Source organism: Balaenoptera musculus, chromosome 2 (assembly GCF_009873245.2).
Source record: "Balaenoptera musculus isolate JJ_BM4_2016_0621 chromosome 2, mBalMus1.pri.v3, whole genome shotgun sequence".
NCBI classification, from domain to species: domain Eukaryota; kingdom Metazoa; phylum Chordata; class Mammalia; order Artiodactyla; family Balaenopteridae; genus Balaenoptera; species Balaenoptera musculus.
In genome coordinates this window covers 171640946-171710888 of record NC_045786.1, presented here as the reverse complement: position 1 = coordinate 171710888, position 69943 = coordinate 171640946, and the positions used below count along the sequence as shown (strand labels likewise).

At 53.2% G+C, this 69943-nt stretch overlaps 2 long non-coding RNA genes across 5 annotated transcripts; one reads left to right on the top strand and one right to left on the bottom strand.

Moving 5' to 3' along the window:
• Nucleotides 1-9872: 9872 nt before the first annotated feature.
• LOC118889992 lies at nucleotides 9873-44133 on the bottom strand. Of its 4 annotated transcripts, none has more exons than XR_005018656.1 (7): nucleotides 44033-44133; nucleotides 41409-41514; nucleotides 40465-41188; nucleotides 38683-38796; nucleotides 33896-34045; nucleotides 24942-25014; nucleotides 9873-10224 (listed from the first exon to the last, which is right to left on the bottom strand). It is a non-coding gene; the product is annotated as an uncharacterized LOC118889992 (long non-coding RNA). The 4 variants fall into 4 exon arrangements; XR_005018657.1 differs by lacking the exon at nucleotides 9873-10224 and adding an exon at nucleotides 11726-17585; XR_005018654.1 differs by lacking the exon at nucleotides 9873-10224 and adding an exon at nucleotides 22896-24607.
• Nucleotides 17579-43458, top strand: LOC118889993. The gene is made up of 3 exons (XR_005018658.1): nucleotides 17579-22623; nucleotides 27784-27788; nucleotides 43446-43458. It is a non-coding gene; the product is annotated as an uncharacterized LOC118889993 (long non-coding RNA).
• Nucleotides 44134-69943: the final 25810 nt, after the last annotated feature.

The window sequence follows — 69943 nt, the reverse complement described above, 5'->3', positions numbered from 1 at the left end:
CGTGACCCTGGTGGGGGAGGGTCCCGTGTGATGCATAAATAGGAGAGAGGCTCAGGGTCAGAGAAGTGGGGAGGGCGAGGTTTGACAAAGGGTCAAGAGTTACTCTGTGTGACACAAGAAGGGGCAGGGATTCCATATGACACGTAAGTGGGAGAGGAGCTCAAGGCGAAGCATAAATATGGGGCGGGGGCTCGGTGTGACATGTCAGTAGGCAGTGCCTAGTGTGACAAATGGTGGGGAGGGGCTCACTATGACCTGTGGGAGTGGAGGAGCATTATGGGAAACGAGAATGGGGTTTGGGGTCAGTGCGGCTTAAGGATGGGAGGGGGACACACGTGTGACACTCGAGTGAGGGGGCTCCATAAAACTTGTGGGAGGAAGAGGGGAAGGGTGTGACAAATGGGTCGGGGAGTAGCTCTGTGTTACACTTAAAAGAAGAATGGACACGTGTGACCTGTGAGCGAAGGTCAGCGTAACACATGGGAGAAGGAGGACTCCATAGGACACATTAGCATGGAAGAGGCTCAGTGTGACACGTCAGTGGAGGAGGGGGTCTGTGTGACACCTGAGTGCAGGAGGGGGTCTGCCTGACACCTGAGTGGAGGAGGGGGTCTGTGTGACACCTGAGTGCAGGAGGGGGTCTGCGTGACACCTGAGTGCAGGAGGGGGTCTGCGTGACACCTGAGTGCAGGAGGGGGTCTGCGTGACACCTGGGTGCAGGAGGGCGTCTGCGTGACACCTGAGTGCAGGAGGGGGTCTGCGTGACACCTGGGTGGAGGAGGGGGTCTGCGTGACTCCTGGGTGCAGGACGGGGTCTGCGTGACACCTGAGTGCAGGAGGGGATCTGCGTGACTCCTGGGTGCAGGAGGGGGTCTGCGTGACACCTGGGTGCAGGAGGGGGTCTGCGTGACACCTGAGTGCAGGAGGGGGTCTGCGTGACACCTGGGTGGAGGAGGGGGTCTGCGTGACTCCTGGGTGCAGGAGGGGGTCTGCGTGACACCTGAGTGCAGGAGGGGGTCTGTGTGACACCTGAGTGCAGGAGGGGGTCTGTGTGACACCTGAGTGCAGGAGGGGGTCTGTGTGACACCTGAGTGCAGGAGGGGGTCTGCGTGACACCTGGGTGCAGGAGGGCGTCTGCGTGACACCTGAGTGCAGGAGGGGGTCTGCGTGACACCTGGGTGGAGGAGGGGGTCTGCGTGACTCCTGGGTGCAGGAGGGGGTCTGCGTGACACCTGAGTGCAGGAGGGGATCTGCGTGACTCCTGGGTGCAGGAGGGGGTCTGCGTGACACCTGGGTGCAGGAGGGGGTCTGCGTGACACCTGAGTGGAGGAGGGGGTCTGCGTGACTCCTGGGTGCACGAGGGGGTCTGCGTGACACCTGAGTGCAGGAGGGGGTCTGCGTGACACCTGAGTGCAGGAGGGGGTCTGCGTGACACCTGAGTGCAGGAGGGGGTCTGTGTGACACCTGAGTGCAGGAGGGGGTCTTTGTGACACCTGAGTGCAGGAGGGGGTCTGTGTGACTCCTGAGTGCAGGAGGGGGTCTTGTTACCCTGCGTGGGAACAGGCGTAGCTGTTGCATGAACCTAGCAGTGCTTTTCAGCCTCCAACTGCCATGAAGTGCAGCCCCACCGGCGAGAAGATGGACATTCTCGGGTCAAAGCGGGACCCCATGGGGCCACCTCATCCCTACAGACTCCCAGGCAGTATGCACCTGCCACACCAATTCTGATTCAGATTCAGAGTCTAATAGGCAATTTAACAATCCTGAAAGCTACAGAAGTTCCTTCACCAAGGGGAGAACTCCAAATAACCAAACCTAAAACATCTGATGACTGACGCCCAAGGTCCCCTAAAACTGAGTCCACTCCCATACCTGAAGAGGACCTTGAAGACATCCGCCACCCCTCCCCACAAACCGGTGCCCCTCCCCCAGCACATCCACAGGGTCTTGGTGGACACTAGAGGGTCCCAGTTTCTGACTCTCCAAGACCTGGAAAATGCCCAGATGGATATCTGACAACCACCACCTGGCCAAGCAAAGACATTCAAGTCAATAGACCAAACCATCCTTGACCACCATGACTTGAGAGAAGAGAAGTGCATTGTAACAGACCAAACTACAAGGACACAGCTCAGAATTTTACAATGCAATAAATTTTGCTTTACAAGAAATTCACTGCCTTGTCCACCACTGTCTGGTTTTACCCTAACCTTAACCCTCCATCACAGACTTGGCCGCCCCTCCCTGCCCCCCGTGACTCCCCCTCCTCCAATGTGGTCTAACTCTGCCTTGAAACCACTCCAAGACTGAGAAGTCCACATCCTCCCCGCCACCGACCTCCTTTCTCTTACGTCATCAATTCATTCGTTCATTCATTCATTCATTCATTCATTTCAACTTTGGTAGAAAGAGCACAAAATTTAGTCCTTAACCCTCCCTCCGAGTCCTGACATGTGACACTCGGGGAACCAGTCTGAGCATCAGTTTACCATCTAAAAAGGGGAAATATGTGACCAGCATCGAAGGATCTGGGCAGGACTGGGTGATCCCCAACAAAGGGGAAAGCAAGGAGGCGGAGCCAGAGAACAGGGTGCAGAGTGCCAGGAGCCCAGGCTGCCAGAGGGGCTGGACCTGTGCCTGGGGCCTGCGAGCAAGGACCCTGCAGGCAGGCTGGGAGGGCCTGGGCTCCTGGTGCCGTTTCTAAGATGCCGGCCACCAGCAGGGAAGAAAGTGGGCACAGGTAGGCTCTCCTTGCAGACCTCACTCAGCAGGACCTGGGCTGAACCTCCCCACCGCCATGCAGTCAGACCCGCCCTTCTGTGCACCACGTCCCCAAGCCGCCCTGGCCCAGGCTCTGTGCCATCCGCCGGCTCTCGTGCGTCTCCCCGAGGTGTGCACTCCCACGGGCCACGTCCATTTACTTGCTGCCTGGCACAGGGCCTGGCACACAGTAGACCTTCACCGAATGTGCAAACGAATGAATGAAAGCCTACCATGTACAAGGCCCTGGGGGCCAGAGTGAGCCCCGAAGCGAGGATGATGGAGGTGAGGCAGATGATGGATGGGTGATGGCCAGGTCCACAGTGACAGAGGTGAGATGCTGTGCTCAGGATGACAGAGGCCAGGTGGAGGTGATGGGAGCCCGAGATGGCCAGCCCACGGGGAAGGATGGGCCAGACCCTGGGACCCGGTGGGGTACAGTGAAGTGGTGATGGGTGCCAGGATGATGGAGCCCACAGTGACAGACATGCGTGAGATGAACCCCAAAGACTAGAAGGGGGGTAGGAGGAACCCAGGACCCCACGAACTGGGCGTGGAAACCTCTGAGGCTCAAGACCCGGGCGTCCTGCTCAACCCCCCCTCCCACTTGCATTAACAGAATACCCATCGTGTGCAAAGCTCAGAGAGCTACTACCAAGCTGACAGCCTTGCCAGTGAGGAACAGTGGATGCCCTAGACTGGGGGTCAGCAAACATTTTTGCTTGCAGACCCCATTAAGGAATTTTGAAAAGCCATCCCACCTTCCCCGAGCCCCTTTTTATATTGGCACCAAAGCTTTCATGCCAAGCTTATAGAGTTGCAATGATATAACCTCTTGGGTATCACATACTAGATATGTAACATGTAGATATATATCTGTCAAAAGCACAGAGTTCATTGGATTCATCCACTCTCAACCTCACTGGCAAACCAATCGGACAAAACAGACTTTCATCAGCAGGTCTGTCACTTTTAGCACTTTTCAATCCAGGCCAATGTGTTCTAGGCATCACGACGACGAACGTTGCCCCTCTGGATTCTGAGTCTCAGGTAGACGCGTCACCTGGGTGAGAAGGGGGTGGGGCACCGTGGGGCAGGCGGGAACTGACCTGGATGGTGCAGCCTCTGGGCTGAGGGCCACGGGGGCGCAGGCACACTCCGGGTCCGAGGCTCTGTCGAGGGCGCAGTGCAGCAGCCGAGGTCTGGGAGGTCTGGGTCCAGAGGTCTCGGCCAGCACCCGTGGGTGGCAGCGGCTCCCAGGCAGCGGCCAGGGAGGCTGGGCAGGCTGCGGAGACCGGCACAAGACCCAGTGCACCTTGCTCAACCCATCCTTGCCCCTCCATCCAGGAGGCGGTTGAACGTGTCCTGCGAGCTGCCGGGGAAGCTGGGGTCTGGGACCTGGCATGGGGGAGCCGAGCAGAACCCCAGGTGGGTGGGGAGGAGCTGGGGGGCTGCGGGCGGGGAAGGCTCCACTCCGGGACACTGGGCAGAGCTGGTGAGTGGGTGTGTCAGCAACTTACCGGCGCAAGATCCCCCCCACCTGTGGGCGCATCGCCAAGGAGAGGCAATGCGGGGGGTGGGGGGGGGGGGGTCACAGAAGGGTAAGGGGTGAGGGCCGAGGCTGCCACTTTTCTGCTTGCTGTGGCTGCACTGGACGCACAGAGGGGCACGTGGCAGGGGTGGCTGCGGGGAGTGGGTCTGGAGGAGAGTGGACGTGGAATCCACAGTCAGGGCGTCTGGCGTTAGGGAGAGACCCACTGTCTCTCACCTCCAGTCACTCTCCAGCCTGTGTCTCTCTCTCTCTCACACGCATGCGCGCGCGCACACACGCTCGCACATGCGCACACACACCGAGGCGCGCACCGCCGTGCACACCCAGGCACACACGGGCAGGCTCAGGCTCACGTCTGTTCCCAACCCGGGCCAGGACCCCCCTGCACCCTGAGCACCATCCCCCCGGGCTGGGACAGCACTTGAGCCTAACCTGGGGCAGCCACCCAATACCAACCGGGCACCTATCTGGCGCTGGGGGCAGTGCAGGAGCTGGGGTGGAGGGGTGCAGACTAATCCCCGGATCAGGGGTCCCAGGTTGCAGAAACCTCCGGAAGCAGCACCCGTGCAGGTGGCAGGAGCCCAGGCTGCATGGGAGGTTTGATAAGACCCTTTGGAGTCACAGTCAATTCTAAAGAGGCAACTTCCAGCCTGGGTAATTAATCCCAGACGGCCAAGCAGGGGTGCCCTGGGGGCTTTCTTCCCAGCAGAGTGGCCTCTGATTGCTGTGCACTGAGGCCCCGGCTAGGACATCGCAGAAAAGGCCGCTCCTGGCCCCATCGCCCTACGGACATGTGAGTATCCTGTCTCTGAGCCCAAGGTCTCCACCGCGACATGCGGGGTCCCGAGGAGCGCCCGGCCCCTGACAGGCACACATCCGTCCACTCCTTCCACCATCAGCCACCACCAAGCGAACAGATAAAGTGCTTTGTGAAGTGCAGGCATATAGGTAACGTTCCACAACGCCCTGCCAGCCCCCCCGGGCCCTCACCCAACCCCCCCCCCGAGGGCACCTCGGAGTCCAGGGGAGCTCTGGCCTTGGAGGCTTCTCAGCCGCAGAAGACAGCTTGGGGACCGTGGGCTGTCTGGGAGGCACACAGCCACCAAATTAGCCTAAAAAATGTCTCCCTGGAGTAGGGGCTCCCCCTCCGTTGCTGTAGCATTTGGCTTGAATTTGGCCTGACTCTAGAACACTTGGCTGTTGTCCTACCCCTTACTGCCTGCCATCTGTCCTCCCAACCCACCTCCACCCACCCCCTGGGTGGGCCCAGCCTCTGCAGAGAGCTTTGGCCGCTACTGGGACGGGCTTCCCCAGAGGCCCGACATGACGGCTGAGTGCAGGAGTAGGGGCAGAGCCCAGATTGTCTCCTGAGAAGTACAGGGAGGGCCCTGCCTCCCACCGGCCTGCATGGGAGAACACCCCGCCACGTGAAGGGAGCTGGAGAGAAAGCTTTCCACGGGCCGCCTGCCCCTGCCTCGCTCCGGCTCCCAGCTCCAAAACGATGGCCACCCGTGTGGATAAGAGGGGAAGATTACAATCCGCTGGGAGAAAACTGCAGCGCAAGGCATCTTCATTCCCTGCTTCCTCTAGGAGCTGAGCTGGGAATGTCTGTGAAATCTGAGGCACGGCCCGACCCCTCCTGGGAAGGAAGAAGGCCATGATTTTCCTCTCCCTCAGTACTCGTCTGCCTCTTTGCCACGAAGCCGTTTCACCAAATGGCCACTACTCACAAAGCGGAAGTGGGAAATCCCACCAGAGGATGTCCCTCCAAAAAGCGGGAGGAGGACAGAGTGAGTGATGGGGAAACTAAAGCCCCGAGGGAGAGTCAGAGACAAACAGTGGCCGGGCCTGGCTCCCTAGGTTCCCGGACGGGGGTCCTCCTGTGCCATCCCCCCCACCCCCCAACCCCAAGCATCCTCACTCCCTCTGGCCTGGTCTTCCAGGATGGCGCTGGGGCTGGGCTCTTGGAAAATGGTTACACAGTCACTCCGGCGCCAAGCCTTCCTACTTCTCTCGATGGGTGTCTGTGGGCCATCCACTCAGCCTTCTGGGCTCTTCCTGAATCTCAGTACAATCAGAGGCAGCCTGGGGTAGGGAATGTTGACCTCCAGAGAGGTCTGGTCTTAATGGACATCAAGTAACCAATCTTTCTCTCAGCCTCAGTGTTCTCATCTGTAAAGTGGGAGCTGACTGGGAGACCACGATGGGCCATCCAGCCCCGACCAAAGGGCAGCCCTCTACACTGAGACCACAGCAGCAGTAGCACCTGGAATTTGGTCTTTTGCACTTGCAGGGCAGGGACTGAATCAAATTCATCTCTTCCTCCAGAGTCTCAGCACAATGCCTAGCACACTCCAGAAAATCTTAGAGTTCGACAACCTTCCTGGGAGGGGCTGTGTCATAATCTCTGGCCTATATTAAGTCAGGAGATCCAGAAGTTCCATCTGTCCTTACTTCCACTACTGTGGTTCTACTTTGAGCCTCGCCCCCTGAAGCTGATGATGTCATGGAGTGGTTTCACATTTTCTTCACAAACATTACAAGCCCGCTGGCTCACCCATTTTGCATTTGGCTTCAGAACTTGTTGTGGAAACTTCTAGGAAATCAGCAACGGGTGATTCTAATAATTGCTTGTTCTTGGAAATCTCCTAAAATAACTTGGCCAAATGGGGTTGGGGGCGGGGCAGGGCAGTCCTCTAAGAGGACATTTCTCCTCCATTCCATCCCAGGTCTCGAGCTCCAGTTACTCATAAAAGTTTTTGTGTGCATAGTTTCAAATTCGAATGAATTTCCAGGAAATATCACCAAAATGATGTTGGCATCGTTAGCATGTGTTTTTTCAAGAACGCTTGCTAGCTGCTCCCTTTTCCTGCAGACTCCAACTGCAGAAAATAAGTCAGTTTCTGGGATATATTATTGTAGCTATGTCTGAATGGCATAAATGATGGTATCAGATTCTCAGAACCTCCCAGTCTAAAGATTTCCAAGTCAGCACATCCAGAATCACACTCAGCATTCTCTCCTCCCAATGTTGACACTTCTCATCACTTCAACTGTGTCAACCCACGACGTTCTTACGGTTTCTGAGCAAGGCAATGTTTTCAGCCTTATTTCATTAATTGCCATCTCTCTCCAGTTTAGTGGACAGTCTGGTGTCAACCCAATGTCTGAAGGGCCACAATGACCTTCAAGGTGCTCGGGGCAGGGTCCCAGCCCAAAATGCAGCTGCATGTGGGAAGCTGCCATCATGTCCCTGTGTATTTGGGGGCCTCCTTTGCTGTCCATGCCATCTGCACCACCCATCGCGATGGCCTGGCCCCGTCTCAGTCCCAACCTCAGCGAACTTCCGTTGCTGGAAAGAGGCAACCAGATCTGACCAGCCCCGAGGTCGTGGCTTCACGCCGGGCTGGCGAGTGGGCGTTTAGCACCTTCCCCTGGGAGAGGAGCTAAGCCGCAGAAACGAGCTTGGGTTACATTCCAGGGTCCAGCCAACTTGGCAGCCCCGTGGGTCAAGTCTGGTGTGCAGCCAGCCGTGAGTCCGGCACAACTAAAAGGCATAAAACGGCACTTTGCTGCCGAGATACACACTCACGCGCAGGCTCCGTCAGCAGGGCCCCGCCCACAATCCATGGCTTCTGCTGCCAGGCTCTTCCTAACACTCTTCCTCCGGCCAGCAGCCCCTGCTCCACATCTCTCCTTAGGCATCTGGAACCCAACTTCCTGCGGGGTTCAGTACCTCCAGTGTTGCCAGTGAAGAGAGCTGCAGGCCGTGCGCGGAGAGCAGAGTCTCCTCTGCCACCTCCGGTCAAGTCAAACCTTGGCCACACCCAGTCGTGCCCAGGCAAGCCCATGGCCTTGAGGCTTTCTCAGCAGTTCTGCACGTCTGAGCTTCATCAGAGGCTGCAGCTAGGGTCTCAGTTCTGAAATATCAAGGGGGCCCTCATTTTGGAGGCCCAAGGTTCACTGGAGGCCAGAGCTGGAGTCTCAGTTCTGCAACATCAGTGGGGCCCCTCATCATGGGCATCTGAGCTTCATCAGAGGCTGGAGCTGGGGTCTCAGCTCTGGAACATAACAGGGGCCCTCCCTCCGGATGCCCGAGGTTCACTGGAGGCTGGAGCTGGGGGTCTCAGCTCTGGAACATCAAGGGGGCCCCTCATCATGGGCATCTGAGCTTCATCAGAGGCTGGAGCTGGGGTCTCAGCTCTGGAACATCACAGGGGCCCTCCCTCCGGATGCCCAAGGTTCACTGGAGGCTGGAGCTGGGGTCTCAGCTCTGGAACATCAAGGGGACTTTCATTTGGATGCACAAGCTTCATCAGAGGCTGGGGGCCCTGACGCAGGACTCTCCTGGACTCTCGGCTGCCCCTTGGCTGGCCGTGGACTCATCCAGTTGAGCACACTGGAGGCTGTCTTCTTCTCATCTCAGTGCTGCCTGGACCCTCACTCAGCACCATCCATGTCTCCATCTTGATCAGGGACTGGGGTCAAGTCTCCTTGGCTGAGATGTGGCCATGGTCCCCGAGGTGGTTCTTTCTCTCTGCAAAGGAGCCATGCTCAGCCCCGTGCAATCATGGCTGGACTTGCTGTAGTTCCCTTGAGGCACCTCCCTGTGGGGAGTGGAGGGGAGGAGGGAGGAAGAGGAGGAGGGAGAAGGAAGAAGGTAGAAGAAGAGGAAGGAGAAATGGGGAAGGAGAAAGAGGAGGAGGAGGAGATGGCCGTAGTGGTGGTGGTTGTCACGGCTTTGGCGTTGACAATGGCATTGGCGGTGGCAGTGGCAGCGGTCAGCCTCTCTTTCCCACTGGTTGCGTGTCCAGCTCATCTGTTCCAGCAAAGCCAGGCGTGCTGACCCCAGGACTCCTCGTGGACTCGAGTCCGAAGCTCCCCTCGCCCTTGCTCCCCTCTGTCCCCATTCGGCCCCAGCCACACACTGCTGGCCAACAGCCTGAGCTTCCTGAGCTGGGCGCCCCTGCCAGTGGGGCAGGGGCTGTATCTCGGGCTCTGCCTCTGCGGTGCCTCAGGGCCTGCTCAGTAGCCAGCTCGTGGAATGAGTGTTGGCCCGGGTCGCAGCCAGCCTGGACCGGAACAAGCTCGGCCGTCCGCTCCCCTTTAGTTTAAGCAGGATGACTGCTCTCCCAGGCCCCCCACCAGGGCCCTGGGAATATGTGAGGAGCGGGGGCCGGGGGAAGAGTCACAGCCCTGGGGGCGGCCCCTCTGGGGCTCCAGGGACCAGCTCAGACTTCTTCCACCTCCCGTCTATATTCCTTTCTGGAAAGAAACCTGGCTTCCTAAAACCATTAGCAGAAGGGGGACCTGCCGGGTTAGTTCATCCAAACATGCATCCGTCTCAAGATCCCCCCAGGCCAGCTTTGCTTCTGGGCATCCCATCACCCTCGAGTATCCAGTGGGTAGGGGACAGACAGGTGGCTTCCTGGGACCGGAGCTGGCTCCCCTGCCCCTCCCATCAGACGGGCCCGAGAGGAGGAGAAGCCCCCAGCCAGACAGCATCCCGACATTCACCCCTCCTCAGATTAGTAGCACATCCATCACTGTTTTTGTTAAGGCAAGAAACACATTTATTGAGAGCACAACGGGGTGTGCCAAGCCCCCGGGAGGGCACTTTCCGACCGCGTCACATGCTCCTCACAACAGCCCTGTGAGGTAGGTGTGCGATCCCATTTCACAGGTGCAGACAGCGAGGCTCGGCGCTCCCCCAAGTCTCAGGGTTCATGAGGGGTGGGGAGGGGTCCAGCCCGCGTGTCTGACACTCAGATCAGTGAAGTCCATCAGTCAGAGGGCGGGGAGGCGGGGAGGACACGCCCCTCCATGCAGGGGAGTGGCCCGGGTCCAGAGTCTTTGGGTCCAGCCTGTCCCATGGGAACGCGTGCGTGCAGGTCTCCCCGTGGCTGTGGAGGCTGAGAGAGACACAGGTGCTGATGAAGGCCACCCGCTCCTGGGCTCACTGGCGGACAAGAGTTCTCATGCACACAGGCACGTGGGAGGCAAGGAGCAGAAAGAGGGTTAGGAGACGGGTCGCTCGGGGGCCTGGACCACGTGGGGAGAGGGCCCTGGCCCCCAGCAGCCACGGGGGCGAGGTGAGCACCCAGCCGCTAGCCCCTGCCCTCCACCTGGTGCCCCTCAACCCTGGCATCCCACACCCGGTCTCCTCCTCCTGCAGAGATTTCCAGAAGCATCACACCCTCCTGCACCAGGAACCTCTGATGGTCCTCACCTCACTCACCCAAATCTAGAACGCTTGGCCTTGCTAAAAACCACCCCAGCTCTCCTGTCCAACCCGTTGCCAATTAAACTTGGGCGTTTTCTAAACTATCAGCATCCTCCTCTTCCTAAAAATTCTCCCTGATCCTGCCCACTTGGACCTCAATCCCCTCTCCTCTGAACCTGCTACATCTCTGTATTGAAAAGCAAACCCTTCCTTCCCTCGCTGTCCCTCCAAAGCTGGCCGGGTGCTCCCCTGACGCCCTCCACTCCGCCCTGCAGCCCCCCTTTGGCAGTTCCAGAAAGCCCAGGGCTTCCGTGACCAGGGCCCACAGGCTGCAGGGTGCTGTGGCCAGCCCCAACTGGGAGGCCGGGTAACAAAGCATTTATTTTCACATGAACAATCTCATTGAATCCGACAATAACCACGCCAGGTAGATGTGACTATTTCCAGATTACAGGTGAGCAGACTCATCCAGGCCACATACACATAAAGGTGCTTAGGTGGCTTCGAGCCCCAGACCTTGATCTCAGAGCCAGTATATATGGAGTGCAGCAAGGCACTAGGCCAGCAACCCCGGAGCGGACACTGTCATTATGTACCCATTCTACAGGGGTGAAAACCAAGGCTCAGGGTGGTCCAAGTAACCCTCCCAAGGCCACTACGCTGGCAAATGGTGATGCCAGAACCAGAACTCAAATGGGTAAGTGCCTCACCCCCTCAGCTTGAGGGGCTGGGGAGGAGGGCGAGAGGAGAAGAAAGAAATCAAGGTCTGGGGTCCGATCCCCCCCTCATTTGCTGGCTGACCAGGGCTGCATCCCAGACTGGGCATGTGCCTTACAGGTTAATGCTGATTGTCACCAATAGTGAGGACAAAGACTTTTCAGGTAAAAGACCTCCCCTCCCCAAGGGCGAGGGCTCCTGAGGCCCAGAGAGGGCGTGGGCGGGACCAGAGCACCTCTGCCACTTGGGAATTGCCAAATGCCACGTCATCAAAATCACTTGGACCACCTACTGTATATAGCACAGGGAACTATAGTCAATATCCTGTGACAAACCACAATGGAAAAGAATATGAAAAAGAATATATATATGTATAAGTGAGTTACTTTGCTGTACAGAAGAAATGAACACAGTATTGTAAATCGACTATACTTAATAAAAAGAAAAATCACTTGGACCACTACACATAGGAGTACATTTTAGCCCAAATAAAGTTTTATTCTAGATATAAATATTTCCAACAATGTTGAGAAGACAGCTATTTCCATCAGGAGGGTCCGTCCGGCGGCCGCCCTCTGGGCTGCACCCCCTGGGGTGAGCCCCCAGCGCAGACAAAGACCCTCAGGATTTGCCCTGAAGAGTCTTTGCCAAGAAAACACACCTTTTTCTCTTACAGAAACGCATGCAGATTCAACATGTACATCAGCCAACAGTCAATTCAGCTTTTCACATCCACTAAAACCCTGCCTTATCAGTCAGCGAGCACCTATTAGGCACCTACTAGTGTAGACAGCAGGGCTGTGAGGGTCAGAGAAGCATAGGTCTCAGAGTCAGGGAGGGGGTCTAATAGCTGCTTAGGCACGACCTCACTGAGCTTCGACTTTCTACCTGCCCTCCAGAGGCGGGGACCCAGGCCTGCCCCCCTCAAGAGGACGAGGCCCTGAAAACACCAGGCACCTGAGAAAGTCCCTCCCCCTGGGTCACACAGGACCGAGGTCCATCAGGGAGCAGACACCCACACACAGACCCACAGTCTACCGGGAGGGGGACCCTATCAACCTGTTCCTAGCGTGGGGCCCGCCCCTCGGGAGCTTCAGACACATTCTCAGGGACATGGGGTGGCCATGGTGCAGACACAGCCCACTGCAGCTGTGAAAGGCAGAGGCCGAACCAGGAGGGTGGTGAGGCTTCCACAGAGGGAGGGGCCAGGAGGGAGGGACTCAACGAGATCCCCAGCTCAAGCCCACCTGGAATGGAATCTGGGATGTTCTAGCAGAACTCTGATGTCCCACACACGTGAGACAAGGGCCAGGAAAGGAAGTCCGTGGTCACGTGGAGACCCCTGATCCAAAATGACCCCTGCAGGGGTGTCTCCTGGGACTTCCTCCAGAGCAGGGCAGTATCTAATTCGGCCAAGTTTCCAGGTCCCACTGAGCTCTGGAGAGCGTGACCTCCACGGGAGCACTGCTAGGTGTGTGGTGGGGACAGAGACACACTGGGGCACACTTGGGCTGGCAGAGGCTGGCCACGGTAACTGGGAGGGCTTGTTTGGCCAAGTGGAAAAAGTGCCCCCTGGCTTTTCATGGCAGACTGTTCAGTCCTGGCCCTGACACTCCACTGTCCCTGATTCTCAACTTCCTCATCTGTAAAATGGGCCCACATGCCAATCAAGCAGGGAGCTTGTGGGCGTGGAACAGCCCCAGGTTTGGTTCCAGGCCCATGGAGGGGGCTGAAGACTCATTTGTTTACCTTACAGTCAGGGAAAGAAGGAAGCGGGTGGAGGAAATTAGGAGCACTGGCCTTTCCCTTAAAAGGCAGAAGAAGGTGCTTTAGTCCCTAAAGATGTTACCCAGAAACCCTGCTCGGGCTCTCTCGAAACTGTCCCCCTGCCGTCCTCCCTAAGAAACACCCCGGGGCACCCACAGACGTCTGCAGAAGCCCCTCCACAGGCCAGGCAGCGACAGGTAGGACAAACCCAAAGCAGTCACCCTGCACGCAACAAGCAGCAGCCCAGGATGCGAGGGGAGAGGAAGGGAGGCTCTGAGGAAGGGAAAAAGCCATCACTCATTAACCAAACCAATGTTTACCCTGGGCCCACATCGCTAAACGCTTGCAGACTGCTGGGCCTCTGCCTTACACAGCCCACTGACTGTTGGAAATACAATCTTAGCATAAGGTCAAGGCTGACTTTTTATTCACTTGGAACTAGGAAAGGCTTCCCTGTTCCCTTCCAGACAGCCCCCCAACACGCAACCATTCTCAGTGACAGCCAGCATTTCATTAGCAGCCCTGGGCCCTCACAACAACCCTGTGAGGTAAGCTTTCTGGTGACCCACAGCTTAGAGAAAAGGAGACCGAGGGTCAGAGAGGAAGGAGGAGTGACTTGCCCAACACCACACAGTTAGTTAAGCGCCCCCCGGATTCTCATTTCTAATACAGAACACTGACTCATTAATCAGACAGCGAAAGTTCCATCAAGTGACACCCGAAGCAAGAGTCCTGGTTTTCGAACAACACACATCATACAAAAGTCCATAAGATACAACAACTGTTAACAGGTTAATTAGGAACAAAATACAATCTCTTAGTAAAGGTTATAAACAACCGTCGCTTGCATGGGTTACAATTTTGTTATTTGACCATCTACCTATCCATCCTTTCAACGGAAATGGAAGGTGACCCCCCTACCACTGGCCTGGTACTGTGTTAGGCACCCAGGCTGCTGACATTTGAGCCCAAATGTTGTGAATGGGGAGAGGGAACATTAGTGGGGAGAGGTGTAGTGTCTTTGACAGCTGGTGCCTAATATTTTGGGGGGAGGACACTGCTGGGAGGGGTCTCTCGTGAAGGATAAGTGCCGCCCACAGGCCAGACACAGCGGTAGGCAAGACACAGATGGGGCCTTCCAACCGATTCCGATTCCGGAGACAGGTGTGAACGTGTACCCCAGGGGGTCCAGGGCATTGCCCAAAGGGGTCGTCATTACCCAGCATGAAGGTTCCTGCCAAAATTACAACTACCTAACCTTCGAACGCCATACAAATTTAGCATTCGTTCCCACAATACCCACTGCGTGTTTGACAAAAAGATTTCCCACTAACCTGCCCAAATCAGGCTGCCCCTCCCGGCCTGTCATCCCGCCCCCAGCCCACCCCTGGGGGCACGCGCACACCCTTTCAGAATCACAGTTCAAAATCCTAGTTACATCAATCCTCACAACAGCCCTGCGAGGTGGGTGCCATGATCTCCCAGGAGACAGACTCAAGCTGTCACCGTCAGTTTAAAAAACCACACGTTTGTCCAGCTCCAGGGTCCTGGCTTTGGTCGACCACCCCCACTGTCCAAGGCAATAAATCAAATACAGAATTCTCAGTAGAGCCCCTAGATCTACGCCTTGTCCCAAGCAGGTAGCAGTGAGCTAAGTTGGAGATGGGGGCCGGTGGTGGATGCCACCTGGCCCTGGGACCTGCATCCAGGGGTTCGCCAAGCGCTGTGGTGCCTCGGATGCCCTGTTGTGCCAGTAGATTGTTCTGTGCAGACCCTGCATGGGGCACGATCCTTGCCATCCAAGCAAGCAATCATCTTCCCCAATTTTTTCTAAATAGACCCCAGAATTAGCAAATCTCAGAGGGGCAGGAATGACTCTAAGTTCCCCTTTGTGCAAGATCAGGGTGTTCTAATGACTTGAAAGCCTGCTCACGGCCAGAATCAGCCCTTTCGTTTCAGACCCCACCCCCCACCCCCAGCTCTCATTCTGGCCTCTTGAGGCTACGGGCTATGATTTCGGAGCACCAAGGAACACGGTTTGCTGATTACTAATCAACTTAGTTTGGGGAGGAACAAAGTCAGAGAGGGCTATCAAACTTCCCGCAGAACTCGGGTCTAGGGGTGGGAGCTAAATCAAGGGTCCCGCCTTGTTACTGACACACAAACATGGCCCCTGGCAAACATGCCCATCTTTTCCTTCGAAAGGGGATGGTCGGAATGCGTCCCGTGAGCCAGCTCTAGTATAGCACCGGCGGATCTTTTCAATGTTTGGGGACTGAGTGAACGAATGAAGGGATGAAAGAATGAAGGGATGAGTTACAACACTGCCATCTGGTGGGAGGAAGCTGAAAGGCTGAGGGCAAAGCTCATGGCAGGGACCATGCACCAGGCAGGGTGGCCTGGGGGGGACATCTCCGCTCACGGGCGGGGGAGGGGGGCCGCTCTCGGACCCTGGCCCTGGTTCCCTCACGGTGTGTGATGCATGGGAAAGCGCCATGGGGAAGGAAGCCGTGTGGGTGACGGTGGCAGATGACATCCAGCTGGGACGTGCTCAGAGCAGTGACCCCGGAGGAAGAAGCCACAAATAAGGGCGTTCACTTCATAACCACAGCCCATGGCACTACACAGCCTGCCCAAGAGGAAAAGGTTTGCTTTCAGGAGAGGGAAAGGCCAAAGCACCAGGTCAAGAGACGTAGGCCAAATGCATGGATGGATGGATGGATCAAAATAACGTTGGGAATCATCGCTGGCCTCCCAAGCTTCGATGCTGGGGCAAACATGTGGGTGAGAAATTCCGATGCAGGCAAACAGCACTCGGTGCTATAGTAGAGGGTCAGTGGGAAGATGCGGCCCTCGGCTGAGGGCAGAGGGTGTTCTGGAAAGCAGGGGCAAGCCCTCCTTGGGTCACGTGCCCTCCCCGAATGGCCACAGTGACCTTTGAGCCCCGGCTAGCCTTGGGGTGGACCATGAGGGGAAGCCCGAGGAGAACATGGGGTCCATTCTGCTCCTTGGCTCACGGAATTGAACTGTCCCATTTCTGAAGGAGGATTCACTATCAGACCTGATCCGACATGTCCCCTTAATCAATTAAACCCCAAAGACCAACACGCAGGCCTAGGGGACGTTTGCTCACAGGACCCCTGGAACGTACACGGCAGCTGATCGCCTCAGCTGATTGCGCTGAGAGGTGGCAGATGGAGGTGCAGGGGCTCGTGTCCTCCTCAAGGTGAAATGGGGAAGGGGGGCGGGTGGGAAGTCCACCACTTAACTCTACAAGATGGTAGCACAGTTGTCTGGACCCTGGAGGGTCAAAGAGATAGTCCTGCCCCACAAGAGTTATAGAGGGTGAGGTTAGAGGTTGTCAATCACTAATGCACAAGCCCACCAGGGGGATGTGGCCTTAGATACTGCTGGGCTGACAAAGGGAAGATGCCCATTTCCCAGGAAGAAGCAAAATCCTAAGGTCAAATGAAGGGTCATCTAGGCCAACCCCACTCCCACTGATTGAATCTCCTTAAAGCCACCCTCACCGCGTATCTGCCTGGCCTGCCCCTCGAATGCCTCCAGTGAGGAAGGGCTCACTACGTCCTGAGGACACTCGTTCCATCCTTCACAGTCTCATCACAAAGCCATGACCCGGTGGACTTGGACAAACAGTTCACAGAAGATAAAATGCAATTTTTTAACAAACACATGTGAAAATGTTCAACCGTCATTAGTAATCAAAGCAATGCAAGTTAAAAATGACAGAAAAACACTTTTTAACAGAGATAAACTAGCAATATCATAACAAAATGCTAATACATCGCTGGACATTATAAAATGCTGTAAGCCTTCTGCTATTAGTCAATATTCATACAAAAATTCCTGGCCCTTCATTCAAGAAACTCAACCCTAAGAAGTTCACTTGTTCATTCACCAATCCTTTTATTCACCCATCCTTTCCTCCTCTCCTCTAACAGCCAACCAACCACGCACTCACTCCCATCATCATCCATCCTCAATCCTCTCCTCCTCAGCCAACCACTGACCTGCTCACTCACATCTCCATCCATCCTTCCATCCTCTCCTCTAACAGCCAACCAACCACTGACCCACTCACTCACATCATAATCCATCCTTCAATCCTCTCCTCCTCAGCCAACCACTGACCTGCTCACTCACATCTCCATCCATCCTTCCATCCTCTCCTCCTCAGCCAACCAACCACTCACTCACATCTTCATCCATCCTTCCATCCTCTCATCTAACATTTAGCATCGACAACATTTCAGGCATTAGAGATACAAAGATCAATTCAACAAGCTTCTTGCCCTTAAGGGGCTCACAGCCTAGCAGGAGAAACTGACATACCATGAAACAACGATCATTTCTAGGTGTGGGAAAATAATTCGTAAGAATGAAAAAAAAAAAGTGGATGTGCTAAGCCATTAGCTGCGGCGTAATTTGTAACATTTAAAAAAAAGAGGAATTATGCATAGCAATAGTAACAACAGCAGGTTGATGTGGTGAATGATTGACATAGCCGCTCAATGAGACACAAGGCAGCCAGTGACGTGATGAAGTCTATGGAAGAAAGAAAAATGTTGATGACGGAATATTAAGTGGAAAAGGCAAGATGTTAAAAAAAAAAAAAAAAAAAGTGTATGTGGTGAAGAATGGCAATTAGGTTTAAAAAATGAACGCTCATTTAAAAAAATTAGATGTCCATTTTAAAAAAGTGTGCTCATAAACAGGAATTTGAAGGGAAGAAATAAAGATGGGTGACATGTCGAATGATGGGTGATCTCCTGCTCTAGGTCATGTGCTATCCACACCATTTACATTAGGATCACAAGGGAGCCCTTGGCCCATCTGCCCCAGAGGCCCAGCCTCCGTCCTCCGCCCTCTGGAGGCCAAGCTTCCTGAGGAGGGAGTTGGGAGTTGTACAGAAATCCAAGGAGACTTGGATAGCTCCTGGTGTCACCAGGGGAAGGATTTGTGCAAGGGGTGCATGCAAAGGTCAAAGTCAACAGACAAAATTTGTCTTTTTTTAAAAAAGTGAGAAGAAGAAACACACACTTGAGATAAGCCCTGATCAGAGAGGAGTGCTGAGATCCCATCTTGGACCTCATGGATCGGGCATGGACAGAACCGGATGGGGGCCCATGTGGAAATTCCACCCCCGGCTCTACAGCCCTCGGAACCCTGTCCTGAAATTCAGCGTCTCAGAACTGGAGACCCTTAGAATGCTGGATCCCAAACACTTAAGAGCTCTGACCCGATGACCCTCAGGCCCTCAATATTCCTAAACAGACAGAACTCATCCAATCCCAACCCACCCTCCCCCCTGGGCATTCTCCCACCAGCCCATTTCCATCCATGTGACCCCTCGACAGCCCCTCGGACCTGGGGAGAAGGCTCCCCGAGAGGTTTGCTCTTGTCCCTATTTCCTCTGTGCACATGGCCGTGGCCCCCCACTTCTCCCCAATATTTTCTAAGTCTTCTTGACCCTCAGCTGACTTTTAAAACCACACAAGGTTTCTTCAGAAAGACTCTCCCAGGCTCTCCCTGCCCCAAGCCCCTCCCACCCCCACTCTGGTCCACACGATGACACCTGGGCTGTTTGGGGGGCTCTCTGGAGACCCTCTCTGAGCAGGTGTGTTCAGGGTTAATAAGTGTGCAGAGCCCTGAAGCCCCAGCGCCACCTCAGGCCCACGAGGCCCTGCTCACGTGGCCCAGACACGTGGCACTGGAGGCAGGGAAGGGGGGCTCCTGACACGTGATTCCGTGTCCTCCATCTTCTAGATGCCGTCTGCATCCATTCAGGGCCCGCCTTCTAAGCATGGAGGCTGCCCCCGGTCCCCCTCCCTCCCCCCCCTCCCCCCCATCCTGTCCGCGAACCCTGCAGCTTTGATTCCTGCGCCTCCAGCTCCCTGCCCTCACAGCGCACCTGCATCATCACTGGCCTGGAGTGGAGCTACGCCCCGCCCCAAGCCTGTGGCCGGCCACTCCCTGTCCCCACCTGGGGTCCAAAGCTGCTCCGAGTGGAGTGTAACCCCCCTGCCACGAACCATCCCCTCACCTCCCGCCCACCAGGCGAAACACTAGCCCCAGCTGCACCGGACGCCCCTGGGCGCCCCGCTCTCCCAGCCTCGAATCCTGGGTCCCGCCAAGCGGGCTCCTCCTGCTCAGGGCACTCGTTAGGAATCCAGTTTTTTTTTTTAATGTCCCAGATAGGAATCGAGAAGTCCAGAGGGACTCTGGTCCTCATTTTTAGAGACAAACACAGGCACACAACACACAAGTGCACAAATCCTGTCCGGTACAGAGAAAGGAGACTGCACAGAACCAGGGCGTCCCTGGGGTCGGAAGCGCCAGTACAAACAGCCCCCAACCCCGGCGGGGGGGCGGGGGGGTGTGCGGGGGAAGGCAGGTCAGGAGGGAGAGGACAAGTTCAACACACACAGTGCAAACGCGCCTTCCGCCGAAATACAGAGAGTACATCGGAAAACAGTCGAGAAGACAGCAAGGCCTTGAAACGGCTCTGGGGAGGCCAGGGCGAGGGGGCCAGGATCCTGGGACCACTTCTGCAAACCCCGGGCTGAGAGGCACCTGCCCCGGGACCCCCTGACTTGAGAAGGGAAGGCAGCCCACCCCGTAGAAGACCCTGGGGGCTTGGAGGGCTCCCGGGCACATTTCGGAAAGTTGCGGGAACACGATTTCTGGTGATCTGGCCCCTACTGGGCCCTTCCCAAGCCACCTGCACAGGCCCTGGATGTGAGTGGCGCCCCTCCCAGGACAGCGCAGCAGGCGGGGCCCACACAGCCCCAGGGCCTCCTGCTCCCTGACCCTCTGCTGCCCCCTGGCGGGAAAAGCCTCCCTCGCAGGTGACCCACGCCCAGTTCCCACAACCTTCGGCAGGGCCCGGGGCCTGAGCCCTTCCGCCTCTCCAGGGCTCTAGACGGGGCACTGCCAACACGCAGGACAGCATTTGCCCCACGATCCATCCAAGCGGGCAGCGGATGCCATTCCGAGTTTTACCGATGGGAAACTGAGAATGAGAGCAATGAAGTGAGATGGCCCCCACAGCCAGGGTGTGACAGTGGCGCTCCAAGGCAAGGGTCCTCCTGGGCCACCTCCTCCCCGCCAAGAAAGTGCAGGTAACAAGCACACAACATGCCAAGAGCCTCCCCTCCCTGGTACCCACTCCCTTCAGCTGGCGGGAACCCAGGGACCCCAAACTGGAAGAGTCCTCCCTCCCTCTCTGCCTACTATCTCTTCCTTCCTTTTTCCTTCTTTCCCTCCTTCCCTCCTTCCTTCCTTCCTCTCTCCCTCACTTCCTTCCTGTCATTCATCCATTTCTTCCAGTCACTCATTCGTTCATTCATTTAGATTTGACGCCTTTATTTACCGACTTCAATAGCATGACTTTCAATTAATCATAGCCCCTCGTTCATGAAGCTCTCCCTTCTCCTATTTATTCGTTTATACATTATTTTTATTCCCTTATTCCTTTCTTCGTATTTTCCCTCTCTCTCACTCTTCCGTCCGTTCCTTCATTCTTAACAAACTCAGGTGCACAGAAGGATGACGAATCAGGCTCCCCGCGTGCGACATCCTACTGTCCCTGTCCAGGCAGCACCACCTCTCATTCATTCACTCATCATTCATTGACGCACTAAGTGCATTTGCCCTTCCTTTCTTTCTTATTTTGGGTATTCTTTTACTTATCAGTCTCCTGGGAAATAATTGTATTAGTCAAAACTCCATGTGCAAAATAACCATCATTGGCCCATGTGTTTATTTGCCTTTGCTATCTTTCTTCCCTGCCTTTAGTCGCCTTTTAACACTTTGCTATTTATTCTTTATTTATGGACCTCAATTGCATATATTTTATTACACAAAGATGATAAAGGCTGGAAGATGCAGCCTTGTCTTGGGTCGGGTATTTCCTCTATTGTTCATTACTCTTGGAAAGGTGTGATGTATTTATCTATTTAAGGAGTACGTATGTAAACTAATTATAATCCCTGTTAAGACACCTCTCTTAACTAACCATTTATCACCTTGGTTGTGGGTTTATCATCCTTCCTTTCTCCTTTTTTCACTTCTTATTTTTTTAGTCTCTCCATCCTCCCTTGCCCTAGAAAAGGGATTGGATGATCTCATCCATCATTAGGATTGATGACCTCATCCCTAATCCTAACAAATCCTTCTCCCAGACACACCCACGTCTCTCGTTAGCTTTTATTAGTCCCTCCCCCACCCCGCCTTTCTCTTTCACTTAGTTTCACTTTGCCTTCCCTCACCTCTTTCTTCGACTTCCTGATGGTTTGGTTTTTTTTTTTTTCTTGCATCTTTTCACTCTAGGAACCTCAGGTGTCCAGAGTGAGATGAGTGACGATCCCATGGGCGACACGCTCCTGGCCGTTCCAGGCATTTCCATTTCTAAATTCAGTTGTTCATGGGTCCATTCATTCTTTCTGTCACTCTTTTATTTCAATATTTATCTTTTTATTATGGACCTCAGGTGCACAGAATTGGATTAACCATAATCTGTGGTTCCCGGAGCCTTCCAGCACCGGTCCATGTGGGGCCTCGCTTTTGTTTGTTAATTCCTCATACTGGTGGATTTGGTTGAGGATTTATTTAAACTATCTCAAGAGCCCAGTTTTGAATCAGTCATAATTCCTGGCTCGCGGTGCCTTCTCGTTTTTTTGTTCTAACATGGCCCTCTCTCTCGTAGATTTATGTACGTATTGATTTATTCCTTCAATATGTTTTTATTGCTAATATCCATCCTGTCATAATTGTCTACGCCCCTCCTTCACCGCTCTCTTTTTGCATTCTTTTATTCTCGTGAGCCTCGGGTGCAGACGTGAATTAATCAAATCATCTTTCTCATTCATTTGTTCACACAGCCATCCCTCTACTTATTCTTTCTTTACGATGAACCTCGGCTCTTACTAGTGATTGTATTTAATGAATAATATTTGTTTATTATATGTAAGTACTTATCCAGGAAGTGCCTCTTCTTCCATAGGTCTATTTCTTTTCTTTTCCTACATCTTTCTTTCTCCCAGTCCCTCCTACAATTTTTCAAACTTTTTCTCACCATTCTCATGGAATGTGTGAATTTATTCCTTCAGGCATTTACTTATGCGATTGTTTTTATTATTTATCAACTTCGGGGCCAGAGATTTGAATTTCATGTGGATGGTCTGTGCTAAACAGTCCCTTCTCACAGACTTCACTGTATGACTTATTTATTACCTTCTTTACTCCTTTTTTTAAATTGTTTTATTTTTTTCTCCAATCTCAATTGTTTTTTTCTACCAGTCTTTCAGCCTTTTTTTTTTTTTTTACTGCCTTTCCTTCTCTTGGAGCTCAGGCACCAGGGACTGGATGAATCCTAACACCCCCTGCAAGACCAGCCTCCTTGGTCACTGAAAATCTTTTTTCTCATTCACTCTTTCATTCATGCATTCATGCATCCATTCAGGTTTTCTTTCTTTTTGATGATTGTTTTTACACTTCTAGCTGGCAGGGCACCTAATTGGATACATGATAATCTACAAGCAGGGGCCCTCCCCTCCCTGGCCTCACTGAGGTCCTCCCTTATGTACTTCACTCCTAGCCTAACCCTCTTCAAGAATATACCCCATTTATCACCTCTTAACTCTTTCTTTCTCTCTTTTGTTGCAGCTTTCCAAATCTCCTCCCTTCTCACTTTTTCTCATCTGTCTTCTTTCATTTCTCCTGGATCTTTGGTGCCCAGACAGTGGGGGGGATTAATTACAACCTTCCAACAGGCCCCTCAGGAGTGCCTGTGGCCATGGCCCCTCCCCGCCTCACGCCATCATGTCTTTGCTTCTTTAGATACTCATTCACTTGTTTATGGAGATACTTATTATTTTTTGATAGTACTGTGGCTTTTAGAATTGGACTAACCATAACCCTTGATTCATGACAGTCTATTACTCGACTCCTAGCATTGCCTTCTTTTATATGTTTATTTATTCACCCACTAATGTATTCCTGGACTGAACACTTGTTACTTTTTCTTCCATATTTCTTGATTTTTATTTAGATGTTTTATTTTATTCTCTCTCTTTTCTAATCCTTTCATGGAACAGACCTCAGGTCCCAGGACTGGAGGACTCAAAACCCCTCCTGCCATGCTCCCATGTGGGTCCACAGATGTCCACTGCTCATTCATTCATCCCATCCTTTCCTTTTTTTTTTTTTTTTTTTTTTTTTTTGCTTTCTTTCATTTCAGTGTTTATTTATTTATGTGTGCCCAGGGTTAGAAAAATTTGGTTTAAAGTTAACTCTCATCTCTGGTCCCTGGGTCCTTTTTCGGTTTTAACTATCTTTTGAACTCTTCCTCTGTTGTTTATCTTTTTTTCTATGTCTGGAGCATGTAGTTGGACTAATCCTAATGCTTGGCTTATAATAACCTGACATAGTCCTCCTTATATATTTTCTCACCCCCTAATTTTAAAAGTTATCTTCCTTCTTATTAATTATTTTGCGTCTTTTCCATTTTCTTCTTCCTTTCAATCATTTGTGCCCTTTCTCTTGCATCTTTCACTTTGATGGGCCACATAATCTCACCCTCACCACTGGTTTATGCATCTCGACTTCTTATTCATTCTTTCATCTAGGTTTTATTCTTTTATGGGCAAACTTTAGGTGCTATATACTTGAATTGCACGTGTTCTTAGTCCACGATGACCTGACATTGGTTCCTGTGTGGCCCTATTTATATACTGATTCAATGCTTTATTGACTTATCTGTTGATCTCCTGTGCGTCAAACTGGATCTCCTCAGGGTACACTTCCTTACCTATTTATTAGTTTCTTCACTCTTTCATGCCTTCATTCATTTATTCATCCATTCACTTATTTGGACCAGGTAACAGAGCCCAGCAAAATTACCTCCCAACCAGAACAATAGAACATTCACAGTATCTTTGACCTTCCAGCTTCTTCCCACCAAGTTAACCACCAAGGTGCGCACAACCCACAGTCCTTGACACATATGCATGGCAGATGCAGGCACAGGCAGAGTACATGTTAGTGCAGCCAGAACACCCCCCACCCCCCGGGCTCACATCCTACACAGACGAGGGTCAGAGTCCCCAGGCCCCCTTGGCGGGGCAGGTGCTTCCCCGTGGACCCCTGTGAATGGCCATCCCCGTGAGAAACCTGTTTCAAGACCCGAGAGTGCACAGAGACACACACGGTATACACGATCTCCCCGGTGGGAAACGACGGACATAGAGTTCATCTTAAAACAGACGGCTTTGTCTGTAGCCATATAAAAATATTTTGGCCTTTCAAGGCAAATACAAAAGGAACTACCCATTACCATTGCTGAGTGTCTCAGTCCCAAACAATAAAGAACTTGAAGAGGTTTTTAGCCGGAAACTTTGAAGACAGAAAATCTGCCCATTCCGCTTTCCAGACATTTCAAGGGGGGGAAGGTAAGCGAAGGTCATTGGAGCTCGAAGCCCGTTTGAGAGGCTGGTCTCTTGGCCCGCGTTTTCTCCTTGGCCCTTTGAAGGGCCCCCCCAACTAGACCACTTCCATCCTAGTCTGCCCTGCGGCACAAGAGCCAAAGGGAGACTCAGCAATGAAAGGGCCATTCATTTAGAGGAGAGAAAGAGGAAAAAATTCTTTGGGGGTCCGGCACTTGAAGCCGCCTATAGAATTCTTTTGCCACAGAGACGACACGAGGAGGCTGGGGGGGTCCTGCCTCCGAACACAAGCCCCCCAGGTCCACGCTCAACTGGGCTCACTGGGCACCCCTCTCCCCGTGAGCGGACCACGGACCAGTGCCCACCAGTCCCTCCCATGAGGCTGCTCTGGGTGGCAGCCGGGCGGCCCCCCTTGGTGATCAACCACAGAGGTGCTCCCCACGGCCCAGCAACTTACGATTTCGGAGCTGGAGGGTAATGGGGTGGCGGGTCCACGGTCATGTCCCACGGAGGATTCGAGACGGCTTCAGCTGGAAGGAGAAAGCACTGGGTCACTGAAATAGAATCTCGCCCGACGGAAGCAGGGACGCCCCAGCTTCTAGCAAGCGTGGAATTGGTGAAACCAAGCATTTCGCTTTTCATTGCACTGGCTCACTCTCACACCCGCCAAGCTCCCCACCACAACTTCCGGGGGTATTTGAAGCCGATGGGGCGGGTGTGGCGGTGTGGACACGGCTCTCAACCCAAGAGCTCTTGGGTTGGTTGGTGCCACCCATGATGCTAAGTGCCCTTTTATGGAACCCAAAGGCTCAGGGCCATTTCATGAGTGAGAGCGGAGCTGGACACACCCAAAGGCTGGGTAGAAGGCTTCCCGGCAGGGCATTCCACCATGAGGGAAAGGCACTGCGGGGCACAGCCAAGCCAGCGTTAGCATGTGCTCAGGCATGATGGGAGTGCGGTCAGCTGGGCGCCTGGCCCTGGATGAGACTAGGGAAGTGGGCTGTGGACCACACCAGGTTGTGGAGTCTTGAATGGGCAGGTGTGTCCTAAAACCGTGGGATGGAAGATGAAGAATGATGCTGCCTGGACAGACATCTTCACTTTAACAATTACATACAAATTTTCATCAGCACCATATAAAGCCTGACGGTTACATCAAGTCTTGGACTTCAAGTCTTTGCCTTAAAGTTTTTTTAAAAAGCGTTGAATAATGATAGACACATGTCATTATATACCTGTCAAAACCCACAGACTGTAGGACACAAAGAGTGACCCCGAATGATATAAACCGTGAACTTCAGTGAATAACTATGTTATCAAGGTCGGCTCCTCAGTGGTAACAAATGTGCCACATTAATGCCAGATGTTAACATCAGGGGAAATGGGAGGGGGGGGGGGGTATGGGACTTCTCTGTACTCGCCACTCACTTTTTCTGTAAATCTAAACTGCTCAGAAGAAGAAAAAAAAAGAGGCTGTTCATTTTTTTAAAATATTTTGAGGGACTTGATTTTGAACATACATTCAGTAGGCTATGTGAAGGGTGTGGCAAGGATGTGGCTGGCAGATGGTGTGTGATGGCTGAGGTTTGAACAGCTCGTAAGGTGAGGGGGAAAGCAAAAGACTGGGGCGAGAATAATAATAAAACCTAGACAAAAAGAAGAATGAAAAGGAGTGCCCCATGGTCCTCCAAGGAACCCCAAGGAAGGAAGAGAGACCCTCTCCAACCCCCGTGCCCTGACTTAAGCCATTTGGGTATCCCCCTCTGGCTGCCATTGCCCCCTATTCTCAGTGGTTCACTCACTGGGGTGCCCAAGACCTGGCTGGGCACAGAGGGCTCACCTCTTGCTTCCAATCCCTGTAAGAATTCCTTCCCTGGCCTTGAGCTTCCCAAACACTGTTTTCCCCTAATTGGTTGCTTTTATAACCAAGAAACAGAAAGTCTTTTTAAAAAATCAGTGTTAATCAAGCAGTCATCAGCCCATGGGTACCCGAGGGTAGACTGGTTTTCTAAGGGCTCTCTGGGTTGCCCGAGTTGTGCTGGACACCCCCGGGAGAGTTTCCAGCCCTCCCCAGGAGCCTGTGAGCACCCGGGGTGGCCATCTCATCATCACCACGGTCCTATGATGACAATCGGACTCCAGTCCCCGAACATGCGGCAAGACCACAGCCACTGCCTGTTCCCGTGGGACAAAGAAACGCGGGAAAGGGCTTTGGTGAGTCATTCCGGTTTGGTTCTCTCTGGTGTCTTTTAATAGGACCAGGGAAACCAAAAGCAGCTCAGAGCATCTGGGTTTTTTCCTGCTTCTGCCCAGGGGCCCCAGGAACCCTTAGAGTTCCTGATTGTCCGTAATTAACTTTCGTGCAGACCCCAGGCTGCCCCTTGAAGACGCAGCCCCGGCAAAGTCGTGCCTTGGTTTCCGAGCTGCGTGTCCCAGCCCTGGGTTTGCCGTGATGTATTAGCACCGCGGTGCCAGGCTGAAATCGTAACAGATGGAGACACTGCAGAGATGAGTCAGTGTCTGGAATCAAAGGAAAACACAAGGCCTCCTTAGAGGGTCCAGAGGCACAATTGTCGCAAGCGACTGATCGAAGACCTCATGAATGCGTGTGCTGCGCTCATAATCCACGCAGGAAGCACTGCTGCTTACACCGAAAAACACCCTCTGGGGCTTGAGAGGATTAGACAATTCTAGCTCTGCCTCTCGAAATGTTTAAAGTTCCTCTTTTCTGAGGGCAAATGGGGCCTCATTGATCTAGCATGTCTTTGGTACAAATCATCTGTGGAGGTTGAGAGCAGAGAAAGATGGAAGAGGATGATTTCTAATAAAACGGTGATTCCCAGAAATAGAGCCTGCAGTTTATACAAACAGCCTCGCCTCGGATCTCACGCTCCCTACCTGTTGAGTGAAGAGCACACTCTTACAACTTTCCCCGACAAACGCAAGCTCTTTGCAGAGCTAATTTCCTGTACCTTTGTGAAGGCCAGGGCCCTGGACATTATGGGCTCATTTATGAAAATGGGAGAGGTAACTGGGACAGCTTTTGAAATCATGTCTCCCCCTCTTGCTGGCCCTCATCAGCCCTCTAATTTCAGTTGGCCGGGCTATGGAGGATGTTTACATATGCCTCTTCCTGGAATTTCACTCTTTGCTTCAGGAGTGGGCAATTAGAGAGAATTAAGGCCTATTTGGCGTATGTTTACCGTTAATGGATAGAGTGGCAGAGGAAGCCTTGGGAAAGGCAGTCTGCCGGTCTAATTGAAGCTGGCAATTTTTCGATTCCTCATTTCAGCTTGCAGGTATTGTAGCAACCAAGGTCACAAACAAAGGCTGCAGCCCACCGTGGTAATCACCGGGTGCAGGCCTGACCGAGGGTTTGTGAGCTCTTTATGACCGCACTCTGAAGCACAAAGAGACAACTAGAGATGTTTGCAAAACGGAAGTCTGAGATGGGCAGCGGGGGCAGGACCCGGCGACTGATCGCTTTTCCAGAACTTGCCTCCCCGATGGCTGTTTCACGAAGTTCTCAGCTGAGCGAGCCGGAAGCACCAAAAGGCCCAGGGCGAGCCACACGGGATGGTGCGACCAGGCCCGCCCTCCGGGACTGCAGCCACGGGGCCAGGCTCATTACACAGCCAGAAAGGTGTCCAGGCCTGGCCGGCAGCCCCAACTGTGTGGAAGAATGTTCCATAATGCAATCCCTGCACCGCAGCACGCAGGCAGCCCCTTGGAAGCTGCTTTGGAGTGTGAGTCCTATTAGATCTGTGTTCACAAGGAAGCTGACCACGGGGCCTGGCTCATGACTGCTCCCCCACTGCCTGGCCGTGGCGGTGGGCTTCACATCCACAGCCTGCCACCCCCGGCCCCTCGGGTCTCTGGTTTTTTCCTCGTCTCTCAAGTAGAGGGGGGTTGTGGGACTTCCCGGGCGGGTCCAGTGGTTAAGACTCCGCCTTCCACTGCAGGGGGCCAGGGTTCAATCCCTGGTCAGGGAACTACGATCCCACATGACGCTCAGCACGGCCAAAAAACAATTAAAAATTTTAAAAAATAATAATAAAGTAGAGAGGGGTTGGAAGGCAAAGGACCAGTGATCTCCAGCCCTCTGATTCTAAAGACCTAGCAAACAAGCCACCCACAGATGACCACTGAGCAACTGGAAGGAATCCAGAGCCCCAAAGACCCTCAGATGACCTCGAGCCTGCACTGTCCCATTTCATAGATGGGAAAACTGAGGCCCAGAGGGCTGGAGACAGGGGCCAAGGTCACACCCACAGTGTGAGCTGAACACAGGCTGGAACCAGGTCCCAGAGAGCCAATTCAGGGCTGCTGCCTGACTCTCAGGTGCCCGAAGCACCCGATTTGAACCCTCTCCTCCGACTGACAAGGCCTGAGTAGCAGGGATGTGCCCTGCTCTCAGCCAGGAGGCCAGTGGGGGCCCAATCTGGACACCTGGGGCCCTCCCTCCCCTCCTCTGGGGAAAGGGCCCTTGCCTTTCTAGCGCTGACATCCCATGCTTCTTCTGCCTCAGAGATACAGAGAACTGACAGGCTACTGCCTCATTTTACAGATGGGGAAACTGAGACCCAGCAGCCAGCAGTAACAAAGATACTGGCCCAGACTGAGACCCAGGACTCCTTCCCCTCATGGCAGGGGACTTTGCCCCTGGTTCCTCCAGAGGGGCCTGAGCCCTCGGGGCAATTTGGGCAGTGGTGGTGCAAACTGTTTTCCCTCCACCTCAGAGGGTCCCCTTGCTCAGGGCTGCCCCCGACCCCGTGGGCCCTGCCGACTCCCCCTCCTTACCCCTTCTAACTGCAAACACCAGCCCCGTGATCCTGAGCCCCAAAACCCCCAATTTCTCAACCCGGTAGGAATGCCTCCTATCCCCACCCACAGGACAGCACCGAGAAAGGGCTGGGAAGGCAGAAGGACCAGCACAGCCGTGGTCCCGGATGACCAGCACAGACGTGCAGTCTCTGGCCCCCTGACTGGCCTCCTTGCCCCAACTTTCAACCCTAGAGTTCCGTCTCCTTGGCTGTCTCTTGGGCATCAGGTCTGGTTTCATCAGCTTCTTGTTACAGGCACAGCTACCCCCGATTGCTCCTCCTGAGAAAAGAAAGCCCTAGAACGGGGGAGCACGGTGCATTGTCCAGGGTCGCGCCAACGGGGTGGCTGGTTAGACGTGCATCGTGTCACCCCTCGCCTGCGCGCCTCGGAGCTCCCGACACACACACAAGGGCGCACACACAAGGGCGAGGGGCCCTCAGCAGCGCCCCGGCACTCCCCCCCACAAGAGGGGAACACACACACTCCTCCGTTTCAGGGGAAGGTAATTGAGGGTTTCCTTCTTTTCATGGGAAGAAAAAGGCACCTTCTATTGAGAGAATGTATTCACAGAACCTGGGAAAAACTCATCTGCACTCAGCCTCCCAATTATCCCCAGGTGGCTGTTCTCCATGGGGGGCTCCCCACATTCCTTTCTGCTGGGCCTTTGTTTCCATCTGCACCGCCCTGGGAGCTCCCAGGCTAAGTCTCCTCCTTAAGCCCCTGCAAAGACCCCTATTCACTCCGCAAAGAGACGCCAGGCAAAGGTGGTGGGCAGCCTTCCTCCCCCGCTACCCCGGCCCCCCGACTCCCAGGAAGGAGGACTTAAGAAACTCTCCATCTGATTTTTTTTCTGAAGCCCAAGAAGAATGGGGAGAGCAATTAAGAGAGTCATGACTACACCCTCCACCACCCTCCTCCCCCATAATTAATTCCTCTCTCCCACACCCTTCCCCCAAGTCAGGGCCTACCCCGGCCTCGGCTACCCGGCACCTGCTCTGCTCTGGACCGCCAAAGCCCTCAGTTAGTTCCCCGAAGCGTGGCTGCAGTGAAGACTGGGATAAGGGACCAAGTGTCTAAAATCTGGAAAGCACTAGGAATTCCAGGCTGTGCGGGAATCCCAAAGATGGGCCTCTCGGGCACTTCTCTGTGCTCACCTGGGCACAGAGAAGGGGACCCTCCACCTCTGCTGGATCCCAGTGAACTCGGGACCTCTCCCGCTGGCGTTGCAGGGTGTGGGGATGGCTGGGAGGCTATACCGTCGGAGGCCAGCCTCCTCCCCGTGGATTCCCAAGGGCACCCTCGTCCCCTCCACTCCTGGCTCCGAAACACTGACTCGCTCCATACCCGGGAGGAGAGGCTACCTCTGCACACCCCTTCCTTCAGACCCCTCCCCCCCGAAAGGGCCTGGCTTCTTGAAGACACACTCAGGCAGCTGGGACTTGGGACTGCCCATTGGAACTGGGCACCAGAGTAAAAAGCCTCCCCTCCTTTCCTACCCAGACCGGCCTCTCCCTTTCAAAATGGGGACCCCACGCTTGAGATGGCCTCATTTGGACAGATACAACTCTTTTCCAGAATTTTCCATCTGCTCAAAGCAGGGATGGGAGATCAGGCTGGACTCAACTCCCTTAGCTCCTTGAGGACAGGGGACGGGGCTCAAAGACGCAGAAGGAAAAGGGAACCAGTTCTTGGGACTCATTTGCAACTTGTTCAATGTCAGTCTTCTGAAAAGAAAATGCTCCCAGTGCCCCAGAGCCTTCCTGATTCAGCTGACAATGCCCGGATTGGACATGTCCACTGCCCTTTAACCCTTTGGGGCCTTAATTTGTCTCCCTCCACACCCCCTTCTGTGTAAGCCGCCTTCCTCTTTTCAAGGAAAAATTCATTAGCAAGCTCATTAAAGACGGGTGATTTTTTTTTTTTTTTCTTTCTGGAAGTCAGATCGCTCATAAAAAAAACCCACATTTAAGTTCCTTCATGTAAATGAATGAATAAGAAACACATGCATCCTGTTGCCCTTAAGTCTTGCCAGTTTTTGACATTATTTAGAGAAATGTGCTTGGAAATACATTTGGGGTTTGAATCACAAGTCAGGAGGCACTAGGTCAGGGGCCCTGAAAGCTGCAATCAGCCCCACAAGCAACCTGCAGGTGGGCAATTGGAGGGTGAGAAGGGGGCATTTTCTTCCTTTCCGAGAGCGCAGAGGCTGAGCTATGCTCTCGACCCCCTTTCTCATCCACCTCGGGGGAAGCAGGTGGGACCCGAGGGCCAGCTTTTGGGCAAGACCACCAATCTCTTCCCTGATACCTGTGCCCACGCGGAAGCTTTCAGCTAGAGGTGGCCCCGGGGACCAGCTCAACACAAAGACAAATGGCCAAAGAACCCCTCGTGCCAAGAGGACAGGGTCCTCTGCCTGTCTGACCGGCCAGGGTATCATTCCACCCCTTACTGCTCAGGGATGCGCCAACCCATCAAAAAGAATTTTCCTGAAAATGATCATTTCTTTCAACACTTGTGATAACGGCCTTTCTGCAATTCTTGGGCTGATCGGCTGCGAAGCTGATGGATGATGTTACATTTCAACTTCTTTAATGGAGAACTTGACCTATTTTTCTCTGTTTTCTGCGTAATAACACACAAAACCCAGAATATGTGTTTACCTGAGACTGAGCATTCACAATGTCTCTAAATACAACACACACCCCAAACACAGGCCACCCCAAATCCTGAGGAGGATGAGGGGCGGGGGGCTGGCAAAGTCTGGGACTGGCTGGGGACCTGCCTCCACCTTGACTCTGCCCGTCGGCCCAGCCCACCTTGAGGGGGTCCCGAGACATCCCTGAGGGAGAGTCCAGGAGCCGTGGGCATTTGGCTCCTTCCAATGAGCTACACGGATCTTTCTGGTAAGCTCTGGATATGACACCCCAGAGCCCGCATCCTGCCCTTTGTAAGCTCCCCTCCCGGCCTCTCTTCCACGTCACTGTGTTTGCAGATGGCAAATGCCAGCTGCGGAGTAAATGTCACGGGGCAGAGTCTGCCCGGTGCCCCTTTCCCTGGAGTTAGACCTGGGCACACCCTCTCCACCTCTCTGCAGCCTGATGGGCTCTCCGGGGAGTGAAAACAAGCCGACAAAGGCATCAGCCCCCGGGTTTGGATATCTCTACCCCTCTTTACCTGCACTGCTGGGTGTTATTAAAAAATACCATCCCTACCCCATTTCCAATTCAGGGGAGAAGGGCAGGGCTACAGAAGAGCTGTCTCCAAAATCTGGTTGACGAAAGAGCCTTATGGAAGCTGCGCTGGAAACCGGAGACCCTCAGGGAGCGCAGGGGGTCCAGCCGCTCTGCCCACTGGGCAGCGGGTCACACACAGGCGGGCGCACCCCGAGGCAGGGCCCCCGGCTCCGACGTGAGCCCCGTTCGTCACCTTCCCTGTCACAGAGACAGACGCCGTGTATGAGCATCAAGGTGGTTTTGGGGGGGTGTTGGCATCGGGACCAGGACAGTGCTGGGCCCACTGGAGCCTCCATAAACATCTGGGGACTTGAGTCAACTTCGCCTCCCATCATCCAGGCCTTTTCTATCTCCCCCCTGGACCACCCCGGCCGTCTAAGCGCCCCAGTAGCTACCCCAAATGTCTCAGATGTGGGGCACAGAGCCAGCTGCACTCCACTGGGGCTGCTGGCTCTGAAAACACCCCCAGGCCCCTCCGTGAGCCCTGCCATGGGCTCCGTCGCCCGGACCCCAGAAAGCAAGGTGCCCTCAGCGGAGCCCCCTCTCTCCCTGTCCGCCTTGCTTAGCTGCCACACAAGCCACGTCACCGCATGGGACCTCCCGGGGCACCGGATTAGACCCTCTAGTCCTTAAGGCAAAGCTGGTCTTGGGCACCCAGAGAAGAGTCCCAACCCTGGGCCTCCCGGGGCTCCATTAACGCATCTTGAATAAGTGAACCCCAGATAAACAAATAAGGAGTCCCTGAGTGAATCGTGGGGCTGTAATCCCCTGCTTCCTTCTGCTCTACCATTACTGATTTTATTTAAACAAACAAAACATTCCCATCTCATTGCAATTTCAGGGGTGAGGAGAAGAGGCCAAGAGAAGAACTCACTCAGAAAACCACTATCTGATTAGAAGACATTATCAAGGCCTCATGTGTGAGAAACCAGCTTTCTCACAGCGACTGACATTACCATGGCTTGTGGGGAGAAATGTTTTTCCAGCTACAGAGCAAACAAGCATTCCTGCTTCCACATCTCCAAAGCAGCCCACTAGCCTGGATTAGGAGGGCAAATGCACCATTATTCATTTCATTAACATGCTCAGTAAAGTTTTGTGAGGACCTACTATGTGCCCGGCCCGAGCTGGTTCTCAGGGGCCCAGACCTGAAGGGGACGCTCCCCACTTACCGTGCTGGCCCACAAGGGTCTCAGCTCTAGACAGCTTCCAGAACCCCAGCCCCATGTTTGGTGTAGAAGAGGACTTGCCCTTGGAAGTGACCCCTCCCAGGTTAAATGTGTACATCCTTGAACCGACAGATGCGAGCTGAACCTAATGGAATCGTAGTGTCCCAAAAAAGCAAGAAACTCACCCCAAACCAGGAGGGAGTCGCGAGGCACCAGGTGGGCATGATATGCCAGGTGACCGTCCTGAAGGAGCGCTGGTCCAGGGCAACTCTTCTGCCTCTTCCGTCCAGTTCTTCAGCTGACTGTCGCCGCCAGGGTGTCGAGGATGGGCTGACCTTGGGGAGGGGCAGAAGGTTAGAACGCCGGCAAGGCGAGCCCCCAGAAAAGCCACACACACCCCCAGAAAACACACGGAGCCCAGTCTCACCTGCAGCCTGGTTTTCGGTGGAGGGAGGTGGCGCGTAGGGATGGCAATGACAGGAAAAGGTGCAAGAAGAGAAGCGACAGGCCAGGTGGCAGCCCCCAGACCGGCCATGAGGCCGCAGGCAAGGCAGAGCCTGGGACTCGCGGGTACAGGACGGCCGTACAGGCAGGCCCGGTAGGACATGATGACAAGGGGTCTGGGGGGCTTGGGGTGGGGGGAAGGGAGCAGGACAAAGGTCTGGCTGCAGCCCACGGGCACTCAGAGCCTGGGAGGCCAGGCCCATGGGAGGGGGCCTCTGAGGATGGTAGGGGAGGTGGTTTGCCAGCGGGGCTTGTGCCATGAGCACTGGAGACCAACCGGAAACTTGGGAGACCCCGAGGGGGAGGGCCTCCTTGCCCTGGGGGAGAGGCAGGCAAAAGGCAAGCAGCTGGGAGGTGGGCGGGGCAGCAGGCAGGGCCAGGTAACCACAGGTGTGGGCTCAGCCAGGAAAACCAGCCTGTTAGGCAGAGGGCTGGATGGGTGAGACCCAGAGGGTCCCAAGCCCAGTGACTGGGGCACAGAGAAGGGGAAATGGGTCAGGTCGGGCAAGCAGAGCCCCAGGTGGGCAGTCAACCTAGCAAGGGGGGGGGGGAGGGGCCAGAGGAGGGGCCGCCAGGGAGAGCAGAGCAGGTGGACAGCCAGGCAGAGGCGGAGCCTGCAGTGCTCCCTGGAGGTTCCCGGCCAGGGGCCCTCGACACTGGACATGGCCCAGCCCACAAGTGGGGGGCAAAGGAGCTGGATTTAGCCCCAGGGGGAGGAAGGCATCATGGAGGGAGGGGTCCAGCTCACGGACCCCAACTCAAGAGGGAGACCTGTGTGGCCAGAGCCCAAGGGGACATACACCACAGCTGCCCCTGTGCCGCCACCCTCATCCTGAACTTCAGGTGTGGGGGTCCAGATCAGCCATGAGCACTCAGCTTACGGGATGGGGTGGGAGGCCAAGAGGGCCAGAGGGGCTGGCTGGGGCCTGCGGCCGAGCCCTGGAGAAGGGCAGGTTCGCGGCTCGCCGCCCGCCCCCCGGGGTTTGAATTAAAAGGGGGCCAACCGGCCAAACCAGGCCCGCCCTCGCACCCCACCCCGCCTGCCTCGCCTGCATAGCGGGAGTCCGCTGCTCCCGCGCCCGGGAGCCACGAGGCCACCCTGGGCAGAAGCAACCCCCTGGCCCCCGCCACCCCCCCCGGGACACAGAGGCCATCAGGGGATGCGCTAGGGGTGGCAGTGCCCAGCCCGGGGCCGGGCCGTGGCTTGCTCAGTAAGGATCAAACTGTTGGATGACGGGATGGACGCATGAGTGAACGAAGGGGTGAGACTGGTGAGCCCCACTCAAATGGGGCTGGGGGTGGGGCAACGCCACTCCTCTCGGTAAAAGGACATCCACCCTCCACCCTTTTGGACCTAAAACTTTTTGGCATCCTCAACAACCTCCCGCCTAGCAGCTCAAGTATGGCAGTCAAGTTCCTTCATTGACTCACCTGTCCAAACATACATCCCACATACTCTTACTGAACCCCACTTTGTGCCAGGCTGGTGCTGGACACCCAAAGGAGAAGTGCTGGCCTAGGACACCCCCAGAGGCCAGATGAGGAATGGTGATGGAGTACAGAAGAAGAAGGTAGATGGAGAAAAGGGGCAATAAAAGCAGAAAAAAAAGAAAATCAGAAGAATTGGTGTCGAGGGGATCTCCTGAGCCTCTGGGATTGACTTAAGGTGGATGCTGAGACCAGTGGGCCCTGGGAGTCACGGGCCCACTCAGGAAGCCTGACAGGACCTCTGGGCTGTAAGAGTGGGGCACAGGGGTCCCGTGTGCATAGGCAGCTGGGAGCAGCATCCGTCCAGGCACAGAAGGGGACCACAGAAACAAGGATGCAGGTTAAAAACAGGCTGCCATACACTCAAGAGCAAGTAGCACAGACCCCTCTGCTGGTGGCCCAGAAGTTGAATTCAACTGCCTTCCACCCCCTCCCCAGGTTCTCAAGTGCTGGAATATTAATGACTTTGGGACATGTATTTTAATTAGTATGTATGTGAGGGTGAAAAGGGTCCTATGGGTTATTTTTTTTTTTCCTATTTAAAATAAATCCTCTTTTAGAAACACCAGGAACTGCTCTATTATTTTACTCTCCAAAAAGTGCACGGAGGAGTGTAGGTTTTTGTGGGATCCCTATTCTCAGAGGTGCCCACCCTCATCCAGTCCCCAAGTCCAGGCAACATCTGGGTCACCGCCACCAAAAGGAGTGGAGTTGCCCCAACTGGCCACCTGGGCCTCCTTCAACATTTTCATTTAGGGGGCTGGACGAGGGTTGGTTTTGTTAACTTGGAAAGAGCATCAAATTCTGATCCATGAATGCCAGGGAACCTTTAGCCAACAAGTAAGTTAAGGAAGTTTTCAACTAAAGTTTTCTTGCACCAAAACACCTCACTTTTTCCCTTAGTTGTTTTTTTTTTCCCCATTTGGCTGAAGGCCTGGGTAGAGGCTGAAGTTTAATTGGAGTGATCTCATCTTGATTGATCTGCCTTGGGGTGAGAAACATCCAGAACTCAGGATTCATAAGGGCAAGTTTCCAACTCAGGCACACTTGCTCTAAAAACATTACTGGGGGACTTCCCTGGTGGTCCAGTGGTTAAGACTCCGCACTTCCAACGCAGGGGGCGCGGGTTCGATCCCTGGTCTGGGAACTAAGATGTCACATGCCGCAGGGTGCGGCCAAAAAAAAAAAGGTAATAACAATTAAAAATAAAGACATTCATGGGCTCCTGGGAGTCCAAGAATCAGGACAGAAAGGGAGAATTGGAGGGGGGGGGGGGCGCGCAGGACATATGGGAGGGGCACATTTAGGGGGTAAAAGGAGTGACTACAGGTTCTGGTGCTGGATCTGAGTGGTTCTGACAAATAGCTGGCCCTCTCATCCCTCTCATCCTATGTGGGGGCCAAATGTGAGCCCCAACCGTGCCCTTCCCTTGGTGGGGGCACTGGAGAACCAATACCCATCCATTTCCTGACCTGGAAGGAGCATTCCATGGGCACTGACCCTGTGATCATTCTTCGGGGTCTATGCCTAAGCCTTTTCTACCATTTGGGGATCTTAAAGCCTCAACACCAGTGAGTCCTAAAAACAAGTCTGGTGTGAGGCAGAGTTGGAAACGTGCACCCCCATCTCTCTGCTTTTGGAAAACGGATCCCAGAGGCCTGAAACGCCCTGGCCCATTGCTGGTCTGCGTGTAGGGTCGAACAAAAGAACTTTCTGCAAAGCAGCCCTACCTGTGGCCCAAAGCTGCCTGCAACTTTCCACCCCGCTCAATGGATCGCGAGCTGGGACAGAGGCAGAGACTTAAATGGGAAGCAAAATGAATCCTGGGCTCCAGCACCAAAATTAGAAGTGTGGCTTCAGACCCACGTAGCCCGTGCCCTGCGGCCGCGGCCCTGCGGCACTTATTATGATAATCAGTGTGTTTTTCCTTCCCAGACAAAGAAGGCTCCTTATGAGGCGAATATTGGAATCCAGCAGCTACCTCATTAACGTCTGCAGCCTCTTCCTTGACAAGGCCCAAGATTAGCCCTGTGTTCATTAACGGAAAAGGGCGGAAAGTGGAATAAAACTGAAAAACACAGCTGGGGGGAGGGGGAGGGCTCTTTCTGTTGGCCATTCATTCATTGAAAGACTCCGTGTAGCTTCGGGATTTAATCACCAGCCGAGGGGGCTGAGGAGCGTTTAACCAGGATGCAGGAGGTAAAGAGGTTAAACCTGATAGAAGGAGTTAAAAACCCAAAATGGGGCAATTTGATTTGAAAGCTTCCTGGGATTTGTCACTGGGATAATCAATTTTAAACCCTTTTTCCTGTTTACTTTCTTTTTGCCTAACCCAAGAAGAAACCCCTTTCTCTGGATGTGGGGTTTTTTTTTTTCGGTGGGTTTTCATATTTTCTGAGTCTCCCTTTCCTACTTTTTTGTCTTTGGTGCCTTTTTCTATTCTTTGCTTCTTTCTCTCCCACTGCCCCCTCCCCCCCACTTCTTTCTTCTCTCTTTGGTCCTCCCTGTGGGAACTTAACCTACAAGAAAATCTGATGATGATCCCAATTGTATTTTCTCATGAACACTTTATTGAACTTATTTCAAGTCCCTCAAATAGTGGGACTTAAAATCTTACCTGCAAGACTGCCCACCTGACCTGCCAGGTAAAGACACCCTATTCTGCAACTGAGAAAAAGGTGGCTTGGAAAAAACTGACCTACCCCAAGGCCTCAGCTCTAGGTGGTTTAGACTCCAACCCAGGGTGAGCTGCTAAGAGGCAGGTTCTAGAAGGTGAGGGGTCTGGATACTCCAGTTCCTACGAGAAACTAAGAAGGAGGAAGGCCAGGAGCAGGTGACTCTGTGAAGCCTACAGGGGCGTGTCTGTCAAGAGAAGTGACTGGAGCTGGAAAATGTGAGAGAAACACTGGATACGTGTCTGTGTGTCATGTGCCCATGAGCCGGAAACGTGTCCAGGGTTAACCTCCAGAAAAGTCATTACCTTAGTGACAGCCGATCAGCGGAGTAGAAGAGGTCAGGAAGCAGTGGGTTGGAGAGGAAATTGGAGGTGAGGAAGGAAGACAGCGAGTGTAGACAGGCCTTTCGAGAAGCTTGGCTGCGAAAGGAAAGAGAGAGTGGCTAGAAAGCAGGGCAGGAGGGGCCCGGAGGCTCAGAGCTGCCGACAGAGCAAAGTTAGGAATTCGGAGGGAATCGCTGCTGGCCGGGAAGGCCAGGTCTGAGACAGGAAGGGCCAGGGCAGGGGACGCCTCTCCCTTTACTATGTCAGATGCCTCAGATGCCCTAATCTGAAGGCCGCTTGAGGGCCTCTTCCCCTAGGAGGCTCAGGCCAGCCCCGGGTCCGGACAGGGAGTTGTGAGGTTCAAATGAATTGATGGTTGCAAAAAGGCCTTTGCCAACTGCAAAGGGAGACATAAATGCTCCCTGTAATTACTCACTGGTAGCAGGACGCTCAGTTTTACAGCCCACTCAAATCTCACTGGGGCCTGGGTTTTCACTGACCATAAATTATGCGTCCTTACATTAAGGATGTAAAACCCAGTGGTAAAAGCTCCTGCCAGCCTCTGGAAGACAAAAGGTCCCTCCTAATAGCCTGGATTAACTCACAGCAGATCTCCGCCCACTTCATTTGTCACCTTCCAAGTCATCCTTCACCTTCATTTTGCCACATAATCCAATCAGCCCCCTTTCAGAAGCCCGGGAGCTATTGTCTACACCAAGCCGGGTTTCTCTAAAGCAGCCCAAGTTGTTTTTGGTCTCGTCCGGACAAAACTGGTTGGCTTAAAAGGGGACGAAAGAAAGTGCCGGTCAAACGAGGACCCCAATTAGCTTCCAAGAGACTGTTTTCATCATCTTTGTATCACATACCAGGCCTGGTGTGCGGGGCATATTGTAGGCGGTCCAGAAAATGTTTGTTGAATTAATTCTGTTTTTATTTCTTCTGGAATTTACTTATTGAGCGCAAACACAGCACCTAGTGGGTGCTAGCTGTTATTAACTGAGGGGGGACAGGGCTGGGCATGCGATAATCAGGGAGAGCTTCCTGGTGTTAAGTATCTCGCAATTTCCACAGCAATTTACAAAGCACTTTCATAGTGGTTACATCATTTGGCCTTCAAAAGCGCCCTGTGGGGTAGATAAACGCGGGGGTTTTTTTGTGTTGTTTTTTTTTTTTTTTTTTCCCTAATCCCCATTTAGGCCATGAAAAGAACTGAGACTTGGAGAAGTTAAGCAACGTATTTAAGGTCACACCATTATTGAGAGGTGAGGCCAGCACATGGTACCAGCATTGGGGCCACCCAAGACCCCCAAGACCACCCTGGGCAGCTGGGATTTCAAACAGCCTGCCCCATTGTCAAACATTTGATTGGAAATCAAAGGGCTCTTAGTATAACTCTGGGGCAGGGGGTAAGGGGCAGACACAAATGGCACCCAGGGTCCAACTCTGACCCCTTCTCTTGCCAGCAACGTGACAAAATGCTTACGCTCCTCCAGCCTCAGCGACCTCACTGTAAATGTGAATCAGTCCCGTCCCCTAGGGAGGGGCACTCTGTTCAAATACGTCTTCTTGCTCTCCATCTTTTAGAGTTACTCAAATCGATGCCAAATTCATTCTCACCTGTAAATGAGGCAGCCTCACTCACATGGACATCGGACATAGAAATAACATAGGCACAGAACATCGAAAGTGCTCTGGAAATGACCACATGCACCATGCATGTCCTTACTCAAGTCAGCCCAGCACCCGTCTGGGTTCAGCCCCTACCTGGTGCAGGGAGAGCCCCGTGGACTAGGGCTGTCCGGAGCGCTGTGGGAGAATAAATAAGAGGTGTAAGACAGGTGAGAGGGGTAGGGATGGACTGGCCAACCAAACTGTTTCAACAAACATTTGTTGACTGCCTCCTCTATGCCTGGCCCTACCCGAGGCTGCTTGGACTCATTCAATACTCACAACACCCTGGGAGGTTGCTCTTCTCAACCCCGTTCCCCAGAAAGGACAGGGTGATCTCAAAGGTGGTGGGGATGCCCTTGGCAGTTCAGTAGCATGGTGTGGGGCACATGCTCATTCCAGAAGCCCACCCCGGGCCTTGGAATTGCCAGTGAGATGCTGGTTAAGCCCTTGGCCCAGGTCCCCCTCCTGAGAAGTTCCCAAGGGGACCCTTCCATTCAGAACATCACGGGGGTAACAACGGGGTGGACTGAGAAAGACTGACACCTCCCTGGGGTTGGAAACCCTCCAGGTCGCTGACATGTTAACACAAGCAGAGACACATAGAAAAGCAGTCATAGCATCAAGGCAGAAGCATAGCAAAGGTCCGGCGTTAATGACCAACGCCCCCTCACTAGGGCATTGGTTTAAGCCGTTAGCCAAGAGGGACAGCTGGTCAGTTCTGGTCCTCTTCATCCTTCGTCGTCCTGGTCCTGGGGGTCACTGCCAGTGGCTGCTTTGTATGCTGGTGGCATCCAGGAATCCATGCTCCTAGCATGCTCTGCAATAGATCAAAGGTTAGAGGACCCACTTACAAGCCCAAGTCTCAGTATTAATTAAACTTTAAATGAATTAATTACAACTAAAACTAATTAGTTAAATTTTTAAATTGCTAATTTTAACTGCTAATGGGTCTGGGGGTGGTGCAAGGAGGGTGGCAGGGGTGAGGGATTCTGCCCACCATGTTGTGTGTAAATTGCCACAAGGAGGGGTCGAAGTACCATGAGGTGGAGGTGAGCAGCAAGAACCTTGGCATCAACTTGGCATCCAGAGGTGGTCCTTGAAGACAGGGAGGCAAACGGATGATGTCATCCTTGAAGAGAGACCCTATGGCAGGGAGGGGGTGGGATTAGAAACCATCTTGATGACCTCTAATGGCCAGCACAGGAACAGCAGAGGGAGGGAGGGGGCAGTCAGAGGGAGAGGCAGGGGGGTAGTGAGGAATAGGGGAAGGGAAGGAAGGGGGGAAGAGGGAGAGGTGGAAGGGAGAGGAGGGAGGAGGGAAGAATGGGAGAGAGGAAGGGGACGGGAAAGGAGGGAGGACGAAAATGGGAGGGGAGGTGGGGGAAGAGGAGAAAAGGGAGGGGGAGGAAGGAGAGAAGAGCAAAGGGGAGGAGGGAGAGAAATGGGAGGGGGTAAGGAAGATTTGATTGACAGGGCACAAGTGTTCGCTGTGTGCGCATGCGCAACCTGAAGCCCGTTTTAGCGGGCCGAGAGCCATTTTCAGACACAGACCGCTAGGGGGCGCGCGGCCAGCACCCAGAGCCCAAGAGCACAGACACCTGCGGCGTGCGCGCGGGAGACAACTTCTGCGCCGCCACCCGCGCCTGGCCCGCAGCTGCCAGGGGCACATATGGCATAAGATGGGGGGGCCCAACAGGTCTCAGGCTAGGAAGGGGGACAGGGGCCACCCCAGCTCATCGCGCAGGGCCGCTGTGTCCCCTAAACGTCACGCCTGCCATCACCAGCCAGAATCCACCTGTAGACATCAGGCAGCACGCCCCCAAACACGTCCTGGGGTCCTTCTGCGCCCCCCTACTGTCATCTTGCACCAGAGAGATATGAGGATTTCAAGGAGACAGTCGCCATAAGGGTTTTTCCAGAACAAGATTCCACTTTTAATAGGTAAAAACACAGAAATCTTGGCTCCAACCTCCAGAAAATGCAATTAAACATAAATTAATTAAAATTATAAAGGTCCAGTTCTCAGTACACTATTTTCACTCACTTATGCTCTCTGGACGCATGCTACAAAATATGGTACCACTAGAAAATAATATAAAGGCGACCAAAACCGCCTAAAATTATCCAGACCACCATCGAGCCCCCCACCCCAAATCTCGCCTCCCTTCTACGTCACAGTAAGAATTTCAAGACCCCCGCACGATGGCGCCTAACGAACCATTTTAGAGCCTCTACATCCTACTCAAATGAGCCACATCTTCCTAAGACCCTCAAAACCAAAACCGACCGAAAATAAACTAGTCTGCGTCCACGCTCTTCCACGACACCCTAGGTCATGCAACCAGTGCCGATCACGGCATCTCTGCCCAGCGCGAATCCTGCAACCGCTCCCCAGTGAACCCGGGGGTCTTAAAACATTTCCCCCTTAGGTAAATGAATTCAGAATTCTCCAGTAAATCCCACGCCCGACCCCCTCCAGCAGGAGAACAAAGGCCACCTCCCCTTCCCACCCCGCCCCCCAAAATTCCGCAGTGCCACCAGCGCCCCCTGGCGGCCAGCCAGAAAACCTTCCAGAAACCTGCCACGTAGCAACCCTCTCACGCTCCCCCTCCCCAAGCCCGCCGGCTCAGAGTGGGGAGGGGGCGACGTGGGGGGGGGGGGCTTGACAGGGACAAAGGGAATGGCAAAAGGCGACTTTATCAAAAGTCAAAAGCACACAACATGTCAGAATCTTCCAGCGACCATCACGCAACACTGAAAAGACCCCCGACCCCCAATTCTCAGCTCCCAGTGCCCAGACCCCCCCAACACGCCCCCTTTTCTGTATTTCTCTCTTCCCTCTTAATTAACCTCTCCCAGACCCAAGGACACAGCCTTATCTCCACCCCAGCCCACCCCCTGCTTCTATTCTGCCTTCGCCCCCAATTACTTGACCCTCCCCCCAGCCGCCCTTCTCTACCGAACTCATCCTAGGGGGGCTTCTGGTAGGTTTGCACTTGGGCGCCACATCTCCACTATTTAAATAAAACAGATGATACCAGGTAGCAATTTTACTGTCTAAATTTTGACTGGAGTAGGCTTTGCACTAACCTGTGTACTTGGATTCAGAATCCCTAGCGGATAAGTACCTCTACTCCTCACGCCTACGGCCACCAAGAACCTGGCCAAAAACTAGCGGGAAGATATGCCCAGGAGACTCGTGTTTTCGGGTGCTCTCCCCCCTAATTCTACGGCATGCAGAATACATCCGCTGCCATACCTCCCACCACTCGTGATTCTAAAGGTGGCTTCAAACACAGAAAATCTGGGTTTTGGACCCCAGGGACTGCGGCACACTGGCCTCTGACAGGGCTTTGATCAGATTCCTCCCACTCATCCTCATTGAAGCTCCTACCACCCAGCCTTCCCTCAAGGACTGCACTGGAAAGTGGCCCTGTGATTCTCCGCCCCCACCCCCCCACCCCAGGAAAATGTGCCTCGAGATTTTCCTTCCTGACAGAATTTCATTGCCGATGCTCGGAGACAAGGCGAAGTGGCCGCCTTCAGGAGAAGGTCCCGGCATCTGTCTTGCGGCATGTCCAGGAGGACGGAGCCCAGCCCAGAAGGGGGTGTCGTCTTCCTTTTGCACATCCTTTCGGGCAAAGGATGGCCAACCACTCACCGGGTAGGGAGGTTCTCGCGCGGGCGCCCCGGCTCTCCCGAGGAGCTGCGGCCAAGGCCAGCGGGCCAGGGCGCGCTCCATCCCAGCTCTCCGCCGTCTGCGCTAGGGGCTGGCTGGGTGGGGTTTATATCGAGGCGCAGAAGGGGTGGTCTCTGACGTCAGCGCATTCTGCTGCAATGCGCTCATTTCTCCAAAAGTGATTGGCCGGAAAAATGAGCCCCCCAGATTCTATGACAAATTGCTCTAGCCGCACCCAGATTGCAGCAAAGAAGGGAGGAAAAAATTCTGCCGCAGTGCCCCTCGCCGCCATGACCAACACCCTGAGCTCGCTGGTGCTTTTTCCTACATGAGCCCCGCGCGCCAGGCGGGCAGATTTCTGTGCACAATTTGCTGGGAGAACTGGACAAGGGGTGGTTATCCTCAGGCGGGCCGAGGGTAAAGCTGGGGCACCGGGGGCAGCAGATCACACACCTGGCTATTTCGGAACCTCCATCAGAGGATGCGGCTTAGGAAAAGAAAATGATGCTTTCTGCCTCTTGTCCTGGGAAATAAAATGCCCCGGGCAAGATAAGCGGTACCCAAATGTAAGTCAGCGTCTGTCACCCCCCTCTTAGCCCACCCGTCCATTTCCGACTGGGAGACTCGATATTGCATCTCCGAGTCAGAAAAACTGGCTTTTGAGTCCCCAGCTCTGCCGCTTACAACCTGCGTGCCCTGAACCCTGCAATGCCCCCTCCTCTGCCAGGGGGTCCGCTTCCTCCACGTTAACAAGGGGGTACCCCCTAACCAGGGTTGTAATAATCTAGACACCAGCCGTGTCCCTATAGGGAAAGTACTTTTGGAGGGAGACTGTGTCCCACAAGGAGATGCACAGGGTACCCCCCCAAATGTGAGATGATGTCCGCACACATACACTTTGAAAAGCCCCCCACACACACCGCCCCCGGGGAAACAGGCAGCGACACATGTTGCGGCAGAGCATAGCTGCACGGCCTCGTGCTCCGGGACTTGGCACATGAGATTTAATCCTTAACAGGTGGCGCCTTCGGCAGCTCTGCCGGGCACTGAGTGGCAAAGCGGGCAGAACCGTCAATCAAATGTCCTCTCGCAAAGGTCAAAATGCTGTTGAAAGGGACTAAGGATCTATCTTAGGGCGACAGGTGGGTGGCAGCCGGGAGGGCAAGGATGAAGCGCCTGGTGACAGAAGAGGGGTGAGGATGAGTGATGAGTCCCAAAGGGGAAAGGCGGAGGGGCCCCGCGGGGGTATCAAGTTAGAACAGTTCCCCCGCACTTCTCAGGGGCTTCAAAGCAGCGGCTTCAGAGCGAGCCCCCCATGCCCAGCGATCCTGTACGTAACTATAGCCCAGTCGGGAGATTCCAGGGCTGAAAAGAAGGGACAGGTCTATTTGCAAGCCCACGGCTAGCGACAGGGAGGTGAAAATGGGCCACCAGGTTGCACGAGACACCGAGCCTTGGTGGGAGGGCTCATTTGTAGATGAGCAGGCGGGCTATTGGGGAGATGAAGATAAAGTGGCCTTTGGAGGCCATGGCGGGGAGCTACCTTAAAGTGTCAGATAACGTAAAGGGGGGAGAGAACCCCATTTACAGCCTGCGGAGCATGCACGGCGCCCCAGAGACTAGAGCCGCAGCAGCAGGACTTGCGAAACAGAAAGGCCCGCACCAAGCGCGGATGTCAAGAAAGCTTCAAAAAATCATGGCTCCGAGCATCCTAGTCAACAGGAGAGCGTTTATTAGCCACGGTATTAATAGCTAGGAAACAGCCGGAGCCAGCGGGGACCAATCAGCGGCCAGGAGCCCCTGTCGTCAAGCCGGCGCGGCCAATCAGACACCCGCAGGCCCGGTTGCTAGCCTCTCGGGGGCAGAGGCGAGGGGTGCGCATTGTCATGGGGGCGCCAGCTCGCCCTCCGCGCGTGGGAGGCCAGCGTGGGAGCCGAGGCGGCCACCAGAGAGGCTCGGTAGTCACGCACGCGGGGTCCCTGGAGGCTGTCCTAGAGACAGTGCCTCCTGGCGTCATCCCTGCAGCCCCAAAAGGACACGAGTGAAGCTCTGGGAGGGGCCCCCGGCTGTTTGGGGCGCCTCTGAGAGGCCCTGGAAGGAGAAACTCCAGATGGCCAATGCGCATCTCTGTCCTCAAGGCCTGGCCCCCGGGAGGAGAGGTGGGCCTCCCAGCGCAAAGGCCGCCTCTCTGCTTTTTTTTTTTCTGGGCTCCCTGACTTCTCCGCCTGGTGCTCAGAGTTTAACAGTAAATCCCACTCCTCTTTCTCAAGGTCTCACTGACAGGCCAAGGTAAAAGACCCTGGCAATTCTGTGTCTCTGACAAAAGCACCGCGGGTTTGAATCCCAGCTCTCCTCCCTCCTAACTGGGAGGCTGCTGTCCAGGCCCTTCACTCTGGGCCCCTATTTCCTCATCTGGAAAAAGGAAAGAGTTGGACAAGATGGTCCCCAAGGACCCCTCCAGTCCTGCTTTGCTTGATTTGAATGTATACATCAGGCGAGTCAAATGTCTTCCAGAACATTCTGCATGACAGTAATTAGTATCAGGTGTATCCTGCCGTCCATGTGGTTACTTCATCATGCTGCTTTTCTTTCCATTGTATTTTATTTTAAACAGAACTCCATGGCAACATGTTTATCCTTCTGGCTTCCTAAAAGAAAGAAAGAAAGAAAAAGATAGGGGGGAAAAAAAGGCAAAGAGAGAAAGACAGACTGCTGTAAACTAATCTCTACTGAGCATGGTTTAACCACACACCAACACACACACACACACAAAATCCATATGTTTAAATGTTTTCGTTGGCTTTTCGGGAGCTCAGAACCTAACTTTTTAAATATTTGTTGGTCCAAAGCAAAAAAAGCAATAACTTGAAAGAGCTAAATCTATGGTAATATTTGGACCCAAACTGTTTCTCAATCTGAACAATGTCGTGCATGCTTTACTTGCTCGAAAAGGACATTTGAGGGCTCAGATTCATATCTATAGGGCAAAACAGACAAGGAAATCCAGGTTTGAGAAACGGCTCACTTTCTTTCTGTACATGCTGAAACCCAACTCTCCTGAAGAACCCTGGAGGAGAGCCAGTGTCCCAGGCGCAGGGCTTAGCCTGCTGCCTCTTTTTTTTTTTTTTTTTTTTTTTTTTCACGTAGATCTAATTCAAAGCATACATTTTTCTTCTTTTTTTTTAATTCATACTTGGGAACCCTCAAAAGCCGTGTGAGCAGTCTCCTATCCACATGTACATACTTGTGGGCAAGCATACAAACGTCCTAAGATTCAGCCAGGAAATGAAGACAAGCTTCTCCTATAGCCATCTTCCAGGCATGGGTAAATGTCCTCTCTTCTCAAAAACAATACTCAGGCTCTTACTGAACAGCAACCCCTGAGTGCCTGCCCCTCTAAGCAGGCCTTCCCAGCCTTCCAGGTGAAATGCTCGTGTTCCCCAGAGATCTCTGCTGCAGGCCCTCTTCCACACATCCCGAGGGTGGCTACAGTGATAGCCGATGCTCCTGCCTTCCTGATCCCTAGTTCCAGAACCAGCCTCTGTCAATTCAAACCACCCGAGATCACACGTCCCTGAACCACCCCCAGCACCCTTAGACCTCATCCCAAGTCAGAGAAGCAGAAGGACACACAGAGGGTCTTCCTATGAAGCTGCTTTGGAGTGAGGGAGCCTGGAATTGTCGGGTACCACCCCTGTGCCTTCTGTAAAGTACAAGACAGGGCATCAAGCCCCCAAGGATTTGGGGGAAATGATCAAATACAGTCCTGCCTTCTGGGATCCTGGAATTGACAATACCTCTTCCAGAATGCACACTAACCTGTGGCTCCCATGCTAGCCAAGCTTCAGGAACTTGATTTTGCCTTCAAAACAAAGTCTAAACTTTCGAGTTAGGCATTTAAGGACTTGTAGGAGGGGCTCCCTTTTTTCTTTCTGGTCACTTATCCAAACACAGTTCCTACCCACATTTCCTGCCAGTTGGATGCTTGGTGGTCCCTGCCGTGTGTCGTGATCCTAGGGTTGGTAAGTGGGAGCACCACACGGCTGCCTGGGCACTTGTGGATTTTCTACCCAGGGAACCTGAGTTCCGGGTTCAGCCCCAACCTTTGCATAGAAGAGTTTGCCAAACTGTAGATACTAAAAGACAAATAAAATTCAGCGCCTTTCATAAAAGGCCACGGATAAAGCTGACTTCCCAGTAGACTGCTGGCCTTCCAGGCAGCGCATTATGTGTTGGACTCTGGGGTGTGTGGTATGTGGGAGAGAGGGTGGGCATTGCTCTTTAGGGATCTTTTTCATGACTAGAGCCAATGAAAAAGAGCTGAAAGGTAATACCCCCAAATTACCCCCAAATACCACCCCCCCAAACCATTAGTTGTTCTGGGTGAATAAATTCTGAATGATTTGCTCTTGTTTCTACTTTTGTGGATTTCTCTACTGACATGTATTGCTTTTATTATGTGTATTTTTTAAAATGCTACAATCCAAGAAGACTGACCATTTGAGCCTCTTTCTGATGGACCGCAAATAGGAAGTATTTTTCTAATAAGTAAATAAAAATCAAGAGACTCGGGACCCCCCTCCTGAGTAGTTGGAGGCACCGTCCTCAGATGGAGGCATTGGAGCATGGGCTGGGCATGGGGTGTCCAGGGGCAGCCCTACAGCCATGCCCGACTTCTGGAAGGGCTCCCTTGAACCTGCCGCAGAGATGAACAAATTCCAAGCTGGTAACAGCAAAAGAAAATGAACTTCAATGGTTGCCTTCATACAGGAAGGGCCTCAGGAAACCCATTTACTGGGGGAACGAGGCAGGACAAGAACAGGGTCGTGGCGAAGCAGCCCACCACCGTGAGGTGGATCTTAGAAGTCACACCCTGACCCCAGGAGAAGGTGGCCACATTGCCCCACCCCGCCCACATGCAGCCCCCCTGGCTTTGGGCGTGGGCCAGCCCGGATTCAAGCAAGGGGTTTTCCTGGCCCAACTCCATGGAAATATTTCCTTTGGTGGAGCAAAGAACTGCTTCATTCAACTGCCCGCGGCTAGGGAGGGGGCTGGCTTCACTGTGTTGACAGAACTGCAGAGGCCTGGGGAGGGGCCCCCCCCCCGAGGAGAAAATGTATTCCAGGTAGAACAGGACTGGAAAGTTTGCTTTTTTTTTTTTTTCTTTTTTTAACTAAAAGATTGCTAACAGTTGAAAAACTGCCACCCCACCCAAGAGGCTCCAAGAGAAGACATCTGTGCTGGATTTCAGCAAAGACTGTCACAGAGACCTGTCTCCTTAATGGCCAGGGGAAGGGGACCATTTGCAGGCTTGCTTTCAGTTTAAACACTCAAGGTCTGGATCCTTCCAAAGCCCACGGTTGGCTTCCCTGGGCCAAGCCTGGTGATACCTGAGTCTCAGTGCTCACCCAGAAGCCACTAGCCCACTAGTGGAATCAAGGGCGCCTGGGGGACTCTGCAGTTGGAACCCGTGTGCCCTCAGAGGTTGACTTCCAGGGCGCACACCGTCCTCCTCGTCTGACCCTAGGTTTGCCGACGTCCATGTCCCAGTCGGTGCCCAAGAGAGGTCACCCAGAAACAGAGGAAACCCCTGCCCCTTCACCAAAAAGCCAGAAGGAACCACATTCACAAGACTCCTGCCTGAGAGCACAGCTCAGAAGCTCATCTGCCAATGAGAGGCTTGGGAGGAACGTGGGGCAGGAGCAGGGAGGGGCAGGGGTGGTTCTTCACTATGAAAGGGGGTGATAATATCCTACCACCTGGGGCTCTCCTAGGGTTGAAAGGAGACAAGAAACAAACCGAGGGCAGAGCATGGCATGCAGGTAGGGGCCACTTTATGCAGTGCCACCCGAAATAAGGGGCTAAGACCCCATAATCACGACGCTGATTGCTAGCGTTGTTTCCCAGCTCTTGGGTAGACCAGCAGTCTCGCCGGTGGGTGAGGGTTTGGGGCCCTGAGCTCAGACCTCAGATGCAAGTCCACTCGCTACCCACGTGCCTTGAGTTAGTTGTTTACCCTCCCTGAACCTCAATGCACAATCTGTAGAATGAGGGTAAATGTCTCCTTCGGGAGGGAAGATTAAATGGGCAGAAAAAAATGTGTGCATGTAGTCACCATGTGTCCCCAGTCTGTTTGACACCAGGGCTGGGGATGGGGAGAGATCTTCTTGTTTTCTATGCTGCTTTCTATGAAGCATACATTTATTTTGTAATTTACAAAGTTAAATCCAACATACGTGCTAGAAGTGAGCCAAGGTCTGTGCCACGTGTGCCCTGTTGCCCTGACAAGGACATGGAGATGCCCTTCCTATGTGGGTGGGACAGCCCTGAATGCTGTTGTCTCCAAAATTCCTGAGAGCTTGGCTGCCCTAAGCTGAAGTTTGGGGGATGGGCTCTGCTAGTCCCCACAGTCAGCCAGAGAGTAAAGAGAAACATGCCTCCCCACTCTCAGCCTCTTTGCTGAGCCCCGTGGGTTCTCTGTGGACCAGGCTGGCCACCCTGGTGCAGCCACCTGGACCAGTACCCTCCATCCCCACCACCAACAAGAGCCAACTCTCTTCCTCAGCAGGACCCCCGTCCCAAAGACCGGGATGTGAGATGCAGCCTGCAAGCTCAGTAGGGAAATAGATCTTCCAGATAAAAATATTCCCAGAACACTTGGCCTGCCTCCCCCCACTTCCCTGCTGTTCTCCTGTCCGTGGTAGGACACAAGCCCTCTGCGGCCAGCATCAAACATTTTGCAAGGAGGCAGCGAGGAGAGGTGGGTGAAAACACAGACTCTGACATCAGACAGGCTCGTTCAAATTCCGATACCACCAACTTACTAGCAGCTTGACTTTGAGTGAGTCTCTTATGCCTCTGTGTGTCTCAGTTTTTCCATCTATAAAATGGGGATAATAATCGTACCTGCCCCCCGAGGGTCCTTGAGAAGACGAAATGAGGCCATACATGTGAAGCCCTCAGAACCGTGCCCAAGTAAGTACCCAGTAGAGGCTCAGTAAACCAACCAAGGTGGCCTCCTCCCCCTGCCCATGCAGACAGCCCTGCTGCCCACAGAGAGAGTTGATTTAACAAGGCCACCTTTTCCACAGGGACACAGAGCATGAAACCTTTGCCACAGTCTCCTGGTCCAGGGGGAGCAGCTCTGGGCCTGGCAGATGAGAGCTGTGAGCCTCTCCATCCTGGGACTTCCGGGATAGGGACAGTGGCAAACATTCCGAGGGTGGCCAGGTGCCCTCCATGCCAGCCCCTTCCTAGAGCCAGAATGGAGACGCATCTTGCAGCCTCAGCCCCTGAAAAGCTCCCCCACCACTCCTTGAAGGGCAACTTCACCACCAGCATTGCTGGGGTTGACTGCGGGTCACCGAGGGTCATCTCTGAACACCGCAGGTCACCGCGGGTCTCCGCACTTCACCCCCATCTAACCACTTGCTTGGGCTTATGCTCTGCAAACGCTTCGCCCTCTGAGACACGGGCTCAAATGTTCAACATACCCTTTAGGTGTTTGCGGAAAGGATGAGCTTAAAGGCGCCTGCCTTTAGGTAAACAGAGCTGCCCTTGCACATTTGATGATAAAGAAAAGCAAACAAAGGCCACCTTTCAAAGCCTGCTCCAACCTAAAGACAGCATCGCCTTTGTGAACTGGTGGGGGTGGAGGGCTTCAGGAAGACTCTGGGAGGCCCAGGCCCTTTGAGGAGGGTCCTGCCCACTCACCGCACTGAGCTCCGGTTTCCTCTGCAAAAATACGGAAATCAGGACTCACACCACAGGTCTGCCCTGAACACAGATTGAGACAGACTGACAGACTATTAAAAACAAAAACGCTCCTGCTTTATTCGGAGGGACCCTGAGGGTCAACGTCCAGGGCTGGGGTGGTGGCATCTCTCTCTGAACCAGTCACCTGGTAGGTGGCACACGTGCAGGGGAGCCAGGCCGGGCACACGGAGAACTGGCTGCCCCCAAAATACACCGCTGAGGGTCTGCGTCTTTCGCCTGAGCTTTGTCAACTTTGAAAGATGAGTTCCAGATAATTTTGTTAATGCGTTCATTCATTCAGTTCAAGAAACACCTACTGGGTGCCTAGGACCAGCACTGTTTCAAGTGCCGGGAATAAAACGGCAAGTGATGGGCAAGCTCCCTGCCTCTGGGGGTTCCGGGAGCTGCACCCCTACTGTGCGCCGGGCTCGGTTCTGGGTGCCTCTGCTCCCATCTCAGGTGGTCAGCCCAGGTCCTGAGAGCAAGTGAGTGAGCCCCACCCGCCCTAGAAGGAGGAGCCAACTAGTGGCAGGCTGTCATTTAACTAAAAGAGAGAGCCACTTGGGGGCTGGGATGCCCGTGAAAAGCTGGCACCTCTCTCCCAGGTCTGAGTATCAGGAATTCTGGGCCCATGTCCTTTCCCGACAGTCTGGCCTTATGTACATTTCCCAGAAATTCTTACTGTTTACTCTGAGGGGCCTCCCCACAGCAGAAGTCGTTCAAATTCTGCTTTCGGCCGTAAGTCACTTTCTGGCTGGCTCGGGGCACAGACATCTCAGAACGTTGAACGTGTGGCCACCCCAGAGATCCAAGCAGAACCGTCTGGCTGCCCGGCCTGAGCTGTCCCTGAAAGGCTTCAGTGTATACCCCTGGCCCCCTGCTTTGGGGGTTCGCACGGGGCGCTCACACACTCCCTGAACAGCCCGTGCAGACCCAGGCCCGGATTTAGGGCTGATTTCCACAGACCAAATCAAGGCCCTAATTTGGAGAAACCTGAGTGCATCTCGACTTGGGGCAGAGGGTGGGGAGCAGGAAGCGGCCGCGGGTGTGGATAAGCTGCCATCTCCCGCCAGGCTGGAGAGGAAGCTGGGATGAGGTGAGGGCCCGAAGGCAGAGAGAGGAAGATGGGGAGGGTGGGCAGGGGGTCCAGGTGACTGGTGTTCACTGGCAAGCCCCCTCCAAGGCCCCTCCCTGGGCGAGGTTTCCGCAGGGGAAGAGCATGTCCACTTGGAACCAGAAGTCTCCACCCTGCCCCGTCCCAGGACCTTGTCTAAAGGATGTGCTGACCAATGCCACCCAGGAGCGACCATGGCAGAAGAAATGTGGACCAACGAGGGGGCCAGAAGGAAGGCTCTAAGTCCTAAGAGAAGCCCCTGTTTCCAGCATCCTAATCACTGCAGTCTCATATTAAAACATCCTAGTTGAGTTCCCGTAGCCCAGCTCACCGGAGAGCAGAGGCTCAAAACAAACATCCCCAATGAATGAGGCAGAAGATGGAACAGGTGCCTGGGAGCCTGGTGGAGGTGCTGCCGCCATGTGCGTGGCACGTCCCACCCAGTGAGCAATGTGGGATGGGAGAAAGAGGGGTCCCAGGTCTGGGGTCGTATACCCCATCAGAGGCTGTCCCGGCACCGGGGAAGGGAGACCCCAACCCACAGCTGGGGAGACCTTGGAGATCAGAGGCGGCCCCTGTTCACTCTGGGCCTCCCCAGGGTCCTTGCACATTCTGTGAATTAAGAGAAGGATTGGGGGTCCAGGAGGGCAGCCCAAAAGGCGGGGCCTGTTTTGCCCCTCCCACTCAAAAATGCTTTGGAGCAGAAGACAGGAAGCAACCCACACTGCAGCCTTTCGGAGGCACTCCCGGGGGCCCCAACCTCGAGGCAGGTCTCGGGAGGGGGGTTGGGAAGTTGGGGCCATTTCCCATATGTTAAAGGCAGCGCCATGCCTACATTTCAAATCCAACGGAAGAAAGGCAGAGAGAGGCAGAAGGAAGATGTGAGGGACTTTAACATCTGCTCCGGGGCTCAGGGTGGCCTCACCCCGAAGGGTGGGGAGGGGTTCTCTGAACCATGGACGTGGGCTCAGGCCAACAGGCAGCCGCCCAGGTGGCCGTTCGTGCTGAGCAGAGCACAGATGCAGAGCTGCGTTCCCCTAGGTCAGGATTCACACTTGAGCCCATGTTCCTCCTAAATAAAGTGAAAAACCCCGTCTCGTCCTTCCACTCCGTGCCAAGATTCACTTGCTCCCAGCAAAACCGTGCGCCGAGGCCACATGCAGCTTTTTGACTCTCTAGCACCCCTCACCCCCAACCTGCAGCCAGGAGTGACGGCCAGTGGGACTCTGGGCCCCGGGCCAGCATCATCCCGCAGAGGGGCTACGAAGCGAAAAGGGAAACGCTTGATCTGGACCACGTCAAGATATCTCTGCAGGACTTTGTTTGAGATCTACATTCTTTTACTAAACTATTGGAAGATTCACCATAAAATTCCGCCCACCCCTACACACAAACACACGCAAGTTCCCTTATCAACTTGATACTGCGTCTGCCATCTAACCGGGCACGACTTCTCTGAAAAGCCTTCTGGCAGAAGAGACCAAACATTTAAATGCACAGGATTCTGAGCCCAGCCATTTCCTCTAGAAACGATTCCCACCGAAAGGATTGCGCAAGGGTGCGGAGATGCAGAGCCACGGGGGTATCTGGCCTGGGGCTGTCTGTCGGCAAACCAAAAACTGTGCACAGCGGGTTCTCAGGGCTTTTAGTACCTATTTAATAGCTCGTTTAACCTTCACCCATGTACTTGATCAAGCCTGTTTGTGGATAAGGAAACCGAGGCACCGAGAAACGGCTAGTGAGGAGCCGACCTGGGATTCGTGCCACAAGGCACTCCTCCCTGTCGCATTGTAGTCACATTTTCTCCGCAACCCCCCACCCCTTGCCCACCGGGAGGGCAGGGAACATGCAAAAGCTCAGGGCATTGAACTCAGGTCTTGACAGGGAATCCCCAGGGGCTCAGGACTTTCCAGGCTGGGAGTCATCCCTCTCTCCTCCAGCCATGATAAGGACCACGTGCACCCCCTTATTTGGCCAGGGGAGGGGGCATCGCTGCGCCTGGCGGGCACTCTGGTGTACGACAGAGCTCCGCGCAGAAATCAGTTTGAGTTGACCCTCCACAGAGGAACTGGGTCTTTGGGCCTCTCAGTTTCCCTAACTGGGGAGAAAGGCCTGTAGCGGGTCCCACCCCGACTCTTCAGCAAATACCACAAGGGGCAAGACGTGGCCCCGGGGGTCACTGACCGAGCTGCCGTGAACTGCGCCGCAGGGAGTGCGGTGAAGGAGAGCCCCAGTTCCACAATCCTGGGGCTCCCAATGCTGCCGTCCGAGTGAGCCGTGGTGTTGTACACAGAGGCCCCACGGCAAGGGCAGCAGGTGCCCACGCATCTCCCACCACGGAGGGCCCCGGAGGCCACAGAGTGCTGGGGAAGCTTGCTGAGCTGAAGCGCAAGCGGCACAGGGGTAACTAGCAAGGCACACGCACCAGCCAAGGATCCTGGCCTCTTACAGGACCATAAATGGTTCAAAATCACTGCCTTGGAGGCTATAGCATTCAAACTACCGTATTTTCAAGGCCATCAAGCAGCCCAGGCACATACTGGTGCTTCCCAAAGCCCCCTTTGCATTAGCCCAATGGGCAAATGTTGCTAGCAAGTGTCTAAGGGGCTTCGGAGGGCTGGGGTGAACCCTGCAGGTGCCATGCCTCCTCTGAGACTCCCCGACCCTAAAGCCCTTTCCTCAGTCCTTGGGGCTGAGCAGGAGGAGGGGGATGGGCAGCCTTCAGCCTCACTCCTCCCCCACGGAGGACACGGTCTTTTGCAAACCAGCCAGACCGGGCTGGGGGCCTGAAACCTCCAGCGCTGGAGAGTTCTTCCCCTTCGTAAAGGAACAGAGCAACCCCAGCTGGGAGCAGCCCCTGGATCAAAGACCCCCTCCCCTGGGGGAATTCGTTTTCAATCACTTCCGGGGCTAAGCAGCACTACCCTCACTCCAGGCTCGGGGAGGGAACCCACAGATCCCGCAGGCTGTGCAGTTTTCATGCTACAGCCTGGGAAGGGGCTGGCACCCCATCCAACACCACTGTAGAAGGGCTCTTTCCGGGTCCCCAGGGAAGCAGTTCAGGCCTCTCCTTACAATTTATCGTGATTTAAGGGATCGTGCTATGGTGCTCTGTTCTTGTATTTACCTCCAAATCCTGCCCACTCTTCACTTTTATAAAAGCCTCGGCCGAGGTTCACCCAAGTTCCCCAGCTATGATTTGGCAGGGCTAAGACGAGGACCAGTCTGCAGACGGCCAGGGCTTTCTCCTCACTGCTGCAGGAGAGTCTTCTGGAAAAGCAGGACCCAGGACTCGCTCAGTGCTGGGGAACAAGAACGCTCCTCCTCAGAGTAACGGGGCTTGAGTCCCTGCACCTTCGGCGCTGGGAAACGGTCTAGGTCCACCCCCGGGGGATGGAGCTGGCCCAGACGGGCGTGTGGAGGCAGTGAGAGTGAGTCGGGCTGCAGCACAGGACACTGCTCAGACTTATGCCTGCAGGAGTATGATACCCAGCTTGGCATCATATCCCAGTGCTGACGGGGGCCCCCAGGACTCGATCACCTCTGCTCAAACCGCCTAGAGGGCTGAAGTCTGCCTGGGAGCCGGAGACAAGGCTGCACCTCTGTCTGACTCCACCATCCCCGCCCCCCCACAGGCGGATGATTCCCCGGGAACCAAGAGCCTTGGGGCGGTGGGGGGAGGGTCGACTAAGAGTCAAGTATCAATTTGTCTGGAAAAGCAGAGTTTCAGATGGGGGAGGTGCAGGACCAGGGCCTGGAGCAATTTGGCCGCAGCCTTACCCCCGAAGACTTGAGCCGGCGCACAAAGTTGCCCGAAGACCATAGATAACCCGCAGCACTGAGAACTGCGGAGACCCATGACATCACCAACCGTGGCGAATTGTGGTAAATCACAGGGAGCTGTGCTGCAGAGAAATGCATCTGGGCGAAGAAGAGTCAGGAAGCCAGGGGGTCAGGGCAGACCAGTTTGCCAATTACAGCGCTGCAGGATTACGGTGCGGACCGCTGGCAACGGGCGGACCTCAGCCCGGCAAGTGCCGTCTCCTCTCAGACCCACGAACTCTTAGCAATCCCCAGTTTGCGTCTGGGGCTTGAATATTGCCCTGGCCCTCAAGCCACCCAGCAGCCTACCCTCGGCACAGCAGAACTGTGCTCTCTTTTCTCCAAGAATGGAGGTTTGCAGGAGCCAAACCTCCCCCCGAACTCGATAGCTTAGATCCCGGGCCTGAAAGAGGAGGATGCCGCCGACCTCATTCTTGGAGCAAATCGGGCCGTCCCCCTGCCCCCCACCTCGTAGCTCATCCTCCGCAGGGGAGAGCCATTTGCAAAACAGCAGGCCAGGTGGGGGGTCACCCCACCTCTGGAGCTCGGGAGGTGAGTTAGTCTTTTCTCTCTAGCCCGTCTTTCTCTTCTTAAAGGAGCAGGGTGTCCCTGGGTGGGCTGCAAGGAACAGCATCTAAGGATGAAATTTAAGGCGTTCATCTCAGCGGGAGGTCAGCTGCCAGAGCAGCCCAGGCAAGGCCATTCTGGTGACACTCTTTTTCCCAGACGTGGAGAGAACCACGTTGTGGTTCTTGAGGGCGTTGGTTCTGGCACGCTCACACAATTCGTAGCATTTTCAGGAACCACACTACAATGCTTATTTTATTTGTTTACCACAGCTGTGCGAGGAAATGGGTTTTCTGTCCTCCAGTTTTGGAGAATCCCAAACTGGCTTCTCTCACTCACTGGGCGGGGGGCCAGAACCATACCAACCATCAGGGGAAAGATTTGGGGTTACACACGGGCTGTCAGAAGGAGAACTGGATGTTTGGAGCCCCCTAAATAGTTTCCCTAAGTAGGAGGAAGGGGCAATTTCCACTGCAGAATTTCAGCAAATCCTCAAGAGTGTACACAGATTTGCCCGAGAACCACTGGGGTAGGCGTGATTACATGCAGGTACGTTGGAATGAGAAGCTGCCGATCTGAGAATCACGGAGATCCAAGAAGTCGCAACAGGGTGAATGGTGGTGAATCACAGAGAAGCAAAGAAGGCTGGGACCTAGGGGATCAGGGCAGATCCCGCGTGGCAGTTACAAAGCTGCAGGATGACAGGTGGGCCACAGGTAACTGGTGGACTGAGGCAACTGACGGGCCACCAGGAATTGGTCGGCCTTGGGCAACTGGCGGTCCGTGAGCATCTGGTGAACCGTGGGCATCCAGCAGACCACGGGCCTCTGGCGGACCGCTGCGGACCACGGGCAACTGACGGACCGCTGCGGACCACGGGCAACTGACGGACCGCTGCGGACCACGGGCAACTGGCGGACTGCGGGCAACTGGCAGGCCACAGGGAATTGACAGTCCGTGGGCATTTGGTGGGCCATGGGCATCTGGCGGACCGCGGGCACCTGGCAGGTCTCAGGTATCTGGCGGGCGGCGGGCAACTTGGCGAACTGCGGGCATCTGGCCGGCCTCAGGCAACTGGCAGGTCTCAGGCATCTGGCCAGCCTCGGGCAACTGGCGGACCGCAGGCAACAGGCGAACCAGGGGCAACTGGCGGGCCACAGGGAACTGACCGTCTGTGGTCATTTGGTGAGCCATGGGGAATTGGCAGACCGTGGGCCTCTGGTGGACCATGGGCAACTGGCAAACCGTGGGCAACTGGCAGGTCTCGGGCAACTGGCGAACCGCGGGCAACTGGCGGACCGCGGGCAACTGGCGGACCGCGGGCAACTGGCAGGCCTCAGGGGACTGGCAAGCCACGGGCACCTGGCGGGCCACAGGCATCTGGCAATCCTTGGGGCGTTGGTGGACCTTGGGGAATTGGCGGGCCACTGGCCACTGATGGGCTGCAGGCAACTGGTGGGTCGTGGGCGACTGGCAGACCCTGGTTCGACAGCAGGCTTTGCTCTTTTTGCCCAAAGGGGTAGCTAATGATTTTAGAGTTACGCTGCAGGGGCCAAACCTCCCCAGAGACCCCAGACTCAATTCCTTAGACCCCAGGACTCAAAGAGAAGAAGGACGCAGCCAGTCTCACAGGCAGACCCACCTCAGGCTAAGTGATCCATTTGCAAAACAGTAAGGGGCGTGTGAGCCTCCTTCGGAATTCTGTTGGCTTTTGAGTTTCCTCTTAAAGAAACAGAGCATCCCCAACAGGCTTTAAGGAACTGCCCTAGGGATGAAATTTACCAAGTTGTCCCAGAGAGCCTTGCAGGCTCTGACCCCTTTTCCCCAGGCGGGAAGTGCAGAGTGTACCCAGACCCTTTGGTCCCCCGGACCTGGGGAGTAGTCACAGGCCACTTCGAGCATCGGAGATCTGAGCAGATGCTACAAAACCTGGCAAATCGTGATGAAGTATGGGCACAAATCATGGTCTGGCAGTGGTGGTGCAGCGAGGCCAGAGGACCGTGGTGAACCTCAGCGTCTGTGCAGGATTACGGTGCTGCGTGCTGCCTGACCACGGGCCACTGGTGAACCACAGCCCAAAGGAAGTTGCCTCTCACAGTCCGGCAAATTTTGCAATCCATATTTAGAGTCTGCGGCACAAAAATCCTCTTCACTTCCTAGCCACCGGCAGCCCAATCCTGTGCCTGGGCTCAGTGCTCCTGGAGATCTTCGGGGAACCCAGCAGGTGCCAAACCACCTCGGGAATCCCAAAGCTCAATTCTGTAGCCCCCAGGGCTGAGAAAAGGAAAGTGGTGCTCTCTTTGACCAAGGGGTGGGTCCATTCTCATTCTCTGGGGGGCTTTGTCCATCCCGGTGCTCAGGCCTCCGGTAGACAGAGCCATTACGAAGCAGCAGGAGGGCACTACAGAGAGGGAATATGGTAATTCTTTTGGCTCTTTGGTCTTTCCCTACCCAATGGGTCTTCTCTTAAAGGGGCAGAGGACCTCCAGGCAGGCTTAAAAGGGCAGTTAAAGTTTGAAATTTACCGAGTTCAGCCTTGGAGCAGTGGAGGGCAGTGGGGTGTGTGGTGTATGCACGTATTCATTCTACTGTCTCCCTGATGGGGACACGCAGAATTCGATCCAAAGACTTTTGGAGAGACATTAAGTCATTCTGAAACTGAACAGGACCCCGTGGGGCCCTCCCGGGTACCAAAGCCTTTCTATGTCCCCTGTTTCTTGTTTGTAGGAAAAGGCTTTAGCTTCCTAGACGTTCCCTGAGTTTCAAAGTACAGATTCAAGCAGTTCCTAATTAGGGAAGTAAGGGAATGCAGAAACAAAGGAAAAGCAGTCAAGAAACAAGTGTAGCAATAAAACAAGAGTTCTAGTTCCTCCTCAAGGGATATATATACATAACAATCTTCGAGTTGTTCTGCAGGAACTAAGGCCTCCACCCAGGTGGAGGATGGTAGCTAATTGCTGAGACCCCAGACTGGTCAGAACCAGAAGATTGATAAAGATTCCTGGAACACCACATTACCTCACCACCAACCAATCAGAAGACAGTCATGCATCCTGCGGCTATCACCCCAAATTAAAAAAATAATAATAAAAACAAAGTTTAAAAAAAAAGAAACTCCCCTGAAAACCATTGAAGAGTTCGAGCCTTTTGATCATGAGATGCCTGCTCTCTTGGCTTGGCCCCGCAGTAAACCTTTGTCTGCTCCGAATTCCAGCGTTTCGATCTGTTTGGCCTCACTGTGCGTTGGGCACAGGGACTTACATTCAACAACAATTCTGGCTAAACTGTCCTTTCCTCATGTCTGGGGAGAGGCTAGTGTAGTTTTCCTCCCTACAGCCCACTCTGTGTATCAGATTTTGGGAGACCTAAAGGGAGGTCTGGTTCCTGCACACTCTTACAAGGTATACTGCATTATTAGACCTTAGCATTTATTTAACACAACAGACCTAGGAAATCGGTCTTCTAGTCTCCAGTTTTGTAGAATCCCAGACTGGTCTGTCTCAGGCTTGGGGAGGGCTGGGCCATACAAACCTGGGGAAAGACTATCAGAGATCATAGCCAGGCTCTCCATTGGGAATGGATTCGGGACAAAGTGCTGCAGCAATTTCTATGCCTTCCCCCCGACCCGCCACCCTTCCAGGTTTCGTGTCCCACAGGAGTTTCTGCTAGGAGTTGAAGATCACAGGGCTCTCAGTGTGTCATGAGCATGAGTGGGTACAAGAAGAGCCAGTGATGGGGAGCCAGGCGACCGCGGCACCACGAATGATGGCAAGACAGCCTGTGAGCTGGGCAGCGTGGCCGGGGACCATGGCCCAAGAGCCCGGTGTGCCACGGCACAGAGGCCATAGCAAGCCTCAGCACCACTGCGGAGTGTCACCTCTCACAATCTCCCTGCCGATTGAAGTCACAGATTAGAGGCCTCGTGCCTTCAGTGCATCTTGGCCCAGGTGCCAGCAGGAAGCCCCACCACACCTTTGGGCATCAGGACCCCCTCTATTAGCTCCAGAGGGTAAGCATGTGGGCAAGAAGCACCCAAGTAGCCTGGGGCGGTCTTGGAGTGGCCCCTGCAGGTACCTAATGCCCAGTTCCCCAACCTTGGGGCTTCACTGGTCTCTAGTCTTTCCCCTGTCCCCTCTGCCCCACCTTCCCAATGCCCATCCTCTGGCATTTTCAAACTAGCATGACCAGGTTGGGGGCCAGAAAATGTGGATTTTGCTTGTTGGAAGCTCCAGGGGGAGTTCTTCCCCTTCTTAAAGAAACAGCCGGAAGCAGCCCTAAAGACCACCCACCCGGGGGTGTTTGCTCCTGTTCTCTCCCCTTGCCCCAGGCTGGGGGAGGGGACCTGCAGGGCTCCAGGCTCAGAGCTGGGCAAGTTCCCAGCTGCCTCCTGGGACCAGGGGAGGGGCCTCACTCCATCCGAACCTGCTACTCTGCTGGGACCCCAGGCATCTGGTTGCTGCCTACTCTACAATTTACTGCGATCTCAGGAGTCTTTACTTGGCATTTATTTTATCGAATCCTCACGACTGTCCCTGGAGGTGTGTCTTCTGTTCTTCTACATTACAGATGCCTAAACCACAGAAGTGAAGGCACTTGACTTCTTGTACTGGCTGTGCTAAAATGGTTGGATTCCGATCTCGTGACTGTCGTCTCAAGGCCTGTGTGCTGCCTGGAAGGCGAAGTTGGGGTCACAGAACCCCCAGCACAGGACCTTGGAGCAAAGACTAGGGTGGGCAGTGTCCAGGAGCAGTGCCGAGACGGTAGGCTTTGGGATCTGAGCCCTGGTTGGAGAAGCCAGCCTGGATGGGAGTATGGCAGGTCTGGAGAGGTTGAATATTCTAATAAGAGTCGCACCCCTAAAGTTATTTATGACTGAAAACTCCACTCAAAGACTTAAGTGCGCCAATAGGATGCAAGGCCTCCCTGGAGAACCCGTAGGAGAATCTGTCATGTGGAAGATGCCAGTAGCCAGGATTTGATGAGTGACAAGCTTAGGGTACCAAACAGCTCCCCACAGACGACTGAGGCAAAGGATCCTGGTGGCAGAAGGGCTGTTCTTTTTCCTGCACAGTCAGAACGCTCCAGAAAGCCGCTCTGACGTTCCCTGGAGCCTCATCTCATTTAATTCTCCCCACAGCCCAATCAGGGAACTGTCATAATATTTTAACCTTTAAGACAATTACAGGAATAATTCTTGTTTCTTGTTTTTTTTTTAAAAAAAGATAAGAACAAACAACACAAACAAAAACCAAAGAAGGCAGTGGTGTGTGACTCTGAAAAGTACGGTTTCCCAGCCCCCATCCTAAACTCCCTCCCCAGCCAGCCAGAGCTGGGGGGACCCCGGTCCAGGTGGGTTTCTGGTATTCCAGGTGTGATGGGGCTGGGAGGGTGGAAGTGGAGGGAAGAACTTCTCCATAGAGTCCACTGCATCACTGGAGGGTCAGAGGACACACTGGGTTTTAGGGTGCCCCTCCCACTCTCAGAAAGGAGCCAAGAGGAGGGCCCAGGAAGATGCTGGCAGATCAGGGGGCCCCCTCTGTGTCTTTTGAAGGCAGGTAACCCTCTCAGATCAGCTCTGCTGAGAAGGTAGATTTCAGAGAGTTTGGGGGGAAGGGTGAGCCCCGCAATTTTGGGGAGCGGAGGGACATCGCTGGCTTAGGGAGATGCGAGTTCGGAATCGCTTCCTCCCTGCAATCTTCTCCCTCTAGAAATGCAAACAGAGGGATAATTACTTGATGGGCCCTCCTGGGTCTGGAACTAAAGGGGATGGTCCCCTGGGGGCCCAGTTTTTGCCTCACAATGTCCAGGGAGCAGGCTTGCAGGTTCCCTTTTAACCAAGGAGGAACTGAGAGGCGGCCGAGTTGAGTGGAAACCACCCAGCTGAGCAAAGGTACAGAGCCTGGAGGGGGTCCACTCTTCCCTTCCCATCGGCCAGGTGTCTGCGGCTGGACTAGCCCTAGAAAAACAGAGACTCCATTTCTCCTTCCTCCCTGGGCTCACTTCTCACCTCTCCATCTCCCTCACGCTCTCCTCCGCCCCGACCCCAGACCTACCACCTCCCGTGTGTCTTCCCCACTCAGGGAGGGCAGGGCCCCAGAGAGCCCCAGACCCCCCTTGCTGCGCCCACCCCCATCCCCAGGGCTCTGCTATGGTGGGGAGAGTCGGGAGGAAGCCCCCCACCATCCGCTCTGATTACAGACCCCGGGCGGGAAGCCATGTGCCCGGGAGCCCTCAAGAGACAGGGCCCCAGCTCGGCCTCACAGCTCCCCGTGTGTCTTTGGGGGAAGGTTGGCAGCCATGGGCTGACTGCTCTAGTTCCTCTGGCCAACCATGAGGGAGGGCGCTTGTTGGACACGGACTGTGTGGCATTTCTGCGGTGGCCCGAAGCTGGGACTTCTGGGGGTGGCTGGAGGGTGAGGGTGGGGTGCACGGGCTGCAGTGAATGCCAGGCTCCCAGGATCCCCCTTGGGACAGCGAACCCCAGTGGCCCAGGGGACCTGCCAACACCCCCGAAAGGCCTGGAGGGTCTTTAAGTTGTACAGGAGGGGGAAGGGAGGCTGGGCTTCTTGGGGTGTAAGTCGGTGCGGGGGGGGGAGGGTAAGTGGAGCCTGGTAAAGGGCCACGCGTGGGACCCACTCTCCAGGGGCCCCGGACCACATAGCACCAGAACTCTCACACCAGGAGCCTGTTCTGACCTTCTTCAGCCGCAGAGATCTAGACACATCTGCTGTCCAAATGGAACGCCAAGGTCAGGGTCTGTGTCCAGGGGTCAGGGTTGTCCTGGGCAGCAGGAAAGACGCTAGAACACAATCCCTGACCTACCTACAGCTCCGGCCCCACATCCTCTGAAAATAAAAGATGAAGGTAGTAGAGGGAGCTCTCATTGAGGGCTTTCTAGGTGCGGGATAGGAGGAGCCCTGGGGCAGGTGTCGGAAGGAAAAGCCCCCAGCGGCAGGGTGCCAGTGGATGGGGCACCCCAGGCACCGCTAAGTGGACACCTTCAGCCTGGAACCTGTGCAGGGGGACAGGGTTGGGTCTGGCAGGTGGGCACCACGTGGGGATCACAGGGGTCGCATCCTCTCCCCACCCCATTCATTTCTTGCCTGGGTCAGGGGCTTCCCGGTCCTAGGCCAACACAGCCAGAAGGATGGGGACCACGCCATGCTGACAGCATCCCATTCCCCGGATGGGATCATCTCCCACTTAGGCCTCTGTGTGTCGCAGGGTCCAGCGGGGAGGCCAGGAAAGAATCACTGGATTGGAGACATCCAAAGCATGGCCAGGATTCATTTCATGAATCACGAGGCTTATTGCATCCAACTAGCACACAGCACAGGTTAGTCGAAGTAGGGAAAGTAGAAAAGGGGGCAATGAATCACTGCACAGAGAAATCTGGGAAGGAGGCGTCTCAGCACAAGCAGTGGCATCTGGTCCAGCAAACGGTCTCCCAACAAGGATGAGTGGGAAGTCGCCTTTTGCTCCGACAGAACCTCTGGAGCGGCCATCTGGAACAGCTCTCGGCCGCGTGGAATTATCAGTTACTCCTTCTGTTCCAGTGAAGTCTTTCCGCGGACGTTGCCAAATGAATTCCTTATCTAAAGTAACACTCTTATCACCCTAAGACACCCACAGTCCTAGACCGGACGTTTCAAAACAACGAACACGGAGTTCACGTTGGCCACGGTGACTCCATTTTCAACTCCGTCACGTAGCTGAAATCCTATACGTTTCACGCAAGATGAGTTGGAATCATAACACAAAGGAAATCACATCATAACAGCCTCACGGCAGTGGTGCAGTTTTAATTTACAGTTTACAAACATCATTTATCCTGTGCCCATAAGAAACTTAGACGGTAGGGAAGTTTGTGAGTAAAAAGTGAAAATAGCTGCAAGGCGGAATGTTCCAGGCATAACGGCCGATGGTAACAGATGTTTATTGGTCCATGCCTGGGAAGAAAGGAAGCGAGTTCTGGGACCAGCAAATTCCTTTGGTTTTTCATCCGTCAGAGGCTCTCGGGGAAAACCTTAGAGAGCCAGCCACAGGAAAAGTTTCCTTTTCCCACTGAGATACCCTCTGCCAGTAGGGTTCTCTGGGGGCAGATGCCCTATAAGCATTTCAGAGCATTTTCAGGCAAAATTGAACCTAAAAGTGATCTGGATGGAAGATGTGTGGTGTTTCTGGGAACTTCTGTGTCACACGTACACACACTAGCCTCATCCTGACCCTCGGTCACTCACCCTGAGAGCCCCCACTGAGATACTGCCCCAGAAGCAGGGCCCATCCCCTGGGGAACCCACACTTAGCCAGCTATGTGCACCCTAGGCACAGCAGGGCACGTGGAACTGTCCAGAGTTCCCAGCCCTGCCATAGAATTCCCGAAGGCAAACAAGGCTCTTCCAAGTCTAACTCTCCAGAAGTTTCCTTCCCACTCAAAGCCTGGAGACCACTTTACCTCCTTCCCAGTTAATCTCATCCAAGAGGACAAGATTTTGTAGCCAAATATTTTTACCCATATTGAGGTACATGTGACATACAATAAACTAATATATTTAAATTGTGCAAAATAAAGTTGTAACTTGTATACAATCATGAAGCCATCAGAAAAATCAAGGTCATGAACATACCCATTCACTGCCCAAAGTTTGCGCATCTGCCTTTGTACAGTAAGCCCCCCAATATGAATGAGTTCTGTTCTCAGAGCGCGTTCGTAAGTCCAATTTTTTCGTAGGTCCAACAAAGTTAGCCTAGGTACCCAACTAACACAATCAGCTGTATAGTACTGTACTGTAATAGGTTTAAAATACTTTTCACAGGAATAATACATAAAAAATAAACAAACACAAAAAATAAAGAAAACATTTTTAATCTTACAGTACAGTACCCTGAAAAGTACGGCAGTCCAGTACAACAGCTGGCATACGGGGGCTGGCATCGAGTGAACAGGCAAGAAGAGTTACTGACTGGAGGAGGGAGAGGAGGTGAGAGATGGTAGAGCTGAAGGATCGTCAGCAATAGGAGACGGAGGGCAAGCTGCAATTTCACTCACACCTGATGATGATGGCACAGGTTCTGGTTCCTTGCTGGATTCATTTCTATCTACCCTCTTGAAAAAACGATCCAGTGATGTTTGAGTAGTAGCACATGCGCACCTTTGAAAGTTTGCAACTTGAAGGTTCGTATGCAGGGAACTTACTGTAATTCCTCCCTGCCACAAACCTCTTCCCCAGGCAAGCACTGACCTGCTTTCTGTCTCTATAGATTAGTTTGCATTTTATAGAGCTCTATAAAGATGGAATCATAGTATGTGCTCTTTTGAGCCCGGCTTCTCTCATTCACCATAATTATTTTGAGACTCATCCATGCTGTTGCCTCTATGAATAGTTTATTTCTTTTTTGTTCCTTGCTTAGTAGTATTCCATTGGTGGGATATAACACAGTTTTTTTCCCCCACAATTTGTTTATCTATTTACCTGTTGATGGACATATGAATTGTTTCCAGTTTGGGGCTATTACAAATAAAGCTACTATGAACATTCATGTGCAAATTTTTTAGTGAACATGTGCTTCCATTTCTTGTGGATAATGCATGGGTGGGAGTGGAGTGGCTATGGTGCCTGTCTTTCACTTTTTAAAACAGCCAAGCTGTTTTTCAAAGTGTTTACACCATTTTACATTCACTTTGATGTACTGAAGTTCCAGTTTGTCACTAAAACTTGTTATGATCAGGCTATAATTTTGCCTTTTTAATAGTTCTGTAGTAGTATCTCATTGTGGTTTTAGTTGGCATTCTCCTAATAATAATGATGAACAGATTTTGTCAAAAATCAGGTCTCCATATACATGTGCTCTGTTTCTAGATTCCCTATTCTGTTCCGTTGATCTATTTTGTCTCTCTCTTTACCAATACCACATTGTTTTAATTACTTGGAACTAGGTAATGTTAACCTACCAACTTTATTCTTGTTTTTCAGGGTTGCTTTGGCTATTCTAGGTCTTTTACATTACCATATGAATTTTAGAATCAGCTTAGAATGACTTTATCAATTACTATTTTCAAATATCCAACTGGGATTTTGATTGAGAGTGTGTTGATCTATTGATTGATTTGGGGAGAAATAACATCTTAACAACACTGAGTCTTCCAACCCATGAACAAGGTATATCTCTCCAATTATTTACATCTTTAATTTCTCTCAACAATTTTGTAGTTTTCATCGTACAGGTCTTTCACATCTTTTGTCAGATCCATCCATTAGTGTTTAATATATTTTGATGTTATTGTAAACGGCATTTTCATTTCGATTTCTGATTGTTGCCAGAAAAACAATTGATTTTTTATATTGCTCTTGTAATCTGCAATCTTGCTAAATTTACTTATTAATTCTATTAGCTTTGTATGGATTCCATGAGATTTCTACATAGATGACCATGTCATCTGCACATAGAGTTTTACTTCTTCCTTTCCAATCTGAATGCCTTTTCTTTTTTCTTTCTTCCCTCCCCCTCCCTCCCTTCCTCCTTTCTCTCTCTCCCTCCCTCCCTCTTTCTTTCTTTTCTTTCTTTCTTTCTTCCTTCCTTCCTTCCTTTCTTTCTTTCTTTCTCTCTTTCTCTCTCTCTCTCTTTCTTTCTTTCTAATAGAGAGGCTACTGGCAAGATTAGGACCCACAATACAATGTTGAGTATAAATGGTGAAAACAGACATCCTTGTTTCTGTCCTCCAGAGGGAAGTATTCAATCTTTCACCATTAAGTACGATATTAGTTGTAGGATTTGTGTAGATGCTCTTTGACATGTTGAGGAAGTTCTCTCCTGTTCCTAGTTTGCTGGGAGTTTTTATCACAAATGGATGTTAAATTTGATTAAGTGCTTTTTCTGTGCCTATTAAAATGTTCTTATGGTTTTTCTGTTTTTAGTGTGTTAATATGGTGAATTACACTGATTGATTTTCAAATGTTAAACAAATCCTGCATTCCTGGAATAAACTCCATTTGGTGGTGAACATATTCCTTTTTATATATTTATTGTTTGATTCAATTTGCTAAAATTTTGCTAAGGATTTTTGCATCTGTGTTAAAAAGGGATATTGGTCTTTAGTTTTCTTTTCTCATAATATCTTTATCTGGTTTTCATGTCAGGTTAATGCTGACCTCATAGAATAAGGTAGGATGTATTACTTCCTTTTGAATTCTCTAAAGAGTTTGTGTAGCACTGATATTATTTCTCCCTTAAATGTTTGGTGGAATTCTGTGGCGAGGCAATCTGGGCCTTGAGTTTTCTCTGTGGGAAAAGTTTTTAACTACAAATTCAATGTCTTTTATATATATATATATATACACACACACGCGCGCAGCTAATTCAGTTATCTATTTCTTCTTGAATGGGCTCTCATAGTTTGTTTCTTACAAAGAATTTTTCCATATCATATAAATTGCAGAATTTATAGGCACAGAGTTGTTCATGAAATTACCTCATTATCCTATTAATACCAGTAGCTGTGTAGTGATGTCACCTCTTTCATTCCTGATATTGGTAATTTGTATTTTCTCCTGGTCAACCTGGCAAGAGGTTTATCAATTTTATTAATCTTCCAAAGAATCAGCTTTTGGTTTCATTGATTTTCTCTATCAATTTTCTGCTGTACGGTTCACTGATTTCTGTTTTGATGTTAATTATTTCCTCTTTTCTCCTTGCTGTGAGTTTAATTTGCCGAGGGTTTTTTGAGGGGGGAGGGGTAGTTTATTAATTTATAAATGGAGGCATTGATCTGAGACCTTTTTAATACAGGCATTCGGTGCTATTAATTTCTGCTTGAAAGACAGCCCACAAATTCTGATAAGTTGTATTTTAATTTTCATTCAATTCAAAATACTTTCTACTTTCCCTTTTTATTTCTCTTTGACTCCTGAGTTGTTTTAAAATGTGTTATTTAGTTACCAAGTGCTTGGGAATTTCCCAGAGATCTTTCTGTTATTGATTTCTAATTTAATTCCATTGTGGTCAGAAAATATACTCTGTATGACTTGTATCCTTTTAAACATACTGATGCTTGTTTTATGGCCCAGAATCCGATCTATCTTTATAAATGTTCCATGTCCCCTTGAACGGAATGTGTATCTGCGGTGTTGGGTGGAGTGTTCTATAAATGTCAGTTATGTCAAGCTGGCTGTTATAGCAAGTCAAGTCCACTCTATCATACTGATTTTCTGCCTACTACCTTTCTGCCTATTAATTGTTCTATCAATTACTGAGAAAAGGATATTGAAATAGCCACCTCACATTGCAGATTTGGCTATTTCCTCTTGCAGCTCTTAGTCTTTGTTTCACGTATTTTGAGGCTCTGTTATTCGAGGTATAAATGTTTGGGATGGTTCCATCCTCTTGATTCATGACTCCATGATCACTATAAAATGAACGTCTCTTTTAGCCCGGGTGATATTCTTTGCTCTGCATCTACTTGTCTGATATTAATATAACCACCTGAAGTTTCTCCTGTTTAATGACAGCATGTCATATCTTTTTCCATCCTTTTCTGCTTAATAACCTGTCTGTGTCTTTATACTCGAGATGAGTTTGTTGTGAGCGACATTGGGTCTTGCTTGTCTATTGATAGGGATCCTTGGACCACTCACATT